We start from the raw sequence: 72089 nt of genomic DNA, 5'->3' as shown, positions 1-72089 counted from the left end.
TTCCCAACAAGCTATGTGAAGGACGGATTTCACACACACTTATCTCTCAGAAACGAGCATGTGGAGAGTCGTTCGTTCATCTAGCACAAAGGGAACGGGTTGCAGGTGAAACTTTTACTCTGGTTTCTCAGTCTGTTTCCTAGAGCCGGTTTGAATTTAAGGCAATTTTCACTGTAAAACCGAGTTGGAGCTAGAACCTCCCCATATATATGTATGGAGTGGAGTTTGCAACTAAAGAGAAACTTTGTGTTCCCAACAAGCTAGGTGAAGTACGGCATTCACACACACTTATCTCTCAGAAATGAGCAAGTGGAGAGACGTTCGTTCATCTAGCTCAAAGGGAACGGGTTGCAGGAGAAAATTTTACTCTGGTTTCTCAGCCTGTTTCCTAGTTCCGGTTTGAAGTTCCTGCAGATTTCACTGTAAAACCGAGTTGGAGCTAGTACCTCCCCTTATATATGTATGGAGTGGAGTTTGCAACTGAAGAGAAACTTTGTGTTCCCAACATGCTAGGTGAAGGACGGCTTTCACACACACTTATCTCTCAGAACCGAGCATGTGGAGAGACGTTCTTTCATCTAGCACAAAGGGAACGGGTTGCAGGAGAAACATTTACTCCTGTTTCTCAGTCTGTTTCCTAGTGCCGGTTTGAAGTTCCTGCAGTTTTCACTGTAAAACCGAGTTGGAGCTAGTACCTCCACATATATATGTATGGGGTGGAGTTTGCAACTAAAGAGAATCTTTGTGTTCCCAACAAGCTAGGTGAAGTACGGCTTTCACACACACTTATCTCTCAGAAATGAGCAAGTGGAGAGACGTTCGTTCATCTAGCTCAAAGGGAACGGATTGCAGGAGAAACTTTTACTCTGGTTTCTCAGTCTGTTTCCTATTGCCGGTTTGAAGTTCCTGCAGTTTTCACTGTAAAACCGAGTTGGAGCTAGTACCTCCCCATATATATGTATGAAGTTGAGTTTGCAACTGAAAAGAATCTTTGTGTTCCCAAAAAGTTAGGTGAAGGACAGCTTTCACACACACTTATCTTTCAGAACCGAGAAGGTGGAGAGACGTTCGTTCATCTAGCACAAAGGGAACGGGTTGCAGGAGAAACTTTTACTCTGGTTTCTCAATCTCTTTCCTAGTGCCGGTTTGAAGTTCCTGCAGATTTCACTGTAAAACCGAGTTGGAGCTAGTACCTCCCCTTATATATGTATGGAGTGGAGTTTGCAACTGAAGAGAAACTTTGTGTTCCCAACAAGCTAGGTGAAGGACGGCTTTCACACACACTTATCTCTCAGATCTGAGCAGGTGGAGAGACGTTTGTTCATCTTGCAAAAAGGGAACGGGTTGCAGGAGAAACTTTTACTCTGGTTTCTCAGTCTCTTTCCTAGTGCCGGTTTGAAGTTCCTGCAGATTTCACTGTAAAACCGAGTTGGAGCTAGTACCTCCCCTTATATATGTGTGGAGTGGAGTTTGCAACTGAAGAGAAACTTTGTGTTCCCAACAAGCTAGTTGAAGAACGGCTTTCACACACACTTATCTCTCAGAACTGAGCATGTGGAGAGACGTTCGTTCATCTAGCACAAAGGGAAGGGGTTGCAGGAGAAACTTTTACTCTGGTTTCTCAGTCTGTTTCCTTGTGCCGATTTGAATTTCATGCAGTTTTCACTGTAAAAGCGAGTTGGAGCTAGTACCTCCTCATATATATGTATGGATTGGTGTTTGCAACTGAAGAGAATCTTTGTGTTCCCAACAAGATAGGTGAAGGGATGCTTTCACCCACATTTATCTCTCAGAACTGAGCATGTGGAGAGACGTTGGTTCATCTAGCACAAAGGGAACGTGTTGCAGGAGAAACTTTTACTCTGATTTCTCAGTCTGATTCCTAGTGCCGGTTTGAAGTTCCTGCAGTTTTCACTGTAAAACCGAGTTGGAGCTAGTACCTCCTCATTTATATGTTTGGAGTGGAGTTTGCAACTGAAGAGAATCTTTGTGTTCCCAACAAGCTAGGTGAAGGAAGGCTTTCACACACACTTATCTCTCAGAACTGAGCATGTGGAGAGACGTTCGTTCATCTAGCACAAAGGAACGGTTTGCAGGAGAAACATTTACTCTGGTTTCTCAGTCTGTTTCCTAGTGCCGGTTTGAAGTTCCTGCATTTATCACTGTAAAACCGAGTTGGTGCTAGTACCTCCTCATATATATGTATGGAGTGGAGTTTGCAACTGAAGAGAAACTTTGTGTTCCCAACAAGCAAGGTGAAAGACGGCTTTCACACACATTTATCTCTCAGAACCGAGCATGTGGAGAGACGTTCTTTCATCTACCACAAAGGGAACGGGTTGCAGGAGAAACTTTTACTCTAGTTTCTCAGTCTGTTTCCTAGTGCCGGTTTGAAGTTCCTGCAGTTTTCACTGTAAAACCGAGTTGGAGCTAGTACCTCCCCATATATATGTATGGAGTGGAGTTTGCAACTAAAGAGAAACTTTGTGTTCCCATCAAGTTAGGAGAAAGAAGGCTTTCACACACACTTATCTCTCAGAACCGAGCATGTGGAGAGACGTTCGTTCATCTAGCACAAAGGGAACGGGTTGCAGGAAAAACTTTTACTCTGGTTTCTCAGTCTCTTTCCTAGTGCCGGTTTGAAGTTCCTGCAGATTTCACTGTAAAACCGAGTTGGAGCTAGTACCTCCCCTTATATATGTGTGGAGTGGAGTTTGCAACTGAAGAGAATCTTTGTGTTCCCAACAAGCTAGGTGAAGGACGGCTTTCACACACACTTATCTCTCAGATCTGAGCATGTGGAGAGACGTTCGTTCATCTAGCACAAATGGAACGGGTTGCAGGAGAAATCTTTACTCTTGTTGCTCAGTCTGTTTCCTAGTGCCGGTTTGAATTTCCTGCATTTTTCACTGTAAAACAGAGTTTGAGCTAGTACTTCCCCATATATATGTATGGAGTGGAGTTTGCAAATGAAGAGAAACTTTGTGTTCCCAACAAGCTAGGTGAAGGACGGCTTTCACACACACTTATCTCTCAGAACCGAGCATGTGGAGAGACGTTCGTTCATCTTGCAAAAAGGGAACGGGTTGCAGGAGGAATATTTACTCTGGTTTCTCAGTCTGTTTCCTAGTGCCGGTTTGAAGTTCCTGCAGTTTTCACTGTAAAACCGAGTTGGAGCTAGTACCTCCTCATATATATGTATGGATTGGTGTTTGCAATTGAAGAGAATCTTTGTGTTCCCAACAAGCTAGGTGAAGGAAGGCTTTCACACACACTTATCTCTCAGAACCGAGCATGTGGAGAGACGTTTTTCATCTAGCACAAAGGGAGCGGGTTGCAGGAGAAACTTATACTCTGGTTTCTCAGTCTGTTTCCTAGTGCCGGTTTGAAGTTCCTGCAGATTTCACTGTAAAACCGAGTTGGAGCTAGTACCTCCCCATAATATGTATGGAGTGGAGTTTACAACTGAAGAGAAACTTTGTGTTCCCAACAAGCTATGTGAAGGACGGCTTTCACACACACTTATCTCTCAGAACCGAGCATATGGAGAGACGTTCGTTCATCTAGCACAAAGGAACGTGTTGCAGGGGAAACTTTTACTCTGGTTTCTCAGTCTGATTCATAGTGCCGGTTTGAAGTTCCTGCAGATTTCACAGTAAAACCGAGTTGGAGCTAGTACCTCCCCATATATATGTATGGATTGGAGTTGGCAACTGAAGAGATTCTTTGTGTTCCCAACAAGATAGGTGAAGGAAGGCTTTCACCCACACTTATCTCTCAGAACTGAGCATGTGGAGAGACGTTCGTTCATCTAGCACAAAGGGAACGAGTTGCAGGAGAAACTTTTACTCTGGTTTCTCAGTCTCTTTCCTAGTGCCGGTTTGAAGTTCCTGCAGATTTCACTGTAAAACCGAGTTGGAGCTAGTACCTCCCCATATATATGTATGGAGTGGTGTTTGCAACTGAAGAGAAACTTTGTGTTCCCAACTAGCTAAGTGAAGTACGGCTTTCACACACACTTATCTCTCAGAACTGAGCATGTGGAGAGACGTTCGTTCATCTAGCACAAAGGGAACGGGTTGCAGGTGAAACATTTACTCTGGTTTCTCAGTCTGTTTCCTAGTGCCGATTTGAAGTTCCTGCAGTTTTCACTGTAAAACCGTGTTGGAGCTTGTACCTCCTCATATATATGTATGGATTGGAGTTTGCAACTGAAGAGAATCTTTCTGTTCCCAACAAGATAGGTGAAGGGAGGCTTTCACCCACACTTATCTCTCAGAACTGAGCATGTGGAGAGACGTTCGTTCATCTAGCACAAAGGGAACTGGTTGCAGGAGAAACTTTTACTCTGGTTTCTCAGTCTGTTTCCTAGTGCCGGTTTGAAGTTCCTGCCGTTTTCACTATAAAACCGAGTTGGAGCTAGAACATTCCCATATATATGTATGGAGTGGAGTTTTCAACTAAAAAGAAACTTTGTGTTCCCAACAAGCTAGGTGAAGGACGGCTTTCACACACACTTATCTCTCAGAAATGAGCATGTGGATAGACGTTCGTTCATCTAGCAAATTGAACGGGTTGCAGGAGAAATTTTACTCTGGTTTCTCAGTCTATTTCCATGTGCCAGTTTGAAGTTCCTGCAGTTTTCACTGTAAAACCGAGTTGGAGCTAGTACCTCCCCTTATATATGTATGGAGTGGAGTTTGCAACTGAAGAGAAACTTTGTGTTCCCAACAAGCTAGGTGAAGGACGGCTTTCACACACACTTATCTCTCAGAATCGAGCATATGGAGAGACGTTCTTTCATCTAGCACAAAGGGAACGGGTTGCAGTAGAAACTTGTACTCTGGTTTCTCAGTCTGTTTCCTAGTGCCGGTTTGAAGTTCCTGCAGTTTTCACTGTAAAACCGAGTTGGAGCTAGTACCTCCCCATAATATGTATGGAGTGGAGTTTACAACTGATGAGAAACTTTGTGTTCCCAACAAGCTATGTGAAGGACGGCTTTCACACACACTTATCTCTCAGAACTGAGCATGTGGAGAGACTTTCTTTCATCTAGCACAAATTGAACGGGTTGCAGGAGAAACTTTTACTCTGGTTTCTCAGTCTGTTTCCTAGTGCCGGTTTGAAATTCCTGCAGTTTTCACTGTAAAACCGAGTTGGAGCTAGTACCTACCCATATATATGTATGGGGTGGAGTTTGCAACTAAAGAGAATCTTTGTGTTCCCAACAAGCTAGGTGAAGTACGGCTTTCACACACACTTATCTCTCAGAAATGAGCAAGTGGAGAGACGTTCGTTCATCTAGCTCAAAGGGAACGGATTGCAGGAGAAACTTTTACTCTGGTTTCTCAGTCTCTTTCCTAGTGCCGGTTTGAAGTTCCTGCAGTTTTCACTGTAAAACCGAGTTGGAGCTAGTACCTCCCCATATATATGTATGGAGTGGGGTTTGCAACTGAAAAAATCTTTGTGTTCCCAAAAAGTTAGGTGAAGGACGGCTTTCACACACATTTATCTTTCAGAAACGAGCAGGTGGAGAGACGTTCGTTCATCTAGCACAAAGGGAACGGGTTGCAGGAGAAACTTTTACTCTGGTTTCTCAATCTCTTTCCTAGTGCCGGTTTGAAGTTCCTGCAGATTTCACTGTAAAACCGAGTTGGAGCTAGTACCTCCCCTTATATATGTATGGAGTGGAGTTTGCAACTGAAGAGAAACTTTGTGTTCCCAACAAGCTAGGTGAAGGACGGCTTTCACACACACTTATCTCTCAGATCTGAGCAGGTGGAGAGACGTTCGTTCATCTTGCAAAAAGGGAACGGGTTGCAGGAGAAACATTTACTCTGGTTTCTCAGTTTGTTTCCTAGTGCCGGTTTGAAGTTCCTGCAGTTTTCACTGTAAAACCGAGTTGGAGCTTGTACCTCCCCATATATATGTATGGAGTGGAGTTTGCAACTGAAAAGAAACTTTGTGTTCCCAACAAGCTAGCTGAAGGACGGCTTTCACACACACTTATCTCTCAGAACCGAGCATATGGAGAGACGTTCGTTCATCTAGCACAAAGGGAACGTGTTGCAGGACAAACGTTTACTCTGGTTTCTCAGTCTGTTTCCTAGTGACGGTTTGAATTTCCTGCAGTTTTCACTGTAAAACCGAGTTGGAGCTAGTACCTCCCCATATATATGTATGGAGTGGAGTTTGCAATTGAAGAGAAACTTTGTGTTCCCAACAAGCTAGGTGAAGTACGGCTTTCACACACAGTTTTCTCTCAGAACTGAGCATGTGGAGAGACGTTCGTTCATCTAGCACAAAGGGAACGGTTTGCAGGAGAAACTTTTACTCTGGATTCTCAGTCTGTTTCCTAGTGCCGGTTTGAAGTTCCTGCAGTTTTCACTGTAAAACCGAGTTGGAGCTAGTATCTCCTCATATATATGTATGGATTGGAGTTTGCAATTGAAGAGAAACTTTGTGTTCCCAACAAGCTAGGCGTAGGACGGCTTTCACACACACTTATCTCTCAGAACCGAGCATATGGAGAGACGTTCGTTCATCTAGCACAAAGGGAACGTGTTGCAGGAGAAACTTTAACTCTGGTTTCTCAGTCTCTTTCCTAGTGCCGGTTTGAAGTTCCTGCAGATTTCACTGTAAAACCGAGTTGGAGCTAGTACCTCCCCATATATATGTATGGAGTGGAGTTTGCAACTGAAGAGAAACTTTGTGTTCCCAACAAGCTAGGTGAAGTACGGCTTTCACACACACTTATCTCTCAGAACTGAGCATGTGGAGAGACTTCGTTCATCTAGCACAAAGGGAAGGGGTTGCAGGAGAAACTTTTACTCTGGTTTCTCAGTCTGTTTCCTAGTGCCGATTTGAATTTCATGCAGTTTTCACTTTAAAAGCGAGTTGGAGCTAGTACCTCCTCATATATATGTATGGATTGGGGTTTGCAACTGAAGAGAATCTTTGTGTTCCCAACAAGATAGGTGAAGGGATGCTTTCACCCACACTTATCTCTCAGAACTGAGCATGTGGAGAGACGTTCGTTCATCTAGCACAAAGGGAACGTGATGCAGGAGAAACTTTTACTCTGATTTCTCAGTCTGATCCCTAGTGCCGGTTTGAATTTCCTGCAGTTTTCACTGTAAAACCGAGTTGGAGCTAGTACCTCCTCATTTATATGTTTGGAGTGAAGTTTGCAACTGAAGAGAATCTTTGTGTTCCCAACAAGCTAGGTGAAGGAAGGCTTTCACACACACTTATCTCTCAGAACTGAGCTTGTGGTGAGACGTTCGTTCATCTAGCACAAAGGAACGGTTTGCAGGAGAATCATTTACTCTGGTTTCTCAGTCTGTTTCCTAGTGCCAGTTTGAAGTTCCTGCATTTATCACAGTAAAACCGAGTTGGTGCTAGTACCTCCTCATATATATGTATGGAGTGGGGTTTGCAACTGAAGAGAAACTTTGTGTTCCCAACAAGCATGGTGAAGGACGGTTTCACACACACTTATCTCTCAGAACCGAGCATGTGGAGAGACGTTCTTTCATCTAGCACAAAGGGAACGGGTTGCAGGAGAAACTTTTACTCTGGTTTCTCAGTCTGTTTCCTAGTGCCGGTTTGAAGTTCCTGCAGTTTTCACTGTAAAACCGAGTTGGAGCTAGTACCACCCCATATATATGTATGGAGTGGAGTTTGCAACTAAAGAGAAACTTTGTGTTCCCAACAAGCTAGGAGAAAGAAGGCTTTCACACACACTTATCTCTCAGAACCGAGCATGTGGAGAGACGTTCGTTCATCTAGCACAAAGGGAACGGGTTGCAGGAGAAACTTTTACTCTGGTTTCTCAGTCTCTTTCCTAGTGCCGGTTTGAAGTTCCTGCAGATTTCACTGTAAAACCGAGTTGGCGCTAGTACCTCCCCTTATATATGTGTGGAGTGGAGTTTGCAACTGAAGAGAAACTTTGTGTTCCCAACAAGCTAGGTGAAGGACGGCTTTCACACACACTTATCTCTCAGATCTGAGCATGTGGAGAGACGTTCGTTCATCTAGCACAAATGGAACGGGTTGCAGGAGAAATCTTTACTCTGGTTGCTCAGTCTGTTTCCTAGTGCCGGTTTGAAGTTCCTGCATTTTTCACTGTAAAACCGAGTTTGAGCTAGTATTTCCCCATATATATGTATGGAGTGGAGTTTGCAACTGAAGAGAAACTTTGTGTTCCCAACAAGCTAGGTGAAGGACGGCTTTCACACACAATTATCTCTCAGAACCGAGCAGGTGGAGAGACGTTCGTTCACCTTGCAAAAAGGGAACGGGTTGCAGGAGGAATATTTACTCTGGTTTCTCAGTCTGTTTCCTAGTGCCGGTTTGAAGTTCCTGCATTTATCACTGTAAAACCGAGTTGGAGCTAGTACCTCCCCATATATATGTATGGAGTGGGGTTTGCAACTGAAGAGAAACTTTTTGTTCCCAACAAGCTAGTTGAAGGACGGCTTTCACACACACTTATCTCTCAGAACCGAGCATGTGGAGAGACGTTCTTTCATCTAGCACAAAGGGAACGTGTTGCAGGAGAAACTTTTACTCTGGTTTCTCAGTCTGTTTCCTAGTGCCGGTTTGAAGTTCCTGCAGTTTTCACTGTAAAACCGAGTTGGAGCTAGTACCACCCCATAATATGTATGGAGTGGAGTTTACTACTGAAGAGAAACTTTGTGTTCCCAACAAGCTATGTGAAGGACGGCTTTCACACACACTTATCTCTCAGAAACGAGCATGTGGAGAGTCGTTCGTTCATCTAGCACAAAGGGAACGGGTTGCAGGAGAAACTTTTACTCTGGTTTCTCAGTCTGTTTCCTAGAGCCGGTTTGAATTTAAGGCAATTTTCACTGTAAAACCGAGTTGGAGCTAGAACCTCCCCATATATATGTATGGAGTGGAGTTTGCAACTAAAGAGAAACTTTGTGTTCCCAACAAGCTAGGTGAAGTACGGCATTCACACACACTTATCTCTCAGAAATGAGCAAGTGGAGAGACGTTCGTTCATCTAGCTCAAAGGGAACGGGTTGCAGGAGAAAATTTTACTCTGGTTTCTCAGCCTGTTTCCTAGTTCCGGTTTGAAGTTCCTGCAGATTTCACTGTAAAACCGAGTTGGAGCTAGTACCTCCCCTTATATATGTATGGAGTGGAGTTTGCAACTGAAGAGAAACTTTGTGTTCCCAACAAGCTAGGTGAAGGACGGCTTTCACACACACTTATCTCTCAGAACCGAGCATGTGGAGAGACGTTCTTTCATCTAGCACAAAGGGAACGGGTAGCAGGAGAAACATTTACTCTGGTTTCTCAGTCTGTTTCCTAGTGCCGGTTTGAATTTCCTGCAGTTTTCACTGTAAAACCGAGTTGGAGCTAGTACCTCCACATATATATGTATGGGGTGGAGTTTGCAACTAAAGAGAATCTTTGTGTTCCCAACAAGCTAGGTGAAGTACGGCTTTCACACACACTTATCTCTCAGAAATGAGCAAGTGGAGAGACGTTCGTTCATCTAGCTCAAAGGGAACGGATTGCAGGAGAAACTTTTACTCTGGTTTCTCAGTCTGTTTCCTATTGCCGGTTTGAAGTTCCTGCAGTTTTCACTGTAAAACCGAGTTGGAGCTAGTACCTCCCCATATATATGTATGGAATTGGGGTTTGCAACTGAAAAGAATCTTTGTGTTCCCAAAAAGTTAGGTGAAGGACAGCTTTCACACACACTTATCTTTCAGAACCGAGAAGGTGGAGAGACGTTCGTTCATCTAGCACAAAGGGAACGGGTTGCAGGAGAAACTTTTACTCTGGTTTCTCAATCTCTTTCCTAGTGCCGGTTTGAAGTTCCTGCAGATTTCACTGTAAAACCGAGTTGGAGCTAGTACCTCCCCTTATATATGTATGGAGTGGAGTTTGCAACTGAAGAGAAACTTTGTGTTCCCAACAAGCTAGGTGAAGGACGGCTTTCACACACACTTATCTCTCAGATCTGAGCAGGTGGAGAGACGTTTGTTCATCTTGCAAAAAGGGAACGGGTTGCAGGAGAAACTTTTACTCTGGTTTCTCAGTCTCTTTCCTAGTGCCGGTTTGAAGTTCCTGCAGATTTCACTGTAAAACCGAGTTGGAGCTAGTACCTCCCCTTATATATGTGTGGAGTGGAGTTTGCAACTGAAGAGAAACTTTGTGTTCCCAACAAGCTAGTTGAAGAACGGCTTTCACACACACTTATCTCTCAGAACTGAGCATGTGGAGAGACGTTCGTTCATCTAGCACAAAGGGAAGGGGTTGCAGGAGAAACTTTTACTCTGGTTTCTCAGTCTGTTTCCTTGTGCCGATTTGAATTTCATGCAGTTTTCACTGTAAAAGCGAGTTGGAGCTAGTACCTCCTCATATATATGTATGGATTGGTGTTTGCAACTGAAGAGAATCTTTGTGTTCCCAACAAGATAGGTGAAGGGATGCTTTCACCCACATTTATCTCTCAGAACTGAGCATGTGGAGAGACGTTGGTTCATCTAGCACAAAGGGAACGTGTTGCAGGAGAAACTTTTACTCTGATTTCTCAGTCTGATTCCTAGTGCCGGTTTGAAGTTCCTGCAGTTTTCACTGTAAAACCGAGTTGGAGCTAGTACCTCCTCATTTATATGTTTGGAGTGGAGTTTGCAACTGAAGAGAAACTTTGTGTTCCCAACAAGCTAGTTGAAGAACGGCTTTCACACACACTTATCTCTCAGAACTGAGCATGTGGAGAGACGTTCGTTCATCTAGCACAAAGGGAACGTGTTGCAGGAGAAACTTTTACTCTGATTTCTCAGTCTGATTCCTAGTGCCAGTTTGAAGTTCCTGCAGTTTTCACTGTAAAACCGAGTTGGAGCTAGTACCTCCCCATAATATATATGGAGTGGAGTTTGCAACTGAAGAGAAACTTTGTGTTCCCAACAAGCTAGGTGAAGTACGGCTTTCACACACACTTATTTCTCAGAACTTAGCATGTGGAGAGACGTTCGTTCATCTAGCAAAAAGAGAACGAGTTGCAGGAGAAACTTTTACTCTGGTTTCTCAGTCTGTTTCCTAGTGCCGGTTTGAAGTTCCTGCAGATTACACTGTAAAACCGAGTTGGAGCTAGTACCTCCCCATATATATGTATGGGGTGGAGTTTGCAACTGAAGAGAAACTTTGTGTTCCCAACAAGCTAAGTGAAGTACGGCTTTCACACACACTTATCTCTCAGAACTGAGCATGTGGAGAGACGTTCGTTCATCTAGCACAAAGGGAACGGGTTGCAGGAGAAACATTTACTCTGGTTTCTCAGTCTGTTTCCTAGTGCCGATTTGAAGTTCCTGCAGTTTTCACTGTAAATCCGAGTTGGAGCTTGTACCTCCTCATATATATGTATGGATTGGAGTTTGCAACTGAAAAGAATCTTTGTGTTCCCAACAAGAAAGGTGAAGGGAGGCTTTCACCCACACTTATCTCTAAGAACTGAGCATGTGGAGAGACGTTCGTTCATCTAGCAAAAAGGGAACGTGTTGCAGGACAAACTTTTACTCTGATTTCTCATTCTGATTCCTAGTGCCAGTTTGAAGTTCCTGCAGTTTTCACTGTAAAACCGAGTTGGAGCTAGTACCTCCTCATAGATATGTATGGAGTGGAGTTTGCAACTGAAGAGAATCTTTGTGTTCCCAACAAGCTAGGTAAAGGAAGGCTTTCACACACACTTATCTCTCAGAACCGAGCATGTGGAGAGACGTTCTTTCATCTAGCACAAAGGGAACGGGTTGCACGAGAAACTTGTACTCTGGTTTCTCAGTCTGTTTCCTAGTGCCGGTTTGAAGTTCCTGCAGTTTTCACTGTAAAACCGAGTTGGAGCTAGTACCTCCCCATAATATGTATGGAGTGGAGTTTACAACTGATGAGAAACTTTGTGTTCCCAACAAGCTATGTGAAGGACGGCTTTCACACACACTTATCTCTCAGAACCGAGCATGTGGAGAGTCGTTCGTTCATCTAGCACAAAGGGAACGAGTTGCAGGAGAAACTTTTACTCTGGATTCTCAGTCTGTTTCTTAGAGCCGGTTTGATGTTCCGGCAGTTTTCACTGTAAAACCGAGTTGGAGCTAGAACCTCCCCATATATATGTATGGAGTGGATTTTGCAACTAAAAAGAAACTTTGTGTTCCCAACAAGCTAGGTGAAGGACGGCTTTCACACACAATTATCTCTCAGAACTGAGCATGTGGAGAGACTTTCGTTCATCTAGCACAAATTGAACGGGTTGCAGGAGAAACTTTTACTCTGGTTTCTCAGTCTGTTTCCTAGTGCCGGTTTGAAGTTCCTGCAGTTTTCACTGTAAAACCGAGTTGGAGCTAGTACCTACCCATATATATGTATGGGGTGGAGTTTGCAACTAAAGAGAATCTTTGTGTTCCCAACAAGCTAGGTGAAGTACGGCTTTCACACACACTTATCTCTCAGAAATGAGCAAGTGGAGAGACGTTCGTTCATCTAGCTGAAAGGGAACGGATTGCAGGAGAAACTTTTACTCTGGTTTCTCAGTCTGTTTCCTAGTGCCGGTTTGAAGTTCCTGCAGTTTTCACTGTAAAACCGAGTTGGAGCTAGTACCTCCCCATATATATGTATGGAGTGGGGTTTGCAAATGAAAAAATCTTTGTGTTCCCAAAAAGTTAGGTGAAGGACGGCTTTCACACACATTTATCTTTCAGAAACGAGCAGGTGGAGAGACGTTCGTTCATCTAGCACAAAGGGAACGGGTTGCAGGAGAAACTTTTACTCTGATTTCTCAGTCTGATTCCTAGTGCCAGTTTGAAGTTCCTGCAGTTTTCACTGTAAAACCGAGTTGGAGCTAGTACCTCCCCATAATATATATGGAGTGGAGTTTGCAACTGAAGAGAAACTTTGTGTTCCCAACAAGCTAGGTGAAGTACGGCTTTCACACTCACTTATTTCTCAGAACTTAGCATGTGGAGAGACGTTCGTTCATCTAGCAAAAAGAGAACGAGTTGCAGGAGAAACTTTTACTCTGGTTTCTCAGTCTGTTTCCTAGTGCCGGTTTGAAGTTCCTGCAGATTACACTGTAAAACCGAGTTGGAGCTAGTACCTCCCCATACATATGTATGGGGTGGAGTTTGCAACTGAAGAGAAACTTTGTGTTCCCAACAAGCTAAGTGAAGTACGGCTTTCACACACAGTTATCTCTCAGAACTGAGCATGTGGAGAGACGTTCGTTCATCTAGCACAAAGGGAACGGTTTGCAGGAGAAACATTTACTCTGGTTTCTCAGTCTGTTTCCTAGTGCCGATTTGAAGTTCCTGCAGTTTTCACTGTAAATCCGAGTTGGAGCTTGTACCTCCTCATATATATGTATGGATTGGAGTTTGCAACTGAAGAGAATCTTTGTGTTCCCAACAAGAAAGGTGAAGGGAGGCTTTCACCCACACTTATCTCTAAGAACTGAGCATGTGGATAGACGTTCGTTCATCTAGCAAAAAGGGAACGTGTTGCAGGAGAAACTTTTACTCTGATTTCTCATTCTGATTCCTAGTGCCAGATTGAAGTTCCTGCAGTTTTCACTGTAAAACCGAGTTGGAGCTAGTACCTCCTCATAGATATGTATGGAGTGGAGTTTGCAACTGAAGAGAATCTTTGTGTTCCCAACAAGCTAGGTGAAGGAAGGCTTTCACACACACTTATCTCTCAGAACCGAGCATGTGGAGAGACGTTCTTTCATCTAGCACAAAGGGAACGGGTTGCAGTAGAAACTTGTACTCTGGTTTCTCAGTCTGTTTCCTAGTGCCGGTTTGAAGTTCCTGCAGTTTTCACTGTAAAACCGAGTTGGAGCTAGTACCTCCCCATAATATGTATGGAGTGGAGTTTACAACTGATGAGAAACTTTGTGTTCCCAACAAGCTATGTGAAGGACGGCTTTCACACACACTTATCTCTCAGAACTGAGCATGTGGAGAGACTTTCGTTCATCTAGCACAAATTGAACGGGTTGCAGGAGAAACTTTTACTCTGGTTTCTCAGTCTGTTTCCTAGTGCCGGTTTGAAATTCCTGCAGTTTTCACTGTAAAACCGAGTTGGAGCTAGTACCTACCCATATATATGTATGGGGTGGAGTTTGCAACTAAAGAGAATCTTTGTGTTCCCAACAAGCTAGGTGAAGTACGGCTTTCACACACACTTATCTCTCAGAAATGAGCAAGTGGAGAGACGTTCGTTCATCTAGCTCAAAGGGAACGGATTGCAGGAGAAACTTTTACTCTGGTTTCTCAGTCTGTTTCCTAGTGCCGGTTTGAAGTTCCTGCAGTTTTCACTGTAAAACCGAGTTGGAGCTAGTACCTCCCCATATATATGTATGGAGTGGTGTTTGCAACTGAAAAAATCTTTGTGTTCCCAAAAAGTTAGGTGAAGGACGGCTTTCACACACATTTATCTTTCAGAAACGAGCAGGTGGAGAGACGTTCGTTCATCTAGCACAAAGGGAACGGGTTGCAGGAGAAACTTTTACTCTGGTTTCTCAATCTCTTTCCTAGTGCCGGTTTGAAGTTCCTGCAGATTTCACTGTAAAGCCGAGTTGGAGCTAGTACCTCCCCTTATATATGTATGGAGTGGAGTTTGCAACTGAAGAGAAACTTTGTGTTCCCAACAAGCTAGTTGAAGAACGGCTTTCACACACACTTATCTCTCAGAACTGAGCATGTGGAGAGACGTTCGTTCATCTAGCACAAATGGAACGTGTTGCAGGAGAAACTTTTACTCTGATTTCTCAGTCTGATTCCTAGTGCCAGTTTGAAGTTCCTGCAGTTTTCACTGTAAAACCGAGTTGGAGCTAGTACCTCCCCATAATATATATGGAGTGGAGTTTGCAACTGAAGAGAAACTTTGTGTTCCCAACAAGCTAGGTGAAGTACGGCTTTCACACACACTTATTTCTCAGAACTTAGCATGTGGAGAGACGTTCGTTCATCTAGCAAAAAGAGAACGAGTTGCAGGAGAAACTTTTACTCTGGTTTCTCAGTCTGTTTCCTAGTGCCGGTTTGAATTTCCTGCAGATTACACTGTAAAACCGAGTTGGAGCTAGTACCTCCCCATATATATGTATGGGGTGGAGTTTGCAACTGAAGAGAAACTTTGTGTTCCCAACAAGCTAAGTGAAGTACGGCTTTCACACACACTTATCTCTCAGAACTGAGCATGTGGAGAGACGTTCGTTCATCTAGCACAAAGGGAACGGGTTGCAGGAGAAACATTTACTCTGGTTTCTCAGTCTGTTTCCTAGTGCCGATTTGAAGTTCCTGCAGTTTTCACTGTAAATCCGAGTTGGAGCTTGTACCTCCTCATATATATGTATGGATTGGAGTTTGCAACTGAAAAGAATCTTTGTGTTCCCAACAAGAAAGGTGAAGGGAGGCTTTCACCCACACTTATCTCTAAGAACTGAGCATGTGGAGAGACGTTCGTTCATCTAGCAAAAAGGGAACGTGTTGCAGGAGAAACTTTTACTCTGATTTCTCATTCTGATTCCTAGTGCCAGTTTGAAGTTCCTGCAGTTTTCACTGTAAAACCGAGTTGGAGCTAGTACCTCCTCATAGATATGTATGGAGTGGAGTTTGCAACTGAAGAGAATCTTTGTGTTCCCAACAAGCTAGGTAAAGGAAGGCTTTCACACACACTTATCTCTCAGAACCGAGCATGTGGAGAGACGTTCTTTCATCTAGCACAAAGGGAACGGGTTGCACGAGAAACTTGTACTCTGGTTTCTCAGTCTGTTTCCTAGTGCCGGTTTGAAGTTCCTGCAGTTTTCACTGTAAAACCGAGTTGGAGCTAGTACCTCCCCATAATATGTATGGAGTGGAGTTTACAACTGATGAGAAACTTTGTGTTCCCAACAAGCTATGTGAAGGACGGCTTTCACACACACTTATCTCTCAGAACCGAGCATGTGGAGAGTCGTTCGTTCATCTAGCACAAAGGGAACGAGTTGCAGGAGAAACTTTTACTCTGGATTCTCAGTCTGTTTCTTAGAGCCGGTTTGATGTTCCGGCAGTTTTCACTGTAAAACCGAGTTGGAGCTAGAACCTCCCCATATATATGTATGGAGTGGATTTTGCAACTAAAAAGAAACTTTGTGTTCCCAACAAGCTAGGTGAAGGACGGCTTTCACACACAATTATCTCTCAGAACTGAGCATGTGGAGAGACTTTCGTTCATCTAGCACAAATTGAACGGGTTGCAGGAGAAACTTTTACTCTGGTTTCTCAGTCTGTTTCCTAGTGCCGGTTTGAAGTTCCTGCAGTTTTCACTGTAAAACCGAGTTGGAGCTAGTACCTACCCATATATATGTATGGGGTGGAGTTTGCAACTAAAGAGAATCTTTGTGTTCCCAACAAGCTAGGTGAAGTACGGCTTTCACACACACTTATCTCTCAGAAATGAGCAAGTGGAGAGACGTTCGTTCATCTAGCTCAAAGGGAACGGATTGCAGGAGAAACTTTTACTCTGGTTTCTCAGTCTGTTTCCTAGTGCCGGTTTGAAGTTCCTGCAGTTTTCACTGTAAAACCGAGTTGGAGCTAGTACCTCCCCATATATATGTATGGAGTGGGGTTTGCAAATGAAAAAATCTTTGTGTTCCCAAAAAGTTAGGTGAAGGACGGCTTTCACACACATTTATCTTTCAGAAACGAGCAGGTGGAGAGACGTTCGTTCATCTAGCACAAAGGGAACGGGTTGCAGGAGAAACTTTTACTCTGGTTTCTCAATCTCTTTCCTAGTGCCGGTTTGAAGTTCCTGCAGATTTCACTGTAAAGCCGAGTTGGAGCTAGTACCTCCCCTTATATATGTATGGAGTGGAGTTTGCAACTGAAGAGAAACTTTGTGTTCCCAACAAGCTAGTTGAAGAACGGCTTTCACACACACTTATCTCTCAGAACTGAGCATGTGGAGAGACGTTCGTTCATCTAGCACAAATGGAACGTGTTGCAGGAGAAACTTTTACTCTGATTTCTCAGTCTGATTCCTAGTGCCAGTTTGAAGTTCCTGCAGTTTTCACTGTAAAACCGAGTTGGAGCTAGTACCTCCCCATAATATATATGGAGTGGAGTTTGCAACTGAAGAGAAACTTTGTGTTCCCAACAAGCTAGGTGAAGTACGGCTTTCACACACACTTATTTCTCAGAACTTAGCATGTGGAGAGACGTTCGTTCATCTAGCAAAAAGAGAACGAGTTGCAGGAGAAACTTTTACTCTGGTTTCTCAGTCTGTTTCCTAGTGCCGGTTTGAAGTTCCTGCAGATTACACTGTAAAACCGAGTTGGAGCTAGTACCTCCCCATATATATGTATGGGGTGGAGTTTGCAACTGAAGAGAAACTTTGTGTTCCCAACAAGCTAAGTGAAGTACGGCTTTCACACACACTTATCTCTCAGAACTGAGCATGTGGAGAGACGTTCGTTCATCTAGCACAAAGGGAACGGGTTGCAGGAGAAACATTTACTCTGGTTTCTCAGTCTGTTTCCTAGTGCCGATTTGAAGTTCCTGCAGTTTTCACTGTAAATCCGAGTTGGAGCTTGTACCTCCTCATATATATGTATGGATTGGAGTTTGCAACTGAAAAGAATCTTTGTGTTCCCAACAAGAAAGGTGAAGGGAGGCTTTCACCCACACTTATCTCTAAGAACTGAGCATGTGGAGAGACGTTCGTTCATCTAGCAAAAAGGGAACGTGTTGCAGGAGAAACTTTTACTCTGATTTCTCATTCTGATTCCTAGTGCCAGTTTGAAGTTCCTGCAGTTTTCACTGTAAAACCGAGTTGGAGCTAGTACCTCCTCATAGATATGTATGGAGTGGAGTTTGCAACTGAAGAGAATCTTTGTGTTCCCAACAAGCTAGGTAAAGGAAGGCTTTCACACACACTTATCTCTCAGAACCGAGCATGTGGAGAGACGTTCTTTCATCTAGCACAAAGGGAACGGGTTGCACGAGAAACTTGTACTCTGGTTTCTCAGTCTGTTTCCTAGTGCCGGTTTGAAGTTCCTGCAGTTTTCACTGTAAAACCGAGTTGGAGCTAGTACCTCCCCATAATATGTATGGAGTGGAGTTTACAACTGATGAGAAACTTTGTGTTCCCAACAAGCTATGTGAAGGACGGCTTTCACACACACTTATCTCTCAGAACCGAGCATGTGGAGAGTCGTTCGTTCATCTAGCACAAAGGGAACGAGTTGCAGGAGAAACTTTTACTCTGGATTCTCAGTCTGTTTCTTAGAGCCGGTTTGATGTTCCGGCAGTTTTCACTGTAAAACCGAGTTGGAGCTAGAACCTCCCCATATATATGTATGGAGTGGATTTTGCAACTAAAAAGAAACTTTGTGTTCCCAACAAGCTAGGTGAAGGACGGCTTTCACACACAATTATCTCTCAGAACTGAGCATGTGGAGAGACTTTCGTTCATCTAGCACAAATTGAACGGGTTGCAGGAGAAACTTTTACTCTGGTTTCTCAGTCTGTTTCCTAGTGCCGGTTTGAAGTTCCTGCAGTTTTCACTGTAAAACCGAGTTGGAGCTAGTACCTACCCATATATATGTATGGGGTGGAGTTTGCAACTAAAGAGAATCTTTGTGTTCCCAACAAGCTAGGTGAAGTACGGCTTTCACACACACTTATCTCTCAGAAATGAGCAAGTGGAGAGACGTTCGTTCATCTAGCTCAAAGGGAACGGATTGCAGGAGAAACTTTTACTCTGGTTTCTCAGTCTGTTTCCTAGTGCCGGTTTGAAGTTCCTGCAGTTTTCACTGTAAAACCGAGTTGGAGCTAGTACCTCCCCATATATATGTATGGAGTGGGGTTTGCAAATGAAAAAATCTTTGTGTTCCCAAAAAGTTAGGTGAAGGACGGCTTTCACACACATTTATCTTTCAGAAACGAGCAGGTGGAGAGACGTTCGTTCATCTAGCACAAAGGGAACGGGTTGCAGGAGAAACTTTTACTCTGATTTCTCAGTCTGATTCCTAGTGCCGGTTTGAAGTTCCTGCAGATTACACTGTAAAACCGAGTTGGAGCTAGTACCTCCCCATACATATGTATGGGGTGGAGTTTGCAACTGAAGAGAAACTTTGTGTTCCCAACAAGCTAAGTGAAGTACGGCTTTCACACACACTTATCTCTCAGAACTGAGCATGTGGAGAGACGTTCGTTCATCTAGCACAAAGGGAACGGTTTGCAGGAGAAACATTTACTCTGGTTTCTCAGTCTGTTTCCTAGTGCCGATTTGAAGTTCCTGCAGTTTTCACTGTAAATCCGAGTTGGAGCTTGTACCTCCTCATATATATGTATGGATTGGAGTTTGCAACTGAAGAGAATCTTTGTGTTCCCAACAAGAAAGGTGAAGGGAGGCTTTCACCCACACTTATCTCTAAGAACTGAGCATGTGGATAGACGTTCGTTCATCTAGCAAAAAGGGAACGTGTTGCAGGAGAAACTTTTACTCTGATTTCTCATTCTGATTCCTAGTGCCAGATTGAAGTTCCTGCAGTTTTCACTGTAAAACCGAGTTGGAGCTAGTACCTCCTCATAGATATGTATGGAGTGGAGTTTGCAACTGAAGAGAATCTTTGTGTTCCCAACAAGCTAGGTGAAGGAAGGCTTTCACACACACTTATCTCTCAGAACCGAGCATGTGGAGAGACGTTCTTTCATCTAGCACAAAGGGAACGGGTTGCAGTAGAAACTTGTACTCTGGTTTCTCAGTCTGTTTCCTAGTGCCGGTTTGAAGTTCCTGCAGTTTTCACTGTAAAACCGAGTTGGAGCTAGTACCTCCCCATAATATGTATGGAGTGGAGTTTACAACTGATGAGAAACTTTGTGTTCCCAACAAGCTATGTGAAGGACGGCTTTCACACACACTTATCTCTCAGAACTGAGCATGTGGAGAGACGTTCGTTCATCTAGCACAAAGGAACGGTTTGCAGGAGAAACATTTACTCTGGTTTCTCAGTCTGTTTCCTAGTGCCGGTTTGAAGTTCCTGCATTTATCACTGTAAAACCGAGTTGGTGCTAGTACCTCCTCATATATATGTATGGAGTGGAGTTTGCAACTGAAGAGAAACTTTGTGTTCCCAACAAGCAAGGTGAAAGACGGCTTTCACACACATTTATCTCTCAGAACCGAGCATGTGGAGAGACGTTCTTTCATCTACCACAAAGGGAACGGGTTGCAGGAGAAACTTTTACTCTAGTTTCTCAGTCTGTTTCCTAGTGCCGGTTTGAAGTTCCTGCAGTTTTCACTGTAAAACCGAGTTGGAGCTAGTACCTCCCCATATATATGTATGGAGTGGAGTTTGCAACTAAAGAGAAACTTTGTGTTCCCATCAAGTTAGGAGAAAGAAGGCTTTCACACACACTTATCTCTCAGAACCGAGCATGTGGAGAGACGTTCGTTCATCTAGCACAAAGGGAACGGGTTGCAGGAAAAACTTTTACTCTGGTTTCTCAGTCTCTTTCCTAGTGCCGGTTTGAAGTTCCTGCAGATTTCACTGTAAAACCGAGTTGGAGCTAGTACCTCCCCTTATATATGTGTGGAGTGGAGTTTGCAACTGAAGAGAATCTTTGTGTTCCCAACAAGCTAGGTGAAGGACGGCTTTCACACACACTTATCTCTCAGATCTGAGCATGTGGAGAGACGTTCGTTCATCTAGCACAAATGGAACGGGTTGCAGGAGAAATCTTTACTCTTGTTGCTCAGTCTGTTTCCTAGTGCCGGTTTGAATTTCCTGCATTTTTCACTGTAAAACAGAGTTTGAGCTAGTACTTCCCCATATATATGTATGGAGTGGAGTTTGCAAATGAAGAGAAACTTTGTGTTCCCAACAAGCTAGGTGAAGGACGGCTTTCACACACACTTATCTCTCAGAACCGAGCATGTGGAGAGACGTTCGTTCATCTTGCAAAAAGGGAACGGGTTGCAGGAGGAATATTTACTCTGGTTTCTCAGTCTGTTTCCTAGTGCCGGTTTGAAGTTCCTGCAGTTTTCACTGTAAAACCGAGTTGGAGCTAGTACCTCCTCATATATATGTATGGATTGGTGTTTGCAATTGAAGAGAATCTTTGTGTTCCCAACAAGCTAGGTGAAGGAAGGCTTTCACACACACTTATCTCTCAGAACCGAGCATGTGGAGAGACGTTTTTCATCTAGCACAAAGGGAACGGGTTGCAGGAGAAACTTATACTCTGGTTTCTCAGTCTGTTTCCTAGTGCCGGTTTGAAGTTCCTGCAGATTTCACTGTAAAACCGAGTTGGAGCTAGTACCTCCCCATAATATGTATGGAGTGGAGTTTACAACTGAAGAGAAACTTTGTGTTCCCAACAAGCTATGTGAAGGACGGCTTTCACACACACTTATCTCTCAGAACCGAGCATATGGAGAGACGTTCGTTCATCTAGCACAAAGGAACGTGTTGCAGGGGAAACTTTTACTCTGGTTTCTCAGTCTGATTCATAGTGCCGGTTTGAAGTTCCTGCAGATTTCACAGTAAAACCGAGTTGGAGCTAGTACCTCCCCATATATATGTATGGATTGGAGTTGGCAACTGAAGAGATTCTTTGTGTTCCCAACAAGATAGGTGAAGGAAGGCTTTCACCCACACTTATCTCTCAGAACTGAGCATGTGGAGAGACGTTCGTTCATCTAGCACAAAGGGAACGAGTTGCAGGAGAAACTTTTACTCTGGTTTCTCAGTCTCTTTCCTAGTGCCGGTTTGAAGTTCCTGCAGATTTCACTGTAAAACCGAGTTGGAGCTAGTACCTCCCCATATATATGTATGGAGTGGTGTTTGCAACTGAAGAGAAACTTTGTGTTCCCAACTAGCTAAGTGAAGTACGGCTTTCACACACACTTATCTCTCAGAACTGAGCATGTGGAGAGACGTTCGTTCATCTAGCACAAAGGGAACGGGTTGCAGGTGAAACATTTACTCTGGTTTCTCAGTCTGTTTCCTAGTGCCGATTTGAAGTTCCTGCAGTTTTCACTGTAAAACCGTGTTGGAGCTTGTACCTCCTCATATATATGTATGGATTGGAGTTTGCAACTGAAGAGAATCTTTCTGTTCCCAACAAGATAGGTGAAGGGAGGCTTTCACCCACACTTATCTCTCAGAACTGAGCATGTGGAGAGACGTTCGTTCATCTAGCACAAAGGGAACTGGTTGCAGGAGAAACTTTTACTCTGGTTTCTCAGTCTGTTTCCTAGTGCCGGTTTGAAGTTCCTGCCGTTTTCACTATAAAACCGAGTTGGAGCTAGAACATTCCCATATATATGTATGGAGTGGAGTTTTCAACTAAAAAGAAACTTTGTGTTCCCAACAAGCTAGGTGAAGGACGGCTTTCACACACACTTATCTCTCAGAAATGAGCATGTGGATAGACGTTCGTTCATCTAGCAAATTGAACGGGTTGCAGGAGAAACTTTTACTCTGGTTTCTCAGTCTGTTTCCATGTGCCAGTTTGAAGTTCCTGCAATTTTCACTGTAAAACCGAGTTGGAGCTAGTACCTCCCCTTATATATGTATGGAGTGGAGTTTGCAACTGAAGAGAAACTTTGTTTTCCCAACAAGCTAGGTGAATTACGGCTTTCACACACACTTATCTCTCAGAATCGAGCATATGGAGAGACGTTCTTTCATCTAGCACAAAGGGAACGGGTTGCAGTAGAAACTTTTACTCTGGTTTCTCAGTCTGTTTCCTAGTGCCGGTTTGAAGTTCCTGCAGTTTTCACTGTAAAACCGAGTTGGAGCTAGTACCTCCCCATAATATGTATGGAGTGGAGTTTACAACTGATGAGAAACTTTGTGTTCCCAACAAGCTATGTGAAGGACGGCTTTCACACACACTTATCTCTCAGAACTGAGCATGTGGAGAGACTTTCTTTCATCTAGCACAAATTGAACGGGTTGCAGGAGAAACTTTTACTCTGGTTTCTCAGTCTGTTTCCTAGTGCCGGTTTGAAATTCCTGCAGTTTTCACTGTAAAACCGAGTTGGAGCTAGTACCTACCCATATATATGTATGGGGTGGAGTTTGCAACTAAAGAGAATCTTTGTGTTCCCAACAAGCTAGGTGAAGTACGGCTTTCACACACACTTATCTCTCAGAAATGAGCAAGTGGAGAGACGTTCGTTCATCTAGCTCAAAGGGAACGGATTGCAGGAGAAACTTTTACTCTGGTTTCTCAGTCTCTTTCCTAGTGCCGGTTTGAAGTTCCTGCAGTTTTCACTGTAAAACCGAGTTGGAGCTAGTACCTCCCCATATATATGTATGGAGTGGGGTTTGCAACTGAAAAAATCTTTGTGTTCCCAAAAAGTTAGGTGAAGGACGGCTTTCACACACATTTATCTTTCAGAAACGAGCAGGTGGAGAGACGTTCGTTCATCTAGCACAAAGGGAACGGGTTGCAGGAGAAACTTTTACTCTGGTTTCTCAATCTCTTTCCTAGTGCCGGTTTGAAGTTCCTGCAGATTTCACTGTAAAACCGAGTTGGAGCTAGTACCTCCCCTTATATATGTATGGAGTGGAGTTTGCAACTGAAGAGAAACTTTGTGTTCCCAACAAGTTAGGTGAAGGACGGCTTTCACACACACTTATCTCTCAGATCTGAGCAGGTGGAGAGACGTTCGTTCATCTTGCAAAAAGGGAACGGGTTGCAGGAGAAACATTTACTCTGGTTTCTCAGTTTGTTTCCTAGTGCCGGTTTGAAGTTCCTGCAGTTTTCACTGTAAAACCGAGTTGGAGCTTGTACCTCCCCATATATATGTATGGAGTGGAGTTTGCAACTGAAAAGAAACTTTGTGTTCCCAACAAGCTAGCTGAAGGACGGCTTTCACACACACTTATCTCTCAGAACCGAGCATATGGAGAGACGTTCGTTCATCTAGCACAAAGGGAACGTGTTGCAGGACAAACGTTTACTCTGGTTTCTCAGTCTGTTTCCTAGTGACGGTTTGAATTTCCTGCAGTTTTCACTGTAAAACCGAGTTGGAGCTAGTACCTCCCCATATATATGTATGGAGTGGAGTTTGCAATTGAAGAGAAACTTTGTGTTCCCAACAAGCTAGGTGAAGTACGGCTTTCACACACAGTTTTCTCTCAGAACTGAGCATGTGGAGAGACGTTCGTTCATCTAGCACAAAGGGAACGGTTTGCAGGAGAAACTTTACTCTGGATTCTCAGTCTGTTTCCTAGTGCCGGTTTGAAGTTCCTGCAGTTTTCACTGTAAAACCGAGTTGGAGCTAGTATCTCCTCATATATATGTATGGATTGGAGTTTGCAATTGAAGAGAAACTTTGTGTTCCCAACAAGCTAGGCGTAGGACGGCTTTCACACACACTTATCTCTCAGAACCGAGCATATGGAGAGACGTTCGTTCATCTAGCACAAAGGGAACGTGTTGCAGGAGAAACTTTAACTCTGGTTTCTCAGTCTCTTTCCTAGTGCCGGTTTGAAGTTCCTGCAGATTTCACTGTAAAACCGAGTTGGAGCTAGTACCTCCCCATATATATGTATGGAGTGGAGTTTGCAACTGAAGAGAAACTTTGTGTTCCCAACAAGCTAGGTGAAGTACGGCTTTCACACACACTTATCTCTCAGAACTGAGCATGTGGAGAGACTTCGTTCATCTAGCACAAAGGGAAGGGGTTGCAGGAGAAACTTTTACTCTGGTTTCTCAGTCTGTTTCCTAGTGCCGATTTGAATTTCATGCAGTTTTCACTTTAAAAGCGAGTTGGAGCTAGTACCTCCTCATATATATGTATGGATTGGGGTTTGCAACTGAAGAGAATCTTTGTGTTCCCAACAAGATAGGTGAAGGGATGCTTTCACCCACACTTATCTCTCAGAACTGAGCATGTGGAGAGACGTTCGTTCATCTAGCACAAAGGGAACGTGATGCAGGAGAAACTTTTACTCTGATTTCTCAGTCTGATCCCTAGTGCCGGTTTGAATTTCCTGCAGTTTTCACTGTAAAACCGAGTTGGAGCTAGTACCTCCTCATTTATATGTTTGGAGTGAAGTTTGCAACTGAAGAGAATCTTTGTGTTCCCAACAAGCTAGGTGAAGGAAGGCTTTCACACACACTTATCTCTCAGAACTGAGCTTGTGGTGAGACGTTCGTTCATCTAGCACAAAGGAACGGTTTGCAGGAGAATCATTTACTCTGGTTTCTCAGTCTGTTTCCTAGTGCCAGTTTGAAGTTCCTGCATTTATCACAGTAAAACCGAGTTGGTGCTAGTACCTCCTCATATATATGTATGGAGTGGGGTTTGCAACTGAAGAGAAACTTTGTGTTCCCAACAAGCATGGTGAAGGACGGTTTCACACACACTTATCTCTCAGAACCGAGCATGTGGAGAGACGTTCTTTCATCTAGCACAAAGGGAACGGGTTGCAGGAGAAACTTTTACTCTGGTTTCTCAGTCTGTTTCCTAGTGCCGGTTTGAAGTTCCTGCAGTTTTCACTGTAAAACCGAGTTGGAGCTAGTACCACCCCATATATATGTATGGAGTGGAGTTTGCAACTAAAGAGAAACTTTGTGTTCCCAACAAGCTAGGAGAAAGAAGGCTTTCACACACACTTATCTCTCAGAACCGAGCATGTGGAGAGACGTTCGTTCATCTAGCACAAAGGGAACGGGTTGCAGGAGAAACTTTTACTCTGGTTTCTCAGTCTCTTTCCTAGTGCCGGTTTGAAGTTCCTGCAGATTTCACTGTAAAACCGAGTTGGCGCTAGTACCTCCCCTTATATATGTGTGGAGTGGAGTTTGCAACTGAAGAGAAACTTTGTGTTCCCAACAAGCTAGGTGAAGGACGGCTTTCACACACACTTATCTCTCAGATCTGAGCATGTGGAGAGACGTTCGTTCATCTAGCACAAATGGAACGGGTTGCAGGAGAAATCTTTACTCTGGTTGCTCAGTCTGTTTCCTAGTGCCGGTTTGAAGTTCCTGCATTTTTCACTGTAAAACCGAGTTTGAGCTAGTATTTCCCCATATATATGTATGGAGTGGAGTTTGCAACTGAAGAGAAACTTTGTGTTCCCAACAAGCTAGGTGAAGGACGGCTTTCACACACAATTATCTCTCAGAACCGAGCAGGTGGAGAGACGTTCGTTCACCTTGCAAAAAGGGAACGGGTTGCAGGAGGAATATTTACTCTGGTTTCTCAGTCTGTTTCCTAGTGCCGGTTTGAAGTTCCTGCATTTATCACTGTAAAACCGAGTTGGAGCTAGTACCTCCCCATATATATGTATGGAGTGGGGTTTGCAACTGAAGAGAAACTTTTTGTTCCCAACAAGCTAGTTGAAGGACGGCTTTCACACACACTTATCTCTCAGAACCGAGCATGTGGAGAGACGTTCTTTCATCTAGCACAAAGGGAACGTGTTGCAGGAGAAACTTTTACTCTGGTTTCTCAGTCTGTTTCCTAGTGCCGGTTTGAAGTTCCTGCAGTTTTCACTGTAAAACCGAGTTGGAGCTAGTACCACCCCATAATATGTATGGAGTGGAGTTTACTACTGAAGAGAAACTTTGTGTTCCCAACAAGCTATGTGAAGGACGGCTTTCACACACACTTATCTCTCAGAAACGAGCATGTGGAGAGTCGTTCGTTCATCTAGCACAAAGGGAACGGGTTGCAGGAGAAACTTTTACTCTGGTTTCTCAGTCTGTTTCCTAGAGCCGGTTTGAATTTAAGGCAATTTTCACTGTAAAACCGAGTTGGAGCTAGAACCTCCCCATATATATGTATGGAGTGGAGTTTGCAACTAAAGAGAAACTTTGTGTTCCCAACAAGCTAGGTGAAGTACGGCATTCACACACACTTATCTCTCAGAAATGAGCAAGTGGCGAGACGTTCGTTCATCTAGCTCAAAGGGAACGGGTTGCAGGAGAAAATTTTACTCTGGTTTCTCAGCCTGTTTCCTAGTTCCGGTTTGAAGTTCCTGCAGATTTCACTGTAAAACCGAGTTGGAGCTAGTACCTCCCCTTATATATGTATGGAGTGGAGTTTGCAACTGAAGAGAAACTTTGTGTTCCCAACAAGCTAGGTGAAGGACGGCTTTCACACACACTTATCTCTCAGAACCGAGCATGTGGAGAGACGTTCTTTCATCTAGCACAAAGGGAACGGGTAGCAGGAGAAACATTTACTCTGGTTTCTCAGTCTGTTTCCTAGTGCCGGTTTGAAGTTCCTGCAGTTTTCACTGTAAAACCGAGTTGGAGCTAGTACCTCCACATATATATGTATGGGGTGGAGTTTGCAACTAAAGAGAATCTTTGTGTTCCCAACAAGCTAGGTGAAGTACGGCTTTCACACACACTTATCTCTCAGAAATGAGCAAGTGGAGAGACGTTCGTTCATCTAGCTCAAAGGGAACGGATTGCAGGAGAAACTTTTACTCTGGTTTCTCAGTCTGTTTCCTATTGCCGGTTTGAAGTTCCTGCAGTTTTCACTGTAAAACCGAGTTGGAGCTAGTACCTCCCCATATATATGTATGGAATTGGGGTTTGCAACTGAAAAGAATCTTTGTGTTCCCAAAAAGTTAGGTGAAGGACAGCTTTCACACACACTTATCTTTCAGAACCGAGAAGGTGGAGAGACGTTCGTTCATCTAGCACAAAGGGAACGGGTTGCAGGAGAAACTTTTACTCTGGTTTCTCAATCTCTTTCCTAGTGCCGGTTTGAAGTTCCTGCAGATTTCACTGTAAAACCGAGTTGGAGCTAGTACCTCCCCTTATATATGTATGGAGTGGAGTTTGCAACTGAAGAGAAACTTTGTGTTCCCAACAAGCTAGGTGAAGGACGGCTTTCACACACACTTATCTCTCAGATCTGAGCAGGTGGAGAGACGTTTGTTCATCTTGCAAAAAGGGAACGGGTTGCAGGAGAAACTTTTACTCTGGTTTCTCAGTCTCTTTCCTAGTGCCGGTTTGAAGTTCCTGCAGATTTCACTGTAAAACCGAGTTGGAGCTAGTACCTCCCCTTATATATGTGTGGAGTGGAGTTTGCAACTGAAGAGAAACTTTGTGTTCCCAACAAGCTAGTTGAAGAACGGCTTTCACACACACTTATCTCTCAGAACTGAGCATGTGGAGAGACGTTCGTTCATCTAGCACAAAGGGAAGGGGTTGCAGGAGAAACTTTTACTCTGGTTTCTCAGTCTGTTTCCTTGTGCCGATTTGAATTTCATGCAGTTTTCACTGTAAAAGCGAGTTGGAGCTAGTACCTCCTCATATATATGTATGGATTGGTGTTTGCAAATGAAGAGAATCTTTGTGTTCCCAACAAGATAGGTGAAGGGATGCTTTCACCCACATTTATCTCTCAGAACTGAGCATGTGGAGAGACGTTGGTTCATCTAGCACAAAGGGAACGTGTTGCAGGAGAAACTTTTACTCTGATTTCTCAGTCTGATTCCTAGTGCCGGTTTGAAGTTCCTGCAGTTTTCACTGTAAAACAGAGTTGGAGCTAGTACCTCCTCATTTATATGTTTGGAGTGGAGTTTGCAACTGAAGAGAATCTTTGTGTTCCCAACAAGCTAGGTGAAGGAAGGCTTTCACACACACTTATCTCTCAGAACTGAGCATGTGGAGAGACGTTCGTTCATCTAGCACAAAGGAACGGTTTGCAGGAGAAACATTTACTCTGGTTTCTCAGTCTGTTTCCTAGTGCCGGTTTGAAGTTCCTGCATTTATCACTGTAAAACCGAGTTGGTGCTAGTACCTCCTCATATATATGTATGGAGTGGAGTTTGCAACTGAAGAGAAACTTTGTGTTCCCAACAAGCAAGGTGAAAGACGGCTTTCACACACATTTATCTCTCAGAACCGAGCATGTGGAGAGACGTTCTTTCATCTACCAAAAAGGGAACGGGTTGCAGGAGAAACTTTTACTCTAGTTTCTCAGTCTGTTTCCTAGTGCCGGTTTGAAGTTCCTGCAGTTTTCACTATAAAACCGAGTTGGAGCTAGTACCTTCCCATATATATGTATGGAGTGGAGTTTGCAACTAAAGAGAAACTTTGTGTTCCCATCAAGCTAGGAGAAAGAAGGCTTTCACACACACTTATCTCTCAGATCTGAGCATGTGGAGAGACGTTCGTTCATCTAGCACAAATGGAACGGGTTGCAGGAGAAATCTTTACTCTTGTTGCTCAGTCTGTTTCCTAGTGCCGGTTTGAAGTTCCTGCATTTTTCACTGTAAAACAGAGTTTGAGCTAGTACTTCCCCATATATATGTATGGAGTGGAGTTTGCAAATGAAGAGAAACTTTGTGTTCCCAACAAGCTAGGTGAAGGACGGCTTTCACACACACTTATCTCTCAGAACCGAGCATGTGGAGAGACGTTCGTTCATCTTGCACAAAGGGAACGGGTTGCAGGAGGAATATTTACTCTGGTTTCTCAGTCTGTTTCCTAGTGCCGGTTTGAAGTTCCTGCAGTTTTCACTGTAAAACCGAGTTGGAGCTAGTACCTCCTCATATATATGTATGGATTGGTGTTTGCAATTGAAGAGAATCTTTGTGTTCCCAACAAGCTAGGTGAAGGAAGGCTTTCACACACACTTATCTCTCAGAACCGAGCATGTGGAGAGACGTTTTTCATCTAGCACAAAGGGAACGGGTTGCAGGAGAAACTTATACTCTGCTTTCTCAGTCTGTTTCCTAGTGCCGGTTTGAAGTTCCTGCAGATTTCACTGTAAAACCGAGTTGGAGCTAGTACCTCCCCATAATATGTATGGAGTGGAGTTTACAACTGAAGAGAAACTTTGTGTTCCCAACAAGCTATGTGAAGGACGGCTTTCACACACACTTATCTCTCAGAACCGAGCATATGGAGAGACGTTCGTTCATCTAGCACAAAGGAACGTGTTGCAGGGGAAACTTTTACTCTGGTTTCTCAGTCTGATTCCTAGTGCCGGTTTGAAGTTCCTGCAGATTTCACAGTAAAACCGAGTTGGAGCTAGTACCTCCCCATATATATGTATGGATTGGAGTTGGCAACTGAAGAGATTCTTTGTGTTCCCAACAAGATAGGTGAAGGAAGGCTTTCACCCACACTTATCTCTCAGAACTGAACATGTGGAGAGACGTTCGTTCATCTAGCACAAAGGGAACGAGTTGCAGGAGAAACTTTTACTCTGGTTTCTCAGTCTCTTTCCTAGTGCCGGTTTGAAGTTCCTGCAGATTTCACTGTAAAACCGAGTTGGAGCTAGTACCTCCCCATATATATGTATGGAGTGGTGTTTGCAACTGAAGAGAAACTTTGTGTTCCCAACTAGCTAAGTGAAGTACGGCTTTCACACACACTTATCTCTCAGAACTGAGCATGTGGAGAGACGTTCGTTCATCTAGCACAAAGGGAACGGGTTGCAGGTGAAACATTTACTCTGGTTTCTCAGTCTGTTTCCTAGTGCCGATTTGAAGTTCCTGCAGTTTTCACTGTAAAACCGTGTTGGAGCATGTACCTCCTCATATATATGTATGGATTGGAGTTTGCAACTGAAGAGAATCTTTCTGTTCCCAACAAGATAGGTGAAGGGAGGCTTTCACCCACACTTATCTCTCAGAACTGAGCATGTGGAGAGACGTTCGTTCATCTAGCACAAAGGGAACTGGTTGCAGGAGAAACTTTTACTCTGGTTTCTCAGTCTGTTTCCTAGTGCCGGTTTGAAGTTCCTGCCGTTTTCACTATAAAACCGAGTTGGAGCTAGAACATTCCCATATATATGTATGGAGTGGAGTTTTCAACTAAAAAGAAACTTTGTGTTCCCAACAAGCTAGGTGAAGGACGGCTTTCACACACACTTATCTCTCAGATCTGAGCATGTGGAGAGACGTTCGTTCATCTAGCACAAATGGAACGGGTTGCAGGAGAAATCTTTACTCTTGTTGCTCAGTCTGTTTCCTAGTGCCGGTTTGAAGTTCCTGCAGATTTCACTGTAAAACCGAGTTGGAGCTAGTACCTCCCCATATATATGTATGGATTGGAGTTGGCAACTGAAGAGATTCTTTGTGTTCCCAACAAGATAGGTGAAGGAAGGCTTTCACCCACACTTATCTCTCAGAACTGAGCATGTGGAGAGACGTTCGTTCATCTAGCACAAAGGGAACGAGTTGCAGGAGAAACTTTTACTCTGGTTTCTCAGTCTCTTTCCTAGTGCCGGTTTGAAGTTCCTGCAGATTTCACTGTAAAACCGAGTTGGAGCTAGTACCTCCCCATATATATGTATGGAGTGGTGTTTGCAACTGAAGAGAAACTTTGTGTTCCCAACTAGCTAAGTGAAGTACGGCTTTCACACACACTTATCTCTCAGAACTGAGCATGTGGAGAGACGTTCGTTCATCTAGCACAAAGGGAACGGGTTGCAGGTGAAACATTTACTCTGGTTTCTCAGTCTGTTTCCTAGTGCCGATTTGAAGTTCCTGCAGTTTTCACTGTAAAACCGTGTTGGAGCATGTACCTCCTCATATATATGTATGGATTGGAGTTTGCAACTGAAGAGAATCTTTCTGTTCCCAACAAGATAGGTGAAGGGAGGCTTTCACCCACACTTATCTCTCAGAACTGAGCATGTGGAGAGACGTTCGTTCATCTAGCACAAAGGGAACTGGTTGCAGGAGAAACTTTTACTCTGGTTTCTCAGTCTGTTTCCTAGTGCCGGTTTGAAGTTCCTGCCGTTTTCACTATAAAACCGAGTTGGAGCTAGAACATTCCCATATATATGTATGGAGTGGAGTTTTCAACTAAAAAGAAACTTTGTGTTCCCAACAAGCTAGGTGAAGGACGGCTTTCACACACACTTATCTCTCAGATCTGAGCATGTGGAGAGACGTTCGTTCATCTAGCACAAATGGAACGGGTTGCAGGAGAAATCTTTACTCTTGTTGCTCAGTCTGTTTCCTAGTGCCGGTTTGAAGTTCCTGCATTTTTCACTGTAAAACAGAGTTTGAGCTAGTACTTCCCCATATATATGTATGGAGTGGAGTTTGCAAATGAAGAGAAACTTTGTGTTCCCAACAAGCTAGGTGAAGGACGGCTTTCACACACACTTATCTCTCAGAACCGAGCATGTGGAGAGACGTTCGTTCATCTTGCACAAAGGGAACGGGTTGCAGGAGGAATATTTACTCTGGTTTCTCAGTCTGTTTCCTAGTGCCGGTTTGAAGTTCCTGCAGTTTTCACTGTAAAACCGAGTTGGAGCTAGTACCTCCTCATATATATGTATGGATTGGTGTTTGCAATTGAAGAGAATCTTTGTGTTCCCAACAAGCTAGGTGAAGGAAGGCTTTCACACACACTTATCTCTCAGAACCGAGCATGTGGAGAGACGTTTTTCATCTAGCACAAAGGGAACGGGTTGCAGGAGAAACTTATACTCTGGTTTCTCAGTCTGTTTCCTAGTGCCGGTTTGAAGTTCCTGCAGATTTCACTGTAAAACCGAGTTGGAGCTAGTACCTCCCCATAATATGTATGGAGTGGAGTTTACAACTGAAGAGAAACTTTGTGTTCCCAACAAGCTATGTGAAGGACGGCTTTCACACACACTTATCTCTCAGAACCGAGCATATGGAGAGACGTTCGTTCATCTAGCACAAAGGAACGTGTTGCAGGGGAAACTTTTACTCTGGTTTCTCAGTCTGATTCCTAGTGCCGGTTTGAAGTTCCTGCAGATTTCACAGTAAAACCGAGTTGGAGCTAGTACCTCCCCATATATATGTATGGATTGGAGTTGGCAACTGAAGAGATTCTTTGTGTTCCCAACAAGATAGGTGAAGGAAGGCTTTCACCCACACTTATCTCTCAGAACTGAGCATGTGGAGAGACGTTCGTTCATCTAGCACAAAGGGAACGAGTTGCAGGAGAAACTTTTACTCTGGTTTCTCAGTCTCTTTCCTAGTGCCGGTTTGAAGTTCCTGCAGATTTCACTGTAAAACCGAGTTGGAGCTAGTACCTCCCCATATATATGTATGGAGTGGTGTTTGCAACTGAAGAGAAACTTTGTGTTCCCAACTAGCTAAGTGAAGTACGGCTTTCACACACACTTATCTCTCAGAACTGAGCATGTGGAGAGACGTTCGTTCATCTAGCACAAAGGGAACGGGTTGCAGGTGAAACATTTACTCTGGTTTCTCAGTCTGTTTCCTAGTGCCGATTTGAAGTTCCTGCAGTTTTCACTGTAAAACCGTGTTGGAGCATGTACCTCCTCATATATATGTATGGATTGGAGTTTGCAACTGAAGAGAATCTTTCTGTTCCCAACAAGATAGGTGAAGGGAGGCTTTCACCCACACTTATCTCTCAGAACTGAGCATGTGGAGAGACGTTCGTTCATCTAGCACAAAGGGAACTGGTTGCAGGAGAAACTTTTACTCTGGTTTCTCAGTCTGTTTCCTAGTGCCGGTTTGAAGTTCCTGCCGTTTTCACTATAAAACCGAGTTGGAGCTAGAACATTCCCATATATATGTATGGAGTGGTGTTTTCAACTAAAAAGAAACTTTGTGTTCCCAACAAGCTAGGTGAAGGACGGCTTTCACACACACTTATCTCTCAGAAATGAGCATGTGGAGAGACGTTCGTTCATCTAGCACAAAGGGAACGTGTTGCAGGAGAAACTTTTACTCTGATTTCTCAGTCTGATTCCTAGTGCCAGTTTGAAGATCCTGCAGTTTTCACTGTAAAAGCGAGTTGGAGCTAGTACCTCCTCATAGATATGTATGGAGTAGAGTTTGCAACTGAAGAGAATCTTTGTGTTCCCAACAAGCTAGATGAAGGAAGGCTTTCACACACACTTATCTCTCAGAACCGAGCATGTGGAGAGACGTTCTTTCATCTAGCACAAAGGGAACGGGTTGCAGGAGAAACTGATACTCTGGTTTCTCAGTCTGTTTCCTAGTGCCGGTATGAAGTTCCTGCAGATTTCACTGTAAAACCGAGTTGGAGCTAGTACCTCCCCATAATATGTATGGAGTGGAGTTTACAACTAAAGAGAAACTTTGTGTTCCCAACAAGCTATGTGAAGGACGGTTTCACACACTTATCTCTCAGAACCGAGCTTATGGAGAGACGTTCGTTCATCTAGCACAAAGGGAACGTGTTGCAGGAGAAACTATTACTCTGGTTTCTCAGTCTGTTTCCTAGTGCGGGTTTGAAGTTCCTGCAGATTTCACTGTAAAACCGAGTTGGAGCTAGTACCTCCCCATATATATGTATGGAGTGGAGTTTGCAATTGAAGAGAAACTTTGTGTTCCCAACAAGCTAGGTGAAGGACGGCTTTCACACACACTTATCTCTCAGAACTGAGCATGTGCAGTGACGTTCGTTCATCTAGCACAAAGGGAACGGGTTGCAGGTGAAACTTTTACTGTGGTTTCTCAGTCTGTTTACTAGTGCCGGTTTGAAGTTCCTGCAGCTTTCACTGTAAAACCGAGGTGGAGCTAGTACCTCCTCATATATATGTATGGATTGGAGTTGGCAACTGAAGAGAATCTTTGTGTTCCCAACAAGATACGTGAAGAAAGGCTTTCACCCACACTTATCTCTCAGAACTGAGCATGTGGAGAGACGTTCGTTCATCTAGCACAAAGGGAACGAGTTGCAGGAGAAACTTTTACTCTGGTTTCTCAGTCTCTTTCCTAGTGCCGGTTTGAAGTTCCTGCAGATTTCACTGTAAAACCGAGTTGGAGCTAGTACCTCCCCATATATATGTATTGATTGGAGTTTGCAATTGAAGAGAAACTATGTGTTCCCAACAAGCTAGGTGAAGGACGGCTTTCACACACAGTTATCTCTCAGAATCGAGCATATGGAGAGACGTTCGTTCATCTACCACAAAGGGAAAGTGTTGCAGGAGAAACTTTTACTCTGATTTCTCACTCTGATTCCTAGTGCCAGTTTGAAGTTCCTGCAGTTTTCACTGTAAAACCGAGTTGGAGCTAGTACCTCCTCATAGATATGTATGGAGTAGAGTTTGCAACTGAAGAGAATCTTTGTGTTCCCAACAAGATAGGTGAAGGGAGGCTTTCACCCACACTTATCTCTCAGAACTGAGCATGTGGAGAGACGTTCGTTCATCTAGCACAAAGGGAACGAGTTGCAGGAGAAACTTTTACTCTGGTTTCTCAGTCTCTTTCCTAGTGCCGGTTTGAAGTTCCTGCAGATTTCACTGTAAAACCGAGTTGGAGCTAGTACCTCCCCATATATATGTATGGAGTGGTGTTTGCAACTGAAGAGAAACTTTGTGTTCCCAACTAGCTAAGTGAAGTACGGCTTTCACACACACTTATCTCTCAGAACTGAGCATGTGGAGAGACGTTCGTTCATCTAGCACAAAGGGAACGGGTTGCAGGTGAAACATTTACTCTGGTTTCTCAGTCTGTTTCCTAGTGCCGATTTGAAGTTCCTGCAGTTTTCACTGTAAAACCGTGTTGGAGCATGTACCTCCTCATATATATGTATGGATTGGAGTTTGCAACTGAAGAGAATCTTTCTGTTCCCAACAAGATAGGTGAAGGGAGGCTTTCACCCACACTTATCTCTCAGAACTGAGCATGTGGAGAGACGTTCGTTCATCTAGCACAAAGGGAACTGGTTGCAGGAGAAACTTTTACTCTGGTTTCTCAGTCTGTTTCCTAGTGCCGGTTTGAAGTTCCTGCCGTTTTCACTATAAAACCGAGTTGGAGCTAGAACATTCCCATATATATGTATGGAGTGGAGTTTTCAACTAAAAAGAAACTTTGTGTTCCCAACAAGCTAGGTGAAGGACGGCTTTCACACACACTTATCTCTCAGATCTGAGCATGTGGAGAGACGTTCGTTCATCTAGCACAAATGGAACGGGTTGCAGGAGAAATCTTTACTCTTGTTGCTCAGTCTGTTTCCTAGTGCCGGTTTGAAGTTCCTGCAGATTTCACTGTAAAACCGAGTTGGAGCTAGTACCTCCCCATATATATGTATGGATTGGAGTTGGCAACTGAAGAGATTCTTTGTGTTCCCAACAAGATAGGTGAAGGAAGGCTTTCACCCACACTTATCTCTCAGAACTGAGCATGTGGAGAGACGTTCGTTCATCTAGCACAAAGGGAACGAGTTGCAGGAGAAACTTTTACTCTGGTTTCTCAGTCTCTTTCCTAGTGCCGGTTTGAAGTTCCTGCAGATTTCACTGTAAAACCGAGTTGGAGCTAGTACCTCCCCATATATATGTATGGAGTGGTGTTTGCAACTGAAGAGAAACTTTGTGTTCCCAACTAGCTAAGTGAAGTACGGCTTTCACACACACTTATCTCTCAGAACTGAGCATGTGGAGAGACGTTCGTTCATCTAGCACAAAGGGAACGGGTTGCAGGTGAAACATTTACTCTGGTTTCTCAGTCTGTTTCCTAGTGCCGATTTGAAGTTCCTGCAGTTTTCACTGTAAAACCGTGTTGGAGCATGTACCTCCTCATATATATGTATGGATTGGAGTTTGCAACTGAAGAGAATCTTTCTGTTCCCAACAAGATAGGTGAAGGGAGGCTTTCACCCACACTTATCTCTCAGAACTGAGCATGTGGAGAGACGTTCGTTCATCTAGCACAAAGGGAACTGGTTGCAGGAGAAACTTTTACTCTGGTTTCTCAGTCTGTTTCCTAGTGCCGGTTTGAAGTTCCTGCCGTTTTCACTATAAAACCGAGTTGGAGCTAGAACATTCCCATATATATGTATGGAGTGGAGTTTTCAACTAAAAAGAAACTTTGTGTTCCCAACAAGCTAGGTGAAGGACGGCTTTCACACACACTTATCTCTCAGATCTGAGCATGTGGAGAGACGTTCGTTCATCTAGCACAAATGGAACGGGTTGCAGGAGAAATCTTTACTCTTGTTGCTCAGTCTGTTTCCTAGTGCCGGTTTGAAGTTCCTGCATTTTTCACTGTAAAACAGAGTTTGAGCTAGTACTTCCCCATATATATGTATGGAGTGGAGTTTGCAAATGAAGAGAAACTTTGTGTTCCCAACAAGCTAGGTGAAGGACGGCTTTCACACACACTTATCTCTCAGAACCGAGCATGTGGAGAGACGTTCGTTCATCTTGCACAAAGGGAACGGGTTGCAGGAGGAATATTTACTCTGGTTTCTCAGTCTGTTTCCTAGTGCCGGTTTGAAGTTCCTGCAGTTTTCACTGTAAAACCGAGTTGGAGCTAGTACCTCCTCATATATATGTATGGATTGGTGTTTGCAATTGAAGAGAATCTTTGTGTTCCCAACAAGCTAGGTGAAGGAAGGCTTTCACACACACTTATCTCTCAGAACCGAGCATGTGGAGAGACGTTTTTCATCTAGCACAAAGGGAACGGGTTGCAGGAGAAACTTATACTCTGGTTTCTCAGTCTGTTTCCTAGTGCCGGTTTGAAGTTCCTGCAGATTTCACTGTAAAACCGAGTTGGAGCTAGTACCTCCCCATAATATGTATGGAGTGGAGTTTACAACTGAAGAGAAACTTTGTGTTCCCAACAAGCTATGTGAAGGACGGCTTTCACACACACTTATCTCTCAGAACCGAGCATATGGAGAGACGTTCGTTCATCTAGCACAAAGGAACGTGTTGCAGGGGAAACTTTTACTCTGGTTTCTCAGTCTGATTCCTAGTGCCGGTTTGAAGTTCCTGCAGATTTCACAGTAAAACCGAGTTGGAGCTAGTACCTCCTCATATATATGTATGGATTGGAGTTGGCAACTGAAGAGATTCTTTGTGTTCCCAACAAGATAGGTGAAGGAAGGCTTTCACCCACACTTATCTCTCAGAACTGAGCATGTGGAGAGACGTTCGTTCATCTAGCACAAAGGGAACGAGTTGCAGGAGAAACTTTTACTCTGGTTTCTCAGTCTCTTTCCTAGTGCCGGTTTGAAGTTCCTGCAGATTTCACTGTAAAACCGAGTTGGAGCTAGTACCTCCCCATATATATGTATGGAGTGGTGTTTGCAACTGAAGAGAAACTTTGTGTTCCCAACTAGCTAAGTGAAGTACGGCTTTCACACACACTTATCTCTCAGAACTGAGCATGTGGAGAGACGTTCGTTCATCTAGCACAAAGGGAACGGGTTGCAGGTGAAACATTTACTCTGGTTTCTCAGTCTGTTTCCTAGTGCCGATTTGAAGTTCCTGCAGTTTTCACTGTAAAACCGTGTTGGAGCATGTACCTCCTCATATATATGTATGGATTGGAGTTTGCAACTGAAGAGAATCTTTCTGTTCCCAACAAGATAGGTGAAGGGAGGCTTTCACCCACACTTATCTCTCAGAACTGAGCATGTGGAGAGACGTTCGTTCATCTAGCACAAAGGGAACTGGTTGCAGGAGAAACTTTTACTCTGGTTTCTCAGTCTGTTTCCTAGTGCCGGTTTGAAGTTCCTGCCGTTTTCACTATAAAACCGAGTTGGAGCTAGAACATTCCCATATATATGTATGGAGTGGTGTTTTCAACTAAAAAGAAACTTTGTGTTCCCAACAAGCTAGGTGAAGGACGGCTTTCACACACACTTATCTCTCAGAACTGAGCATGTGCAGTGACGTTCGTTCATCTAGCACAAAGGGAACGGGTTGCAGGTGAAACTTTTACTGTGGTTTCTCAGTCTGTTTACTAGTGCCGGTTTGAAGTTCCTGCAGCTTTCACTGTAAAACCGAGGTGGAGCTAGTACCTCCTCATATATATGTATGGATTGGAGTTGGCAACTGAAGAGAATCTTTGTGTTCCCAACAAGATACGTGAAGAAAGGCTTTCACACACACTTATCTCTCAGAACTGAGCATGTGGAGAGACGTTCGTTCATCTAGCACAAAGGGAACGAGTTGCAGGAGAAACTTTTACTCTGGTTTCTCAGTCTCTTTCCTAGTGCCGGTTTGAAGTTCCTGCAGATTTCACTGTAAAACCGAGTTGGAGCTAGTACCTCCCCATATATATGTATTGATTGGAGTTTGCAATTGAAGAGAAACTATGTGTTCCCAACAAGCTAGGTGAAGGACGGCTTTCACACACAGTTATCTCTCAGAACTGAGCATATGGAGAGACGTTCGTTCATCTACCACAAAGGGAAAGTGTTGCAGGAGAAACTTTTACTCTGATTTCTCACTCTGATTCCTAGTGCCAGTTTGAAGTTCCTGCAGTTTTCACTGTAAAACCGAGTTGGAGCTAGTACCTCCTCATAGATATGTATGGAGTAGAGTTTGCAACTGAAGAGAATCTTTGTGTTCCCAACAAGATAGGTGAAGGGAGGCTTTCACCCACACTTATCTCTCAGAACTGAGCATGTGGAGAGACGTTCGTTCATCTAGCACAAAGGGAACGAGTTGCAGGAGAAACTTTTACTCTGGTTTCTCAGTCTCTTTCCTAGTGCCGGTTTGAAGTTCCTGCAGATTTCACTGTAAAACCGAGTTGGAGCTAGTACCTCCCCATATATATGTATGGAGTGGTGTTTGCAACTGAAGAGAAACTTTGTGTTCCCAACTAGCTAAGTGAAGTACGGCTTTCACACACACTTATCTCTCAGAACTGAGCATGTGGAGAGACGTTCGTTCATCTAGCACAAAGGGAACGGGTTGCAGGTGAAACATTTACTCTGGTTTCTCAGTCTGTTTCCTAGTGCCGATTTGAAGTTCCTGCAGTTTTCACTGTAAAACCGTGTTGGAGCATGTACCTCCTCATATATATGTATGGATTGGAGTTTGCAACTGAAGAGAATCTTTCTGTTCCCAACAAGATAGGTGAAGGGAGGCTTTCACCCACACTTATCTCTCAGAACTGAGCATGTGGAGAGACGTTCGTTCATCTAGCACAAAGGGAACTGGTTGCAGGAGAAACTTTTACTCTGGTTTCTCAGTCTGTTTCCTAGTGCCGGTTTGAAGTTCCTGCCGTTTTCACTATAAAACCGAGTTGGAGCTAGAACATTCCCATATATATGTATGGAGTGGAGTTTTCAACTAAAAAGAAACTTTGTGTTCCCAACAAGCTAGGTGAAGGACGGCTTTCACACACACTTATCTCTCAGATCTGAGCATGTGGAGAGACGTTCGTTCATCTAGCACAAATGGAACGGGTTGCAGGAGAAATCTTTACTCTTGTTGCTCAGTCTGTTTCCTAGTGCCGGTTTGAAGTTCCTGCAGATTTCACTGTAAAACCGAGTTGGAGCTAGTACCTCCCCATATATATGTATGGATTGGAGTTGGCAACTGAAGAGATTCTTTGTGTTCCCAACAAGATAGGTGAAGGAAGGCTTTCACCCACACTTATCTCTCAGAACTGAGCATGTGGAGAGACGTTCGTTCATCTAGCACAAAGGGAACGAGTTGCAGGAGAAACTTTTACTCTGGTTTCTCAGTCTCTTTCCTAGTGCCGGTTTGAAGTTCCTGCAGATTTCACTGTAAAACCGAGTTGGAGCTAGTACCTCCCCATATATATGTATGGAGTGGTGTTTGCAACTGAAGAGAAACTTTGTGTTCCCAACTAGCTAAGTGAAGTACGGCTTTCACACACACTTATCTCTCAGAACTGAGCATGTGGAGAGACGTTCGTTCATCTAGCACAAAGGGAACGGGTTGCAGGTGAAACATTTACTCTGGTTTCTCAGTCTGTTTCCTAGTGCCGATTTGAAGTTCCTGCAGTTTTCACTGTAAAACCGTGTTGGAGCATGTACCTCCTCATATATATGTATGGATTGGAGTTTGCAACTGAAGAGAATCTTTCTGTTCCCAACAAGATAGGTGAAGGGAGGCTTTCACCCACACTTATCTCTCAGAACTGAGCATGTGGAGAGACGTTCGTTCATCTAGCACAAAGGGAACTGGTTGCAGGAGAAACTTTTACTCTGGTTTCTCAGTCTGTTTCCTAGTGCCGGTTTGAAGTTCCTGCCGTTTTCACTATAAAACCGAGTTGGAGCTAGAACATTCCCATATATATGTATGGAGTGGAGTTTTCAACTAAAAAGAAACTTTGTGTTCCCAACAAGCTAGGTGAAGGACGGCTTTCACACACACTTATCTCTCAGATCTGAGCATGTGGAGAGACGTTCGTTCATCTAGCACAAATGGAACGGGTTGCAGGAGAAATCTTTACTCTTGTTGCTCAGTCTGTTTCCTAGTGCCGGTTTGAAGTTCCTGCATTTTTCACTGTAAAACAGAGTTTGAGCTAGTACTTCCCCATATATATGTATGGAGTGGAGTTTGCAAATGAAGAGAAACTTTGTGTTCCCAACAAGCTAGGTGAAGGACGGCTTTCACACACACTTATCTCTCAGAACCGAGCATGTGGAGAGACGTTCGTTCATCTTGCACAAAGGGAACGGGTTGCAGGAGGAATATTTACTCTGGTTTCTCAGTCTGTTTCCTAGTGCCGGTTTGAAGTTCCTGCAGTTTTCACTGTAAAACCGAGTTGGAGCTAGTACCTCCTCATATATATGTATGGATTGGTGTTTGCAATTGAAGAGAATCTTTGTGTTCCCAACAAGCTAGGTGAAGGAAGGCTTTCACACACACTTATCTCTCAGAACCGAGCATGTGGAGAGACGTTTTTCATCTAGCACAAAGGGAACGGGTTGCAGGAGAAACTTATACTCTGGTTTCTCAGTCTGTTTCCTAGTGCCGGTTTGAAGTTCCTGCAGATTTCACTGTAAAACCGAGTTGGAGCTAGTACCTCCCCATAATATGTATGGAGTGGAGTTTACAACTGAAGAGAAACTTTGTGTTCCCAACAAGCTATGTGAAGGACGGCTTTCACACACACTTATCTCTCAGAACCGAGCATATGGAGAGACGTTCGTTCATCTAGCACAAAGGAACGTGTTGCAGGGGAAACTTTTACTCTGGTTTCTCAGTCTGATTCCTAGTGCCGGTTTGAAGTTCCTGCAGATTTCACAGTAAAACCGAGTTGGAGCTAGTACCTCCCCATATATATGTATGGATTGGAGTTGGCAACTGAAGAGATTCTTTGTGTTCCCAACAAGATAGGTGAAGGAAGGCTTTCACCCACACTTATCTCTCAGAACTGAGCATGTGGAGAGACGTTCGTTCATCTAGCACAAAGGGAACGAGTTGCAGGAGAAACTTTTACTCTGGTTTCTCAGTCTCTTTCCTAGTGCCGGTTTGAAGTTCCTGCAGATTTCACTGTAAAACCGAGTTGGAGCTAGTACCTCCCCATATATATGTATGGAGTGGTGTTTGCAACTGAAGAGAAACTTTGTGTTCCCAACTAGCTAAGTGAAGTACGGCTTTCACACACACTTATCTCTCAGAACTGAGCATGTGGAGAGACGTTCGTTCATCTAGCACAAAGGGAACGGGTTGCAGGTGAAACATTTACTCTGGTTTCTCAGTCTGTTTCCTAGTGCCGATTTGAAGTTCCTGCAGTTTTCACTGTAAAACCGTGTTGGAGCATGTACCTCCTCATATATATGTATGGATTGGAGTTTGCAACTGAAGAGAATCTTTCTGTTCCCAACAAGATAGGTGAAGGGAGGCTTTCACCCACACTTATCTCTCAGAACTGAGCATGTGGAGAGACGTTCGTTCATCTAGCACAAAGGGAACTGGTTGCAGGAGAAACTTTTACTCTGGTTTCTCAGTCTGTTTCCTAGTGCCGGTTTGAAGTTCCTGCCGTTTTCACTATAAAACCGAGTTGGAGCTAGAACATTCCCATATATATGTATGGAGTGGTGTTTTCAACTAAAAAGAAACTTTGTGTTCCCAACAAGCTAGGTGAAGGACGGCTTTCACACACACTTATCTCTCAGAAATGAGCATGTGGAGAGACGTTCGTTCATCTAGCACAAAGGGAACGTGTTGCAGGAGAAACTTTTACTCTGATTTCTCAGTCTGATTCCTAGTGCCAGTTTGAAGATCCTGCAGTTTTCACTGTAAAAGCGAGTTGGAGCTAGTACCTCCTCATAGATATGTATGGAGTAGAGTTTGCAACTGAAGAGAATCTTTGTGTTCCCAACAAGCTAGATGAAGGAAGGCTTTCACACACACTTATCTCTCAGAACCGAGCATGTGGAGAGACGTTCTTTCATCTAGCACAAAGGGAACGGGTTGCAGGAGAAACTGATACTCTGGTTTCTCAGTCTGTTTCCTAGTGCCGGTATGAAGTTCCTGCAGATTTCACTGTAAAACCGAGTTGGAGCTAGTACCTCCCCATAATATGTATGGAGTGGAGTTTACAACTAAAGAGAAACTTTGTGTTCCCAACAAGCTATGTGAAGGACGGTTTCACACACTTATCTCTCAGAACCGAGCTTATGGAGAGACGTTCGTTCATCTAGCACAAAGGGAACGTGTTGCAGGAGAAACTATTACTCTGGTTTCTCAGTCTGTTTCCTAGTGCGGGTTTGAAGTTCCTGCAGATTTCACTGTAAAACCGAGTTGGAGCTAGTACCTCCCCATATATATGTATGGAGTGGAGTTTGCAATTGAAGAGAAACTTTGTGTTCCCAACAAGCTAGGTGAAGGACGGCTTTCACACACACTTATCTCTCAGAACTGAGCATGTGCAGTGACGTTCGTTCATCTAGCACAAAGGGAACGGGTTGCAGGTGAAACTTTTACTGTGGTTTCTCAGTCTGTTTACTAGTGCCGGTTTGAAGTTCCTGCAGCTTTCACTGTAAAACCGAGGTGGAGCTAGTACCTCCTCATATATATGTATGGATTGGAGTTGGCAACTGAAGAGAATCTTTGTGTTCCCAACAAGATACGTGAAGAAAGGCTTTCACCCACACTTATCTCTCAGAACTGAGCATGTGGAGAGACGTTCGTTCATCTAGCACAAAGGGAACGAGTTGCAGGAGAAACTTTTACTCTGGTTTCTCAGTCTCTTTCCTAGTGCCGGTTTGAAGTTCCTGCAGATTTCACTGTAAAACCGAGTTGGAGCTAGTACCTCCCCATATATATGTATTGATTGGAGTTTGCAATTGAAGAGAAACTATGTGTTCCCAACAAGCTAGGTGAAGGACGGCTTTCACACACAGTTATCTCTCAGAATCGAGCATATGGAGAGACGTTCGTTCATCTACCACAAAGGGAAAGTGTTGCAGGAGAAACTTTTACTCTGATTTCTCACTCTGATTCCTAGTGCCAGTTTGAAGTTCCTGCAGTTTTCACTGTAAAACCGAGTTGGAGCTAGTACTCCTCATAGATATGTATGGAGTAGAGTTTGCAACTGAAGAGAATCTTTGTGTTCCCAACAAGATAGGTGAAGGGAGGCTTTCACCCACACTTATCTCTCAGAACTGAGCATGTGGAGAGACGTTCGTTCATCTAGCACAAAGGGAACGTGTTGCAGGAGAAACTTTACTCTGATTTCTCAGTGTGATTCCTAGTGCCATTTTGAAGTTTCTGCAGTTTTCACTGTAAAACCAAGTTGGAGCTAGTACCTCCTCATAGATATGTATGGAGTAGAGTTTGCAACTGAAGAGAATCTTTGTGTTCCCAACAAGCTAGGTGAAGGAAGGCTTTCACACACACTTATCTCTCAGAACCGAGCATGTGGAGAGACGTTTTTCATCTAGCACAAAGGGAACGGGTTGCAGGAGAAACTTATACTCTGGATTCTCAGTCTGTTTCCTAGTGCCGTTTTGAAGTTCCTGCAGATTTCACTGTAAAACCGAGTTGGAGCTAGTACCTCCCCATAATATGTATGGAGTGGAGTTTACAACTGAAGAGAAACTTTGTGTTCCCAACAAGCTATGTGAAGGACGGCTTTCACACACACTTATCTCTCAGAACCGAGCATATGGAGAGACGTTCGTTCATCTAGCACAAAGGAACGTGTTGCAGGGGAAACTTTTACTCTGGTTTCTCAGTCTGATTCCTAGTGCCGGTTTGAAGTTCCTGCAGATTTCACAGTAAAACCGAGTTGGAGCTAGTACCTCCCCATATATATGTATGGATTGGAGTTGGCAACTGAAGAGATTCTTTGTGTTCCCAACAAGATAGTTGAAGGAAGGCTTTCACCCACACATATCTCTCAGAACTGAGCATGTGGAGAGACGTTCGTTCATCTAGCACAAAGGGAACGAGTTGCAGGAGAAACTTTTACTCTGGTTTCTCAGGCTCTTTCCTAGTGCCGTTTTGAAGTTCCTGCAGATTTCACTGTAAAACCGAGTTGGAGCTAGTACCACCCCATATATATGTATGGAGTGGTGTTTGCAACTGAAGAGAAACTTTGTGTTCCCAACAAGCTAAGTGAAGTACGGCTTTCACACACACTTATCTCTCAGAACTGAGCATGTGGAGAGACGTTCGTTCATCTAGCACAAAGGGAATGGGTTGCAGGAGAAACATTTACTCTGGTTTCTCAGTCTGTTTCCTAGTGCCGGTTTGAAGTTCCTGCAGTTTTCACTATAAAACCGAGTTGGAGCTAGAACATCCCCATATATATGTATGGAGTGGAGTTTGCAACTAAAAAGAAACTTTGTGTTCCCAACAAGCTAGGTGAAGGACGGCTTTCACACACACTTATCTCTCAGAAATGAGCATGTGGATAGACGTTCGTTCATCTAGCACAAATTGAACGGGTTGCAGGAGAAACTTTTACTCTGGTTTCTCAGTCTGTTTCCTTGTGCCGGTTTGAAGTTCCTGCAGTTTTCACTGTAAAACCGAGTTGGAGCTTGTACCTCCCCATATATATGTATGGAGTGGAGTTTGCAACTGAAGAGAAACTTTGTTTTCCCAACAAGCTAGGTGAATTACGGCTTTCACACACACTTATCTCTCAGAATCGAGCATATGCAGAGACGTTCGTTCATCTAGCACAAAGGGAACGTGTTGCAGGAGAAACTTTTACTCTGATTTCTCGGTCTGATTCCTAGTGCCGGTTTGAAGTTCCTGCAGTTTTCACTGTAAAACCGAGTTGGAGTTAGTACCTCCTCATAGATATGTATGGAGTAGAGTTTGCAACTGAAGAGAATCTTTGTGTTCCCAACAAGCTAGATGAGGAAGGCTTTCACACACACTTATCTCTCAGAACCGAGCATGTGGAGAGACGTTCTTTCATCTAGCACAAAGGGAACGGGTTGCAGGAGAAACTGATACTCTGGTTTCTCAGTCTGTTTCCTAGTGCCGGTTTGAAGTTCCTGCAGATTTCACTGTAAAACCGAGTTGGAGCTAGTACCTCCCCATAATATGTATGGAGTGGAGTTTACAACTGAAGAGAAACTTTGTGTTCCCAACAAGCTATGGGAAGGACGGTTTCACACACACTTATCTCTCAGAACCGAGCTTATGGAGAGACGTTCGTTCATCTAGCACAAAGGGAACGTGTTGCAGGAGAAACTATTACTCTGGTTTCTCAGTCTGTTTCCTAGTGCGGGTTTGAAGTTCCTGCAGATTTCACTGTAAAACCGAGTTGGCGCTAGTACCTCCCCATATATATGTATGGAGTGGAGTTGGCAACTGAAGAGAATCTTTGTGTTCCCAACAAGATACGTGAAGAAAGGCTTTCACCCACACTTATCTCTCAGAACTGAGCATGTGGAGAGACGTTCGTTCATCTAGCACAAAGGGAACGAGTTGCAGGAGAAACTTTTACTCTGGTTTCTCAGTCTCTTTCCTAGTGCCGGTTTGAAGTTCCTGCAGATTTCACTGTAAAACCGAGTTGGAGCTAGTACCTCCCCATAAATATGTATGGATTGGAGTTTGCAATTGAAGAGAAACTATGTGTTCCCAACAAGCTAGGTGAAGGACGGCTTTCACACACACTTATCTCTCAGAATCGAGCATATGGAGAGACGTTCGTTCATCTAGCACAAAGGGAACGTGTTGCAGGAGAAACTTTTACTCTGATTTCTCAGTCTGATTCCTAGTGCCAGTTTGAAGTTCCTGCAGTTTTCACTGTAAAACCGAGTTGGAGCTAGTACCTCCTCATAGATATGTATGGAGTAGAGTTTGCAACTGAAGAGAATATTTGTGTTCCCAACAAGCTAGGTGAAGGAAGGCTTTCACACACACTTATCTCTCAGAACCGAGCATGTGGAGAGACGTTCTTTCATCTAGCACAAAGGCAACGGGTTGCAGGAGAAACTTATACTCTGGTTTCTCAGTCTGTTTCCTATTGCCGGTTTGAAGTTCCTGCAGATTTCACTGTAAAACCGAGTTGGAGCTAGTACCTCCTCATAGATATGTATGGAGTGGAGTTTGCAACTAAAAAGAAACTTTGTGTTCCCTACAAGCTAGGTGAAGTACGGCTTTCACACACACATATCTCTCAGAACTGAGCATGTGGAGAGACGTTCGTTCATCTAGCACAAATTGAACGGGTTGCAGGAGAAACTTTTACTCTGGTTTCTCAGTCTGTTTCCTAGTGCCGGTTTGAAGTTCCTGCAGTTTTCACTGTAAAACCGAGTTGGAGCTAGTATCTCCCCATATATATGAGTGGAGTGGAGTTTGCAACTGAAGAGAAACTTTGTGTTCCCAACAAGCTAGGTGAATTACGGCTTTCACACACACATATCTCTCAGAACCGAGCATATGGAGAGACGTTCTTTCATCTAGCACAAAGGGAACGGGTTGCAGGAGAAACTTTTACTCTGGTTTCTCAGTCTGTTTCCTAGTGCCGGTTTGAAGTTCCTGCATTTATCACTGTAAAACCGAGTTGGAGCTAGTACCTCCCCACAATATGTATGGAGTGGAGTTTACAACTGAAGAGAAACTTTGTGTTCCCTACAAGCAAGGTGAAGGACGGCTTTCACACACACTTATCTCTCAGAACCGAGCATGTGGAGAGACGTTCTTTCATCTAGCACAAAGGGAACGGGTTGAAGGAGAAACTTTTACTCTGGTTTCTCAGTCTGTTTCCTAGTGCCGGTTTGAAGTTCCTGCAGTTTTCACTGTAAAACCGAGTTGGAGCTAGTACCTCCCCATATATATGTATGGAGTGGAGTTTGCAACTAAAGAGAAACTTTGTGTTCCCAACAAGCTAGGAGAAAGAAGGCTTTCACACACACTTATCTCTCAGAACCGAGCATGTGGAGAGACGTTCGTTCATCTAGCACAAAGGGAACGGGTTGCAGGAGAAACTATTACTCTGGTTTCTCAGTCTGTTTCCTAGTGCGGGTTTGAAGTTCCTGCAGATTTCACTGTAAAACCGAGTTGGCGCTAGTACCTCCCCATATATATGTATGGAGTGGAGTTGGCAACTGAAGAGAATCTTTGTGTTCCCAACAAGATACGTGAAGAAAGGCTTTCACCCACACTTATCTCTCAGAACTGAGCATGTGGAGAGACGTTCGTTCATCTAGCACAAAGGGAACGAGTTGCAGGAGAAACTTTTACTCTGGTTTCTCAGTCTCTTTCCTAGTGCCGGTTTGAAGTTCCTGCAGATTTCACTGTAAAACCGAGTTGGAGCTAGTACCTCCCCATAAATATGTATGGATTGGAGTTTGCAATTGAAGAGAAACTATGTGTTCCCAACAAGCTAGGTGAAGGACGGCTTTCACACACACTTATCTCTCAGAATCGAGCATATGGAGAGACGTTCGTTCATCTAGCACAAAGGGAACGTGTTGCAGGAGAAACTTTTACTCTGATTTCTCAGTCTGATTCCTAGTGCCAGTTTGAAGTTCCTGCAGTTTTCACTGTAAAACCGAGTTGGAGCTAGTACCTCCTCATAGATATCTATGGAGTAGAGTTTGCAACTGAAGAGAATATTTGTGTTCCCAACAAGCTAGGTGAAGGAAGGCTTTCACACACACTTATCTCTCAGAACCGAGCATGTGGAGAGACGTTCTTTCATCTAGCACAAAGGGAACGGTTTGCAGGAGAAACTTATACTCTGGTTTCTCAGTCTGTTTCCTAGTGCCGGTTTGAAGTTCCTGCAGTTTTCACTGTAAAACCGAGTTGGAGCTAGTATCTCCCCATATATATGAATGGAGTGGAGTTTGCAACTGAAGAGAAACTTTGTGTTCCCAACAAGCTAGGTGAATTACGGCTTTCACACACACATATCTCTCAGAACCGAGCATATGGAGAGACGTTCTTTCATCTAGCACAAAGGGAACGGGTTGCAGGAGAAACTTTTACTCTGGTTTCTCAGTCTGTTTCCTAGTGCCGGTTTGAAGTTCCTGCATTTATCACTGTAAAACCGAGTTGGAGCTAGTACCTCCCCACAATATGTATGGAGTGGAGTTTACAACTGAAGAGAAACTTTGTGTTCCCTACAAGCAAGGTGAAGGACGGCTTTCACACACACTTATCTCTCAGAACCGAGCATGTGGAGAGACGTTCTTTCATCTAGCACAAAGGGAACGGGTTGAAGGAGAAACTTTTACTCTGGTTTCTCAGTCTGTTTCCTAGTGCCGGTTTGAAGTTCCTGCAGTTTTCACTGTAAAACCGAGTTGGAGCTAGTACCTCCCCATATATATGTATGGAGTGGAGTTTGCAACTAAAGAGAAACTTTGTGTTCCCAACAAGCTAGGAGAAAGAAGGCTTTCACACACACTTATCTCTCAGAACCGAGCATGTGGAGAGACGTTCGTTCATCTAGCACAAAGGGAACGGGTTGCAGGAGAAACTTTTACTCTGGTTTCTCAGTCTCATTCCTAGTGCCGGTTTGAAGTTCCTGCAGATTTCACTGTAAAACCGAGTTGGAGCTAGTACCTCCCCTTATATATGTGTGGAGTGGAGTTTGCAACTGAAGAGAAACTTTGTGTTCCCAACAAGCTAGGTGAAAGACGACTTTCACACACACTTATCTCTCAGAAATGAGCATGTGGATAGACGTTCGTTCATCTAGCACAAATTGAACGGGTTGCAGGAGAAACTTTTACTCTGGTTTCTCAGTCTGTTTCCTTGTGCCGGTTTGAAGTTCCTGCAGTTTTCACTGTAAAACCGAGTTGGAGCTAGTACCTCCCCATATATATGTATGGAGTGGAGTTTGCAACTGAAGAGAAACTTTGTTTTCCCAACAAGCTAGGTGAATTACGGCTTCACACACACTTATCTCTCAGAATCGAGCATATGGAGAGACGTTCGTTCATCTAGCACAAAGGGAACGTGTTGCAGGAGAAACTTTTACTCTGATTTCTCGGTCTGATTCCTAGTGCCGGTTTGAAGTTCCTGCAGTTTTCACTGTAAAACCGAGTTGGAGTTAGTACCTCCTCATAGATATGTATGGAGTAGAGTTTGCAACTGAAGAGAATCTTTGTGTTCCCAACAAGCTAGATGAGGAAGGCTTTCACACACACTTATCTCTCAGAACCGAGCATGTGGAGAGACGTTCTTTCATCTAGCACAAAGGGAACGGGTTGCAGGAGAAATTGATACTCTGGTTTCTCAGTCTGTTTCCTAGTGCCGGTTTGAAGTTCCTGCAGATTTCACTGTAAAACCGAGTTGGATCTAGTACCTCCCCATAATATGTATGGAGTGGAGTTTACAACTGAAGAGAAACTTTGTTTTCCCAACAAGCTAGGTGAATTACGGCTTTAACACACACTTATCTCTCAGAATCGAGCATATGGAGAGACGTTCGTTCATCGAGCACAAAGGGAACGTGTTGCAGGATAAACTTTTACTCTGATTTCTCGGTCTGATTCCTAGTGCCGGTTTGAAGTTCCTGCAGTTTTCACTGTAAAACCGAGTTGGAGTTAGTACCTCCTCATAGATATGTATGGAGTAGAGTTTGCAACTGAAGAGAATCTTTGTGTTCCCAACAAGCTAGATGAGGAAGGCTTTCACACACACTTATCTCTCAGAACCGAGCATGTGGAGAGACGTTCTTTCATCTAGCACAAAGGGAACGGGTTGCAGGAGAAACTGATACTCTGGTTTCTCAGTCTGTTTCCTAGTGCCGGTTTGAAGTTCCTGCAGATTTCACTGTAAAACCGAGTTGGAGCTAGTACCTCCCCATAATATGTATGGAGTGGAGTTTACAACTGAAGAGAAACTTTGTGTTCCCAACAAGCTATGGGAAGGACGGTTTCACACACACTTATCTCTCAGAACCGAGCTTATGGAGAGACGTTCGTTCATCTAGCACAAAGGGAACGTGTTGCAGGAGAAACTATTACTCTGGTTTCTCAGTCTGTTTCCTAGTGCGGGTTTGAAGTTCCTGCAGATTTCACTGTAAAACCGAGTTGGCGCTAGTACCTCCCCATATATATGTATGGAGTGGAGTTGGCAACTGAAGAGAATCTTTGTGTTCCCAACAAGATACGTGAAGAAAGGCTTTCACCCACACTTATCTCTCAGAACTGAGCATGTGGAGAGACGTTCGTTCATCTAGCACAAAGGGAACGAGTTGCAGGAGAAACTTTTACTCTGGTTTCTCAGTCTCTTTCCTAGTGCCGGTTTGAAGTTCCTGCAGATTTCACTGTAAAACCGAGTTGGAGCTAGTACCTCCCCATAAATATGTATGGATTGGAGTTTGCAATTGAAGAGAAACTATGTGTTCCCAACAAGCTAGGTGAAGGACGGCTTTCACACACACTTATCTCTCAGAATCGAGCATATGGAGAGACGTTCGTTCATCTAGCACAAAGGGAACGTGTTGCAGGAGAATCTTTTACTCTGATTTCTCAGTCTGATTCCTAGTGCCAGTTTGAAGTTCCTGCAGTTTTCACTGTAAAACCGAGTTGGAGCTAGTACCTCCTCGTAGATATGTATGGAGTAGAGTTTGCAACTGAAGAGAATATTTGTGTTCCCAACAAGCTAGGTGAAGGAAGGCTTTCACACACACTTATCTCTCAGAACCGAGCATGTGGAGAGACGTTCTTTCATCTAGCACAAAGGGAACGGGTTGCAGGAGAAACTTATACTCTGGTTTCTCAGTCTGTTTCCTAGTGCCGGTTTGAAGTTCCTGCAGATTTCACTGTAAAACCGAGTTGGAGTAGTACCTCCTCATAGATATGTATGGAGTGGAGTTTGCAACTGAAGAGAATATTTGTGTTCCCAACAAGCTAGGTGAAGTACGGCTTTCACACACACATATCTCTCAGAACTGAGCATGTGGAGAGACGTTCGTTCATCTAGCACAAATTGAACGGGTTGCAGGAGAAACTTTTACTCTGGTTTCTCAGTCTGTTTCCTAGTGCCGGTTTGAAGTTCCTGCAGTTTTCACTGTAAAACCGAGTTGGAGCTAGTATCTCCCCATATATATGAATGGAGTGGAGTTTGCAACTGAAGAGAAACTTTGTGTTCCCAACAAGCTAGGTGAATTACGGCTTTCACACACACATATCTCTCAGAACCGAGCATATGGAGAGACGTTCTTTCATCTAGCACAAAGGGAACGGGTTGCAGGAGAAACTTTTACTCTGGTTTCTCAGTCTGTTTCCTAGTGCCGGTTTGAAGTTCCTGCATTTATCACTGTAAAACCGAGTTGGAGCTAGTACCTCCCCACAATATGTATGGAGTGGAGTTTACAACTGAAGAGAAACTTTGTGTTCCCTACAAGCAAGGTGAAGGACGGCTTTCACACACACTTATCTCTCAGAACCGAGCATGTGGAGAGACGTTCTTTCATCTAGCACAAAGGGAACGGGTTGAAGGAGAAACTTTTACTCTGGTTTCTCAGTCTGTTTCCTAGTGCCGGTTTGAAGTTCCTGCAGTTTTCACTGTAAAACCGAGTTGGAGCTAGTACCCCCCCATATATATGTATGGAGTGGAGTTTGCAACTAAAGAGAAACTTTGTGTTCCCAACAAGCTAGGAGAAAGAAGGCTTTCACACACACTTATCTCTCAGAACCGAGCATGTGGAGAGACGTTCGTTCATCTAGCACAAAGGGAACGGGTTGCAGGAGAAACTTTTACTCTGGTTTCTCAGTCTGATTCCTAGTGCCGGTTTGAACTTCCTGCAGATTTCACAGTAAAACCGAGTTGGAGCTAGTACCTCCCCATATATATGTATGGATTGGAGTTGGCAACTGAAGAGAATCTTTGTGTTCCCAACAAGATAGGTGAAGGAAGGCTTTCACCCACACTTATCTCTCAGAACTGAGCATGTGGAGAGTCGTTCGTTCATCTAGCACAAAGGGAACGAGTTGCAGGAGAAACTTTTACTCTGGTTTCTCAGTCTCTTTCCTAGTGCCGGTTTGAAGTTCCTGCAGATTTCACTGTAAAACCGAGTTGGAGCTAGTACCTCCCCATATATATGTATGGAGTGGAGTTTGCAACTGAAGAGAAACTTTGTGTTCCCAACAAGCTAAGTGAAGTACGGCTTTCACACACACTTATCTCTCAGAACTGAGCATGTGGAGAGACGTTCGTTCATCTAGCACAAAGGGAACGGGTTGCAGGAGAAACATTTACTCTGGTTTCTCAGTCTGTTTCCTAGTGCCGTTTTGACGTTCCTGCAGTTTTCACTGTAAAACCGATTTGGAGCTTGTACCTCCTCATATATATGTATGGATTGGAGTTTGCAACTGAAGAGAATCTTTCTGTTCCCAACAAGATAGGTGAAGGGAGGCTTTCTCCCACACTTATCTCTCAGAACTGAGCATGTGGAGAGACGTTCTTTCATCTAGCACAAATTGAACGGGTTGCAGGAGAAACTTTTACTCTGGTTTCTCAGTCTGTTTCCTAGTGCCGGTTTGAAGTTCCTGCAGTTTTCACGGTAAAACCGAGTTGGAGCTAGTACCTCCCCATATATATGTATGGATTGGAGTTTGCAACTGAAGAGAAACTTTGTGTTCCCAACAAGCTAGGTGAATTACGGCTTTCACACACACTTATCTCTCAGAATCGAGCATATGGAGAGACGTTCGTTCATCTAGCACAAAGGGAACGTGTTGCAGGAGAAACTTTTACTCTGATTTCTCAGTCTGATTCCTAGTGCCAGTTTGAAGTTCCTGCATTTTTCACTGTAAAACCGAGATGGAGCTAGTATCTCCTCATAGATATGTATGGAGTAGAGTTTGCAACTGAAGAGAATCTTTGTGTTCCCAACAAGCTAGATGAAGGAAAGCTTTCACACACACTTATCTCTCAGAACCGAGCATGTGGAGAGACGTTCTTTCATCTAGCACAAAGGGAACGTGTTGCAGGGGAAACTTTTACTCTGGTTTCTCAGTCTGTTTCCTAGTGCCGGTTTGAAGTTCCTGCAGATTTCACTGTAAAACCGAGTTGGAGCTAGTACCTCCCCATAATATGTATGGAGTGGAGTTTACAACTGAAGAGAAACTTTGTGTTCCCAACAAGCTATGTGAAGGACGGCTTTCACACACAATTATCTCTCAGAACCAAGCTTATGGAGAGACGTTCGTTCATCTAGCACAAAGGGAACGTGTTGCAGGAGAAACTATTACTCTGGATTCTCAGTCTGTTTCCTAGTGCGGGTTTGAAGTTCCTGCAGATTTCACTGTAAAACCGAGATGGAGCTAGTACCTCCCCATATATATGTATGGAGTGGAGATTGCAATTGAAGAGAAACTTTGTGTTCCCAACAAGCTAGGTGAAGGACGGCTTTCACACACACTTATCTCTCAGAACTGAGCATGTGCAGTGACGTTCGTTCATCTATCACAAAGGGAACGGGTTGCAGGTGAAACTTTTACTGTGGTTTCTCAGTCTCTTTCCTAGTGCCGGTTTGAAGTTCCTGCAGATTTCACTGTAAAACCGAGTTGGAGCTAGTACCTCCCCATATATATGTATGGAGTGGAGTTTGCAATTGAAGAGAAACTTTGTGTTCCCAACAAGCTAGGTGAAGGACGGCTTCCACACACAGTTTTCTCTCAGAACCGAGCATGTGGAGAGACGTTCGTTCATCTAGCACAAAGGGAACGGTTGGCAGGAGAAACATTTACTCTGGTTTCTCAGTCTGTTTCCTAGTGCCGGTTTGAAGTTCCTGCAGTTTTCACTGTAAAACCGAGTTGGAGCTAGTACCTCCTCATATATATGTATGGAGTAGAGTTTGCAACTGAAGAGAATATTTGTGTTCCCAACAAGCTGGGTGAAGGAAGGCTTTCACACACACTTATCTCTCAGAACCGAGCATGTGGAGAGACGTTCTTTCATCTAGCACAAAGGGAACGGGTTGCAGGAGAAACTTGTACTCTGGTTTCTCAGTCTGTTTCCTAGTGCCGGTTTGAAGTTCCTGCAGATTTCACTGTAAAACCGAGTTGGAGCTAGTACCTCCCCATAATATGTATGGAGTGGAGTTTACAACTGAAGAGAAACTTTGTGTTCCCAACAAGCTATGTGAAGGACGGCTTTCACACACACTTATCTCTCAGAACCGAGCTTATGGAGAGACGTTCGTTCATCTAGCACAAAGGGAACGTGTTGCAGGAGAAACTATTACTCTGGATTCTCAGTCTGTTTCCTAGTGCGGGTTTGAAGTTCCTGCAGATTTCACTGTAAAACCGAGTTGGAGCTAGTACCTCCCCTTATATATGTATGGAGTGGAGTTTGCAACTGAAGAGAAACTATGTGTTCCCAACAAGCTAGGTGAAGGACGGCTTTCACACACACTTATCTCTCAGAACTGAGCATGTGCAGTGACGTTCATTCATCTAGCACAAAGGGAACGGGTTGCAGGTGAAACATTTACTGTGGTTTATCAGTCTGTTTAAGAGTGCCGGTTTGTAGTTCCTGCAGCTTTCACTGTAAAACAGAGGTGGAGCTAGTACCTCCTCATATATATGTATGGATTGGAGTTGGCAACTGAAGAGAATCTTTTTGTTCCCTACAAGATAGGTGAAGGAAGGATTTCACCCACACTTATCTCTCAGAACTGAGCATGTGGAGAGACGTTCGTTCATCTAGCACAAAGGGAACGGGTTGCAGGAGAAACTTTTACTCTGGTTTCTCAGTCTGTTTCCTAGTGCCGATTTGAAGTTCCTGCAGTTTTCACTGTAAAACCGAGTTGGAGCTTGTACCTCCTCATATATATGTATGGAGTGGAGTTTGCAACTAAAAAGAAACTTTGTGTTCCCAACAAGCTAGGTGAATTACGGCTTTCATACACACTTATCTCTCAGAACCGAGCATGTGGAGAGACGTTCTTTCATCTAGCACAAAAGGAATTGGTTGCAGGAGAAACTTTTACTCTGGTTTCTCAGTCTGTTTCCTAGTGCCGGTTTGAAGTTCCTGCAGTTTTCACTGTAAAACCGAGTTGGAGCTAGTACCTCCCCATAATATGTATGGAGTGGAGTTTACAAATGAAGAGAAACTTTGTGTTCCCAACAAGCTAGGTGAAGTACGGCTTTCACACACACATATCTCTCAGAACTGAGCATGTGGAGAGACGTTCGTTCATCTAGCACAAAGGGAACGGGTTGCAGGAGAAACATTTACTCTGGTTTCTCAGTCTGTTTCCTAGTGCCGATTTGAAGTTCCTGCAGTTTTCACTGTAAAACCGAGTTGGAGCTTGTACCTCCTCATATATATGTATGGATTGGAGTTTGCATCTGAAGAGAATCTTTGTGTTCCCAACAAGATAGTTGAAGGGAGGCTTTCACCCACCCTTATCTCTCAGAACTGAGCATGTGGAGAGACGTTCGTTCATCTAGCATACAGGGAACTTGTTGCAGGGGAAACTTTTACTCTGATTTCTCAGACTGATTCCTAGTGCCGGTTTGAAGTTCCTGCAGTTTTCACTGTAAAACCGAGTTGGAGCTAGTACCACCTCATAGATATGTATGGAGTTTAGTTTGCAACTGAAGAGAATCTTTGTGTTCCCAACAAGCTAGGTGAAGGAAGGCTTTCACACACTCTTATCTCTCAGAACCGAGCATGTGGAGAGACGTTCGTACATCTAGCACAAATTGAACGGTTTGCAGGAGAAACATTTACTCTGGTTTCTCAGTCTGTTTCCTAGTGCCGGTTTGAATTTCCTGCATTTATCACTGTAAAACCGAGTTGGAGCTAGTACCTCCCCATTTATATGTATGGAGTGGGGTTTGCATCTGAAGAGAAACTTTGTGTTCCCAACAAGCTAGGTGAAGGACGGCTTTCACACACACTTATCTCTCAGAACCGAGCATGTGGAGAGACGTTCTTTCATCTAGCACAAAGGGAACGGGTTGCAGGAGAAACTTTTACTCTGGTTTCTCAGTCTGTTTCCTAGTGCCGGTTTGAAGTTCCTGCAGTTTTCACGGTAAAATCGAGTTGGAGCTAGTACCTCCCCATAATATGTATGGAGTGGAGTTTACAACTGAAGAGAAACTTTGTGTTCCCAACAAGCTCTGTGAAGGACGGCTTTCACACACACTTATCTCTCAGAACCGAGCATGTGTAGAGTCGTTCGTTCATCTAAAACAAAGGGAACGGGTTGCAGGAGAAACTTTTACTCTGGTTTCTCTGTCTGTTTCCTAGAGCCGGTTTGAAGTTCCGGCAGTTTTCACTGTAAAACCGAGTTGGAGCTAGAACCTCCCCATATATATGTATGGAGTGGAGTTTGCAACTAAAGAGAAACTTTGTGTTCCCAACAAGCTACGAGAAAGAAGGCTTTCACACACACTTATCTCTCAGAACCGAGCATGTGGAGAGACGTTCGTTCATCTAGCACAAAGGGAACGGGTTGCAGGAGAAACTTTTACTCTGGTTTCTCAGTCTGTTTCCTAGTGCCGGTTTGAAGTTCCTGCAGTTTTCACTGTAAAACCGAGTTGGAGCTGGTACCTACCCATATATATGTATGGAGTGGAGTTTGCAAGTAAAGAGAATCTTTGTGTTCCCAACAAGCTAGGTGAAGTACGGCATTCACACACACCTATCTCCCAGAAATGAGCAAGTGGAGAGACGTTCGTTCATCTAGCTCAAAGGGAACGGGTTGCAGGAGAAAATTTTACTCTGGTTTCTCAGTCTGTTTCCTAGTGCCGGTTTGAAGTTCCTGCAGTTTTCACTGTAAAACCGAGTTGGATCTAGTACCTCCCCATATATATGTATGGATTGGGGTTTGCAACTGAAAAGAAACTTTGTGTTCCCAAAAAGTTAGGTGAAGGACGGCTTTCACACACACTTATCTTTCAGAACCGAGCATGTGGTGAGACGTTCGTTCATCTAGCACAAAGGGAACCTGTTGCAGGTTAAACTTTTACTCTAGTTTCTCAGTCTCTTTCCTAGTGGCGGTTTGAAGTTCCTGCAGATTTCACTGTAAAAGCGAGTTGGAGCTAGTACCTCCCCTTATATATGTATGGAGTGGAGTTTGCAACTGAAGAGAAACTTTGTGTTCCCAACAAGCTAGGTGAAGGACGGCTTTCACACACACTTATCTCTCAGAACTGAGCATGTGGAGAGACGTTCGTACATCTAGCACAAAGGGAACGGTTTGCAGGAGAAACATTTACTCTGGTTTCTCAGTCTGTTTCCTAGTGCCGGTTTGAAGTTCCTGCATTTATCACTGTAAAACCGAGTTGGAGCTAGTACCTCCCCATATATATGTATGGAGTGGGGTTTGCAACTGAAGAGAAACTTTGTGTTCCCAACAAACTAGGTGAAGGACGGCTTTCACACACACTTATCTCTCAGAACCGAGCATGTGGAGAGACGTTCTTTCATCTAGCACAAAGGGAACGGGTTGCAGGAGAAACTTTTTCTCTGGTTTCTCAGTCAGTTTCCTAGTTCCGGTTTGAAGTTCCTGCAGTTTTCACTGTAAAACCGAGTTGGAGCTAGTACTTCCCGATATATATGTATTGAGTGGAGTTTGCAACTGAAGAGAAACTTTGTGTTCCCAACAAGCTAGGTGAAGGACGGGTTTCATACACATTTATCTCTCAGAACTGAGCATGTGGGAGACGTTCGTTCATCTAGCACAATGGGAACGGGTTGCAGGAGAAACTTTTACTCTGGTTTCTCAGTCTGTTTCCTAGAGCCGGTTTGAAGTTCCGGCAGTTTTCACTGTAAAACCGAGTTGGAGCTAGTACCACCCCATATATATGTATGGAGTGGAGTTTGCAACTAAAGAGAATCTTTGTGTTCCCAACAAGCTAGGAGAAAGAAGGCTTTCACACACACTTATCTCTCAGAACCGAGCATATGGAGAGACTTTCGTTCATCTAGCACAAAAGGAAAGGGTTGCAGGAGAAACTTTTACTCTGGTTTCTCAGTCTGTTTCCTAGTGCCGGTTTGAAGTTCCTGCAGTTTTCACTGTAAAACCGAGTTGGAGCTAGTACCACCCCATATATATTTATTGAGTGGAGTTTGCAACTAAAGAGAATCTTTGTGTTCCCAACAAGCTAGGTGAAGTACGGCATTCACACACAATTATCTTTCAGAAATGAGCAAGTGGAGAGATGTTCGTTCATCTAGCTCAAATGGAACGGGTTGCAGGTGAAACATTTAATCTGGTTCTCAGTCTTTTTCCTAGTGCCGGTTTGAAGTTCCTGCAGTTTTCACTGTAAAACCGAGTTGGAGCTAGTACCTCCCCATATATATGTATGGAGTGGGGTTTGCAACTGAAAAGAAACTTTGTGTTCCCAAAAAGTTAGGTGAAGGACGGCTTTCACACACACTTCTCTTTCAGAACCGAGCATGTGGAGAGACGATCGTTCATCTAGCACAAAGGGAACGGGTTGCAGATTAAACTTTTACTCTGGTGTCTCAGTCTCTTTCCTAGTGCCGGTTTGAAGTTCCTGCAGATTTCACTGTAAAACCGAGTTTGAGCTAGTACCTCCCCTTATATATGTATGGAGTGGAGTTTGCAACTGAAGAGAAACTTTGTGTTCCAAACAAGCTAGGTGAAAAACGGCTTTCACACACACTTATCTCTCAGAACCGAGCATGTGTAGAGTCGTTCGTTCATCTAGCACAAAGGGAACGGGTTGCAGGAGAAACTTTTACTCTGGTTTCTCAGTCTGTTTCCTAGAGCCGGTTTGAAGTTCCGGCAGTTTTCACTGTAAAACCGAGTTGGAGCTAGAACCTCCCCATATATATGTATGGAGTGGAGTTTGCAACTAAACAGAAACTTTGTGTTCCCAACAAGCTAGGAGAAAGAAGGCTTTCACACACAATTATCTCTCAGAACCGAGCATGTGGAGAGACGTTCGTTCATCTAGCACAAAGGGAACGGGTTGCAGGAGAAACTTTTACTCTGGTTTCTCAGTCTGTTTCCTAGTGCCGGTTTGAAGTTCCTGCAGTTTTCAGTGTAAAACCGAGTTGGAGCTAGAACCTCCCCATATATATGTATGGAGTGGAGTTTGCAACTAAATAGAAACTTTGTGTTCCGAACAAGCTAGGTGAAGGACGGCTTTCACACACACTTATCTCTCAGAACTGAGCATGTGGAGAGACGTTCGTTCATCTAGCACAAATTGAACGGGTGGCAGGAGAAACTATTACTCTGGATTCTCAGTCTGTTTCCTAGTGCCGGTTTGAAGTTCCTGCAGTTTTCACTGTAAAACCGAGTTGGAGCTAGTACCTCCCCATATATATGTATGGAGTGGTGTTTGCAACTAAAGAGAATCTTTGTGTTCCCAACAAGCTAGGAGAAAGAAGGCTTTCACACACACTTATCTCTCAGAACCGAGCATGTTGAGAGACGTTCGTTTATCTAGCACAAAGGGAACAGGTTGCAGGAGAAACTTTTACTCTGGTTTCTCAGTCCGTTTCCTAGTGCCGGTTTGAAGTTCCTGCAGTTTTCACTGTAAAACCGAGTTGGAGCTAGTACCACCCCATATATATTTATTGAGTGGAGTTTGCAACTAAAGAGAATCTTTGTGTTCCCAACAAGCTAGGTGAAGTACGGCATTCACACACAATTATCTCTCAGAAATGAGCAAGTGGAGAGATGTTCGTTCATCTAGCTCAAATGGAACGGGTTGCAGGTGAAACATTTTATCTGGTTCTCAGTCTTTTTCCTAGTGCCGGTTTGAAGTTCCTGCAGTTTTCACTGTAAAACCGAGTTGGAGCTAGTACCTCCCCATATATATGTATGGAGTGGGGTTTGCAACTGAAAAGAAACTTTGTGTTCCCAAAAAGTTAGGTGAAGGACGGCTTTCACACACACTTATCTTTCAGAACCGAGCATGTGGAGAGACGATCGTTCATCTAGCACAAAGGGAACGGGTTGCAGGATAAACTTTTACTCTGGTTTCTCAGTCTGTTTCCTAGTGCCGGTTTGAAGTTCCTGCAGATTTCACTGTAAAACCGAGTTGGAGCTAGTACCTCCCCTTATATATGTATGGAGTGGAGTTTGCAACTGAAGAGAAACTTTGTGTTCCCAACAAGCTAGGTGAAGGACGGCTTTCACACAAACATATCTCTCAGAACCGAGCATGTGGAGAGACGTTCTTCCATCTAGCACAAAGGGAACGGGTTGCAGGAGAAACTTTTACTCTGGTTTCTCAGTCTGTTTCCTAGTGCCGGTTTGAAGTTCCTGCAGTTTTCACTGTAAAACCGAGTTGGAGCTAGTACCTCCCCATATATATGTATGGAGTGGAGTTTGCAACTAAAGAGAATCATTGTGTTCCCAACAAGCTAGGAGAAAGAAGGCTTTCACACACACTTATCTCTCAGAACCGAGCATGTGGAGAGACGTTCGTTCATCTAGCACAAAGGGAACAGGTTGCAGGAGAAACTTTTACTCTGGTTTCTCAGTCTGTTTCCTAGTGCCGGTTTGAAGTTCCTGCAGTTTTCACTGTAAAACCGAGTTGGAGCTAGTACCACCCCATATATATTTATTGAGTGGAGTTTGCAACTAAAGAGAATCTTTGTGTTCCCAACAAGCTAGGTGAAGTACGGCATTCACACACAATTATCTCTCAGAAATGAGCAAGTGGAGAGATGTTCGTTCATCTAGCTCAAATGGAACGGGTTGCAGGTGAAACATTTTATCTGGTTCTCAGTCTTTTTCATAGTGCCGGTTTGAAGTTCCTGCAGTTTTCACTGTAAAACCGAGTTGGAGCTAGTACCTCCCCATATATATGTATGGAGTGGGGTTTGCAACTGAAAAGAAACTTTGTGTTCCCAAAAAGTTAGGTGAAGGACGGCTTTCACACACACTTATCTTTCAGAACCGAGCATGTGGAGAGACGATCGTTCATCTAGCACAAAGGGAACGGGTTGCAGGATAAACTTTTACTCTGGTTTCTCAGTCTCTTTCCTAGTGCCGGTTTGAAGTTCCTGCAGATTTCACTGTAAAACCCAGTTGGAGCTAGTACCTCCCCTTACATATGTATGGAGTGGAGTTTGCAACTGAAGAGAAACTTTGTGTTCCCAACAAGCTAGGTGAAGGACGGCTTTCACACACACATATCTCTCAGAACCGAGCATGTGGAGAGACGTTCGTTCACCTAGCACCAAGGGAACGGGTTGCAGGAGAAACTTTTCCTCTGGTTTCTCAGTCTGTTTCCTAGTGCCGGTTTGAAGTTCCTGCAGTTTTCACTGTAAAACCGAGTTGGAGCTAGTACCTCCCCATAATATGTATGGAGTGGAGTTTACAACTAAAGAGAAACTATGTGTTTTCAACAAGCTATGTGAAGGACGGCTTTCACACACACTTATCTCTCAGAACCGAGCATGTGGAGAGACGTTCGTTCATCTAGCACTAAGAACGGGTTGCAGGAGAAACTTTTACTCTGGTTTCTCAGTCTGTTTCCTAGAGCCGGTTTGAAGTTCCGGCAGTTTTCACTGTAAAACCGAGTTGGAGCTAGAACATCCCCATATATATGTATGGATTGGAGTTTGCAACTAAAAAGAAACTTTGTGTTCCCAACAAGCTAGGTGAAGGACGGCTTTCACCCACACTTATCTCTCAGAAATGAGCATGTGGAGAGACGTTCGTTCATCTAGCACAAAGGGAACGTGTTGCAGGAGAAACTTTTACTCTGATTTCTCAGTCTGATTCCTAGTGCCGGTTTGAAGTTCCTGCAGTTTTCACTGTAAACCCGAGTTGGAGCTAGTACCTCCTCATATATATGTTTGGAGTGGAGTTTGCAACTGAAGAGAATCTTTGTGTTCCCAACAAGCTAGGTGAAGGAAGGCTTTCACACACACTTATCTCTCAGAACTGAGCATGTGGAGAGACGTTCGTTCACCTAGCACAAATGGAACGGTTTGCAGGAGAAACATTTACTCTGGTTTCTCAGTCTGTTTCCTAGTGCCGGTTTGAAGTTCCTGCATTTATCACTGTAAAACCGAGTTGGAGCTAGTACCTCCCCATATATATGTATGGATTGGGGTTTGCAACTGAAGAGAAACTTTGTGTTCCCAACAAGCTAGGTGAAGGACGGCTTTCACACACACTTATCTCTCAGAACCGAGCATGTGGAGAGACGTTCTTTCATCTTGCACAAAGGGAACGGGTTGCAGGAGAAACATTTACTCTGGCTTCTCAGTCTGTTTCCTAGTGCCGGTTTGAAGTTCCTGCAGTTTTCACTGTAAAACCGAGTTGGAGCTAGTACCTCCCCATAATATGTATGGAGTGGAGTTTACAACTGAAGAGAAACTTTGTGTTCCCTACAAGCTATGTGAAGGACGGCTTTCACACACACTTATCTCTCAGAACCGAGCATGTGTAGAGTCTTTCGTTCATCTAGCACAAAGGGAACGGGTTGCAGGAGAAACTTTTACTCTGGTTTCTCAGTCTGTTTCCTAGAGCCGGTTTGAAGTTCCGGCAGTTTTCACTGTAAAACCGAGTTGGAGTTAGAACCACCCCATATATATGTATGGAGTGGAGTTTGCAACTAAACAGAAACTTTGTGTTCCCAACAAGCTAGGAGAAAGAAGGCTTTCACACACACTTATCTCTCAGATCCGAGCATGCGGAGAGACGTTCGTTCATCTAGCACAAAAGGAACGGGTTGCAGGAGAAACTTTTACTCTGATTTCTCAGTCTGTTTCCTAGTGCCGGTTTGAAGTTCCTGCAGTTTTCACTGTAAAACCGAGTTGGAGCTAGTAAATCCCCATATATATGTATGGAGTGGAGTTTGCAACTGAAGAGAAACTTTGTGTTCCCAACAAGCTAGGTGAAGGACGGCTTTCACACACACATATCTCTCAGAACCGAGCATGTGGAGAGACGTTCTTTCATCTAGCACAAAGGGAACGGGTTGCAGGAGAAACTTTTACTCTGGTTTCTCAGTCTGTTTCCTAGTGACGGTTTGAAGTTCCTGCAGTTTTCACTGTAAAACCGAGTTGGAGCTAGTACCTCCCCATAATATGTATGGAGTGGAGTTTACAACTGAAGAGAAACTTTGTGTTTTCAACAAGCTATGTGAAGGACGGCTTTCACACACACTTATCTCTCAGAACCGAGCATGTGGAGAGACGTTCGTTCATCTAGCACAAAGGAACGGGTTGCAGGAGAAACTTTTACTCTGGTTTCTCAGTCTGTTTCCTAGAGCCGGTTTGAAGTTCCGGCAGTTTTCACTGTAAAACCGATTTTGAGCTAGTACCTCCCCATATATATGTATGGAGTGGAGTTTGCAAATGAAGAGAAACTTTGTGTTCTCAACAAGATAGGTGAAGGACGGCTTTCACACACACTTATCTCTCAGAATTGAGCATGTGGAGAGACGTTCGTTCATCTAGCACAAAGGGAACGTGTTGCAGGAGAAACTTTTACTCTGATTTCTCAGTCTGATTCCTAGTACCGGTTTGAAGTTCCTGCAGTTTTCACTGTAAAACCGAGTTGGAGGTAGTACCTCCTCATATATATGTATGGAGTGGAGTTTGCAACTGAAGAGAATCTTTGTGTTCCCAACAAGCTAGTTGAAGGAAGGCTTTCACACACACTTATCTCTCAGAACTGAGCATGTGGAGAGACGTTCGTTCATCAAGCACAAAGGGAACGGGTTGCAGGAGAAACAATTACTCTGGTTTCTCAGTCTGTTTCCTAGTGCCGATTTGATGTTCCTGCAGTTTTCACTGTAAAACCGAGTTGGAGCTTGTACCTCCTCATATATATGTATGGATTGGAGTTTGCAACTGAAGAGAATCTTTGTGTTCCCAACAAGATAGGTGAAGGGAGGCTTTCACCCACCCTTATCTCTCAGAACTGAGCATGTGGAGAGACGTTCGTTCATGTAGCACAAAGGGAACGTGTTGCAGGAGAAACTTTTACTCTGATTTCTCAGACTGATTCCTAGTGCCGGTTTGAAGTTCCTGCAGTTTTCACTGTAAAACCGAGTTGGAGCTAGTACCTCCCCATAATATGTATGGAGTGGAGTTTACAACTGAAGAGAAACTTTGTGTTCCCAACAAGCTATGTGAAGGACGGCTTTCACACACACTTATCTCTCAGAACCGAGCATGTGTAGAGTCGTTCGTTCATCTAGCACAAAGGGAACGGGTTGCAGGAGAAACTTTTACTCTGGTTTCTCAGTCTGTTTCCTATAGCCGGTTTGAAATTCCGGCAGTTTTCACTGTAAAACCGAGTTGGAGCTAGAACCTCCCCATATATATGTATGGAGTGGAGTTTGCAACTAAACAGAAACTTTGTGTTCCAAACAAGCTAGGAGAAAGAAGGCTTTCACACACACTTATCTCTCAGAACCGAGCATGTGGAGAGACGTTCGTTCATCTAGCACAAAGGGAACGGGTTGCAGGAGAAACTTTTACTCTGGTTTCTCAGTCTGTTTCCTAGTGCCGGTTTGAAGTTCCTGCAGTTTTCACTGTAAAACCGAGTTGGAGCTCGAACCTCCCCATATATATGTATGGAGTGGAGTTTGCAACTAAATAGAAACTTTGTGTTCCGAACAAGCTAGGTGAAGGACGGCTTTCACACACAATTATCTCTCAGAACTGAGCATGTGGAGAGACGTTCGTTCATCTAGCACAAATTGAACGGGTTGCCGGAGAAACTTTTACTCTGGTTTCTCAGTCTGTTTCCTAGTGCCGGTTTGAAGTTCCTGCAGTTTTCACTGTAAAACCGAGTTGGAGCTAGTACCTCCCCATATATATGTATGGAGTGGAGTTTGCAACTAAAGAGAATCTTTGTGTTCCCAACAAGCTAGGAGAAAGAAGGCTTTCACACACACTTATCTCTCAGAACCGAGCATGTGGAGAGACGTTCGTTCATCTAGCACAAAGGGAACAGGTCCAGGAGAAACTTTTACTCTGGTTTCTCAGTCTGTTTCCTAGTGCCTGTTTGAAGTTCCTGCAGTTTTCACTGTAAAACCGAGTTGGAGCTAGTACCACCCCATATATATTTATTGAGTGGTGTTTGCAACTAAAGAGAATCTTTGTGTTCCCAACAAGCTAGTTGAAGTACGGCATTCACACACAATTATCTCTCAGAAATGAGCAAGTGGAGAGATGTTCGTTCATCTAGCTCAAATGGAACGGGTTGCAGGTGAAACATTTTATCTGGTTCTCAGTATTTTTCCTAGTGCCGGTTTGAAGTTCCTGCAGTTTTCACTGTAAAACCGAGTTGGAGCTAGTACCTCCTCATATATATGTATGGAGTGGGGTTTGCAACTGAAAAGAAACTTTGTGTTCCCAAAAAGTTAGGTGAAGGACGGCTTTCACACACACTTATCTTTCAGAACCGAGCATGTGGAGAGACGTTCGTTCATCTAGCACAAAGGAACGGGTTGCAGGAGAAACTTTTACTCTGGTTTCTCAGTCTGTTTCCTAGAGCCGGTTTGAAGTTCCGGCAGTTTTCACTGTAAAACCGAGTTGGAGCTAGAACATCCCCATATATATGTATGGATTGGAGTTTGCAACTAAAAAGAAACTTTTGTTCCCAACAAGCTAGGTGAAGGACGGCATTAACCCACACTTATCTCTCAGAAATGAGCATGTGGAGAGACGTTCGTTCATCTAGCACAAATGGAACGGTTTGCAGGAGAAATATTTACTCTGGTTTCTCAGTCTGTTTCCTAGTGCCGGTTTGAAGTTCCTGCATTTATCACTGTAAAACCGAGTTGGAGCTAGTACCTCCCCATATGTATGTATGGAATGGGTTTTGCAACTGAAGAGAAACTTTGTGTTCCCAACAAGCTAGGTGAAGGACGGCTTTCACACACACTTATCTCTCAGAACCGAGCATGTGGAGAGACGTTCTTTCATCTAGCACAAAGGGAACGGGTTGCAGGAGAAACATTTACTCTGGTTTCTCAGTCTGTTTCCTAGTGCCGGTTTGAAGTTCCTGCAGTTTTCACTGTAAAACCGAGTTGGAGCTAGTACCTCCCCATATATAGGTATGGAGTGGAGTTTGCAACTGAAGAGAAACTTTGTGTTCCCAAAAGCTACGTGAAGGACGGCTTTCACACACACTTATATCTCAGAACTGAGCTTGTGGAGAGACTTTCTTTCATCTAGCAAAAAGGGAAAGTGTTGCAGGTGAAACATTTACTCTGGTTTCTCAGTCAGTTTCCTAGTGCCGGTTTGAAGTTCCTGCAGTTTTCACTGTAAAACCGAGTTGGAGCTAGTACCTCCCCATAATATGTATGGAGTGGAGTTTACAACTGAAGAGAAACTTTGTGTTCCCAACAAGCTATGTGAAGGACGTCTTTCACACACACTTATCTCTCAGAACCGAGCATGTGTAGTGTCTTTCGTTCATCTAGCACAAAGGGAACGGGTTGCAGGAGAAACTTTTACTCTGGTTTCTCAGTCTGTTTCCTACAGCCGGTTTGAAGTTCCGGCAGTTTTCACTGTAAAACCGAGTTAGAGTTAGAACCTCCCCATATATATGTATGGAGTGGAGTTTGCAACTAAACAGAAACTTTGTGTTCCCAACAAGCTAGGAGAAAGAAGGCTTTCACACACACTTATCTCTCAGATCCGAGCATGTGGAGAGACGTTCGTTCATCTAGCACAAAAGGAACGGTTTGCAGGAGAAACTTTTCTCTGGTTTCTCAGTCTCTTTCCTAGTGCCGGTTTGAAGTTCCTGCAGTTTTCACTGTAAAACCGAGTTGGAGCTAGTAAATCCCCATATATATGTATGGAGTGGAGTTTGCAACTGAAGAGAAACTTTGTGTTCCCAACAAGCTAGGTGAAGGACGGCTTTCACACACACATATCTCTCAGAACCGAGCATGTGGAGAGACGTTCTTTCATCTAGCACAAAGGGAACGGGTTGCAGGAGAAACTTTTACTCTGGTTTCTCAGTCTGTTTCCTAGTGCCGGTTTGAAGTTCCTGCAGTTTTCACTGTAAAACCGAGTTGGAGCTAGTACCTCCCCATAATATGTATGGATTGGAGTTTACAACTGAAGAGAAACTTTGTGTTCCCAACAAGCTATGTGAAGGACGGCTTTCACACACACTTATCTCTCAGAACCGAGCATGTGGGGAGACGTTCGTTCATGTAGCACAAAGGAACGGGTTGCAGGAGAAACTTTTACTCTGGTTTCTCAGTCTGTTTCCTAGAGCCGGTTTGAAGTTCCGGCAGTTTTCACTGTAAAACCGAGTTGGAGCTAGAACATCCCCATATATATGTATGGATTGGAGATTGCAACTAAAAAGAAACTTTGTGTTCCCAACAATCTTGGTGAAGGACGGCTTTCACCCACACTTCTCTCTCAGAAATGAGCATGTGGAGAGACGTTCGTTCATCTAGCACAAAGGGAACGTGTTGCAGGAGAAACTTTTACTCTGATTTCTCAGTCTGATTCCTAGTGCCGGTTTGAAGTTCCTGCAGTTTTCACTGTAAAACCGAGTTGGAGCTAGTACCTCCTCATATATATGTTTGGAGTGGAGTTTGCAACTGAAGAGAATCTTTGTGTTCCCAACAAGCTAGGTGAAGGAAGGCTTTCACACACACTTATCTCTCAGAACTGAGCATGTGGAGAGACGTTCGTTCATCTAGCACAAATGGAACGGTTTGCAGGAGAAACATTTACTCTGGTTTCTCAGTCTGTTTCCTAGTGCCGGTTTGAAGTTCCTGCATTTATCACTGTAAAACCGAGTTGGAGCTAGTACCTCCCCATATATATGTATGGAGTGGGGTTTGCAACTGAAGAGAAACTTTGTGTTCCCAACAAGCTACGTGAAGGACGGCTTTCACACACACTTATATCTCAGAACTGAGCTTGTGGAGAGACTTTCGTTCATCTAGCAAAAAGGGAATGTGTTGCAGGTGAAACATTTACTCTGGTTTCTCAGTCAGTTTCCTAGTGCTGGTTTGAAGTTCCTGCAGTTTTCACTGTAAAACCGAGTTGGATCTAGTACTTCCCCATATATATGTATTGAGTTGAGTTTGCAACTGAAGAGAAACTTTGTGTTCCCAACAAGCTAGGTGAAGGACGGGTTTCATACACACTTATCTCTCAGAACCGAGCATGTGGAGAGACGTTCGTTCATCTAGCACAAAGGGAACGGGTTGCAGGAGAAACTTTTACTCTGGTTTCCCAGTCTGTTTCCTAGAGCCGGTTTGAAGTTCCGGCAGTTTTCACTGTAAAACCGAGTTGGAGCTAGAACCTCCCCATATATATGTATGGAGTGGAGTTTGCAACTAAAAAGAAACTTTGTGTTCCGAACAAGCTAGGTGAAGGACGGCTTTCACACACACTTATCTCTCAGAACTGAGCATGTGGAGAGACGTTCGTTCATCTAGCAAAAATTGAACGGGTTGCAGGAGTAACTTTTACTCAGGTTTCTCAGTCTGTTTCCTAGTGCCGGTTTGATGTTCCTGCAGTTTTCACTGTAAAACCGAGTTGGAGCTAGTACCTCCCCATATATATGTATGGAGTGGAGTTTGCAACTAAAGAGAATCTTTGTGTTCCCAACAAGCTAGGAGGAAGTAGGCTTTCAGACACACATATCTCTCAGAACCGAGCATGTGGAGAGACGTTCGTTCTTCTAGCACAAAGGGAACGGTTTGCAGGAGAAACTTTTACTCTGGTTTCTCAGTCTGTTTCCTAGTGCCGGTTTGAAGTTCCTGCAGTTTTCACTGTAAAACCGAGTTGGAGCTAGTACCACCCCATATATATGTATGGAGTGGAGTTTGCAACTAAAGAGAATCTTTGTGTTTCCAACAAGCTAGGTGAAGTACGGCATTCACACACACTTATCTCTCAGAAATGAGCAAGTGGAGAGACGTTCGTTTATCTAGCTCAAAGGGAACGGGTTGCAGGTGAAGCATTTACTCTGGTTCTCAGTCTTTTTCCTAGTGCCGGTTTGAAGTTCCTGCAGTTTTCACTGTAAAACCGAGTTGGAGCTAGTACCTTCCCATATATATGTATGGAGTGGGGTTTGCAACTGAAAAGAAACTTTGTGTTCCCAAAAAGTTAGGTGAAGTACGGCTTTCACACACACTTATCTTTCAGAACCGAGCATGTGGAGAGACGTTCGTTCATCTAGCACAAAGGGAACGGGTTGCAGGATAAACTTTTACTCTGGTTTCTCAGTCTCTTTCCTAGTGCCGGTTTGAAGTTCCTGCAGATTTCACTGTAAAACCGAGTTGGAGCTAGTACCTCCCCTTATATATGTATGGAGTGGAGTTTGCAACTGAAGAGAAACTTTGTGTTCCAAACAAGCTAGGTGAAAAACGGCTTTCACACACACTTATCTCTCAGATCTGAGCAGGTGGAGAGACGTTCGTTCATCTAGAACAAATGGAACGGTTTGCAGGAGAAACTTTTACTCTGGATGCTCAGTCTGTTTCCTAGTGCCGGTTTGAAGTTCCTGCAGTTTTCACTGTAAAACCGAGTTGGAGGTAGTACCTCCTCATATATATGTATGGAGTAGAGTTTGCAACTGAAGAGAATCTTTGTGTTCCCAACAAGCTAGGTGAAGGAAGGCTTTCACACACACTTATCTGTCAGAACTGAGCATGTGGAGAGACGTTCGTTCATCTAGCACAAAGGGAACGGTTTGCAGGAGAAACATTTACTCTGGTTTCTCAGTCTGTTTCCTAGTGCCGGTTTGAAGTTCCTGCAGTTTTCACTGTAAAACCGAGTTGGAGCTAGTACTTCCTCATATATATGTATGGATTGGAGTTTGCAATTGAAGAGAAACTTTGTGTTCCCAACAAGCTAGGTGAAGGACGGCTTTCACACACACTTATCTCTCAGAACCGAGCATATGGAGAGACGTTCGTTCATCTAGCACAAAGGGAACGGTTTGCAGGAGAAACATTTACTCTGGTTTCTCAGTCTGTTTCCTAGTGCCGGTTTGAAGTTCCTGCAGTTTTCACTGTAAAACCGAGTTGGAGCTTGTACCACCTCATATGTATGTATGGATTGGAGTTTGCAATTGAAAAGAAACTTTGTGTTCCCAACAAGCTAGGTGAAGGACGGCTTTCACACACACTTATCTCTCAGAACCGAGCATATGGAGAGACGTTCGTTCATCTAGCACAAAGGGAACGTGTTGCAGGAGAAACTATTACTCTGGTTTCTCAGTCTGTTTCCTAGTGCGGGTTTGAAGTTCCTGCAGATTTCACAGTAAAACCGAGTTGGAGCTATTACCTCCCCATATATATGTATGGAGTGGAGTTTGCAATTGAAGAGAAACTTTGTGTTCCCAACAAGCTAGGTGAAGGACGGCTTTCACACACAATTATCTCTCAGAAATGAGCAAGTGGAGAGATGTTCGTTCATCTAGCTCAAATGGAACGGGTTGCAGGTGAAACATTTTATCTGGTTCTCAGTCTTTTTCCTAGTGCCGGTTTGAAGTTCCTGCAGTTTTCACTGTAAAACCGAGTTGGAGCTAGTACCTCCCCATATATATGTATGGAGTGGGGTTGGCAACTGAAAAGAAACTTTGTGTTCCCAAAAAGTTAGGTGAAGGACGGCTTTCACACACACTTATCTTTCAGAACCGAGCATGTGGAGAGACGTTCGTTCATCTAGCACAAAGGAACGGGTTGCAGGAGAAACTTTTACTCTGGTTTCTCAGTCTGTTTCCTAGAGCCGGTTTGAAGTTCCTGCAGTTTTCACTGTAAAACCGAGTTGGAGCTAGTACCTCCCCATATATAGGTATGGAGTGGAGTTTGCAACTGAAGAGAAACTTTGTGTTCCCAACAAGCTACGTAAAGGACGGCTTTCACACACACTTATATCTCAGAACTGAGCTTGTGGAGAGACTTTCGTTCATCTAGCAATAAGGGAAAGTGTTGCAGGTGAAACATTTACTCTGGTTTCTCAGTCAGTTTCCTAGTGCCGGTTTGAAGTTCCTGCAGTTTTCACTGTAAAACCGAGTTGGAGCTATTACCTCCCCATAATATGTATGGAGTGGAGTTTACAAC

Source organism: Camelus bactrianus, chromosome 28, assembly GCF_048773025.1.
Source record: "Camelus bactrianus isolate YW-2024 breed Bactrian camel chromosome 28, ASM4877302v1, whole genome shotgun sequence".
NCBI lineage: Eukaryota > Metazoa > Chordata > Mammalia > Artiodactyla > Camelidae > Camelus > Camelus bactrianus.
The sequence above is the reverse complement of the archived record's forward strand: the minus strand, read 5'-3'. Positions refer to the sequence as shown.